Source organism: Argiope bruennichi, chromosome 5 (assembly GCF_947563725.1).
Source record: "Argiope bruennichi chromosome 5, qqArgBrue1.1, whole genome shotgun sequence".
Lineage (NCBI taxonomy): Eukaryota > Metazoa > Arthropoda > Arachnida > Araneae > Araneidae > Argiope > Argiope bruennichi.
In genome coordinates, this window is record NC_079155.1 from 55,692,722 (window position 1) to 55,764,810 (window position 72,089).

The following is a 72,089-nucleotide window of genomic DNA, read 5'->3' on the forward strand; positions in this document are numbered from 1 at the left end:
TTTAAAACTACAAAATGAACTTTTTGAAATCTGAAAATACTTAATTTCATCCTAAGTATTTCCACGCAAAGCATTTTAAGAATCAAAGATGTATAGCAATAAAAGAACAAATGAATGTACCAAAAGATATAAAAGATAGAATCTTCATTTGTGAAATTTTTATAAAAACCTTTAAAAAAGTCATAAGCACACACACAACCTTCAAATAAAAAAAGTGAAAAGCAAAAATAGAGAAGGAAAAATAAATAAACTCTCACTGATGTATCACAAAACAATAAAAAAGAATTTGGCTCATAAAGACATCAGCTTTAGACAACAGCAAAAGTAATTTAACTGGTCAGTACATAAACAAACACAGTAATATCAACACAATCAATTAAATGAAGAAAACACTACATTAAATATGTGGAACGTATGAAAAGGAAAATAAGTTCAAAAGTAACAGAAATTGTCATATGATCTTTTTTAAAGAATAAATAGATTTAAACATCCAGGGGGGGATGATGATTATAAATAGGGTTTATTTCAGATCTAATTCTTAAAATCCTGTTTAGAAAGAAATAATCACAAGTTTTAACTAAGTTTTATGTAGTACTGTTACATTAATGATTTATAAATACTTTAATATTATTCCACAAGAGATTTTAAATTTGAAATGAAACATTTATAAACAAAGTAATTCTAAGCAAAAGAAAACTTAATTGTTCTGCTTTCAAAGCAGGAAATTTTATTTTGAAGTTGATTTAAACCATTAAAAACAGGATTCCGTATTCTTAGAAAATAAATAACTGACAGAAAATAATTAAAAAATAATAATGAGACTTCAGGAAAAATGATTTATTTTTAAATAATTATATTCATGTCAAACATTTAGTCAAGTTTGATATTTTATGCGGATAATTACAAATAAAATTATACTGCTTCTTTAATCAAGACTGAAGTTTTTAAGAAATTAAATTTGCCAAGGAATTAAATTCACCTCATATTTTGAATTAAATAATATTACATTACAGATTTAGTTTATTTGCATTGATTTACAATAAATGATTGCAAATTTTTTTTTAATTAAGCATTTATGCATCATGTGGAAATTTATTATAGTAAAAATGAATTCCCACAAAATACATACAGAATTTTTTAAATAAAACAGTTTTACATTTTTATATAAATTAAATTATGCATTAATCTTGAGTTCTTTTAAAATTTACACAATATAAGAACGCCAGTTCATGATTTTAAATGAATTTATAAGTATATGGAATTAAAAATGAGTAAAATTTTAAAAACAATATAAAAGAATAAGGATAAACCTATAATCATATTAGAAGTATGATTTAAAAAAAGAACACTAAAGTGTAGAAACAAAAAATTTTCCTGTAAATTAATTAATCCGAGATTCATTTCAAAACAACAGATGAAAATATTTATTTAAATATAAGCCCATAACATGTAGAATATCCAATAAAATATTTTAGTCCAATTTTGCCTATTTCACTTTTTAAAAAATGAATATCGCATTTCTAAAATGCATACAATTTTTCTACCATTTTTGAAATCTTTTAAATTTTAATACAGTAAATAACACTGAAATGGTATATATATATTTCACAATAAATCCTTTTCAAATGAAAAACTGAAGAAAATATTAGGATTTCTCATAATAGACAAAAAATTCTATGAAAGTTTAACTTTTTTATCTAATATACTTTTCCTGGAACAGTTCACACATAAATTTTAATATATATATATATATTTATTTATTTAAACTAATAACAAACTACTCAGATATTTATGATGAAAATTTAAACAAGTAGTGAACACAATTTACTGCTTAATAAGCTGGAAGGAAAACTTTGTTCTAATAGGGGTCCGTTTCTTTTAAAAACATCACAGTGTACAGGATAGATGGCTTATTGTTGCAATCTTCCTTTAATAGACAAGTATTCATGACATTCCAGCATTTTGATCTGTCAAATAATAAAAATAACACATATAAAAAGAATATAAAATATTTAATAAAGAGGTTAATTCATCTTTTCAGCAAATAAGGTGGTAACAATATTATTATTTTATTTTCAATACCATAAAATTGATTCTTAACACTAGAATTACCAGACCAGTCACAATGATTGATTTCTGGTAGAATCTCTGTTTATGTTGATCACTGGTAATTTTGGTGTTAATAACTTTACAGATAAAATAAATATGAGGTGAATATAAATACAGACAAAAATAAAATAATTATATAATCCTTTGTAGGATTTTATTCTGAAAAAAAAAGCATAAGAAATAACCAAATTAGCAAAAATATAAATTTAAGTCAGAAATAAGATTTTAAACTCACATGGAAATCTCACTTCAAAGCATTAAAAAAATATATGCCATTATTAGAATGATTTAAAATTTGAACAGAAACAACAAAGGACTTGTTTATATTGCATGCCTATATCTGATAAAACTTAAATCTGTCTTGTATGAGCTTAAGCAATAAAATTCAATATGAATACATTGTAAGTGTCAGAAAATAATATCATTATATAAATCTCCTTGTGTAAATGAAATATGAAAACCAGAAGACTCGCATATCTCTCTTCTTTGTAACCATCTAGGAAACAAACAATTAAAAACTAATAGTAAAATAACAGCCTTGGCTAACAATGATTCAAACAATAAGCCTTGATAAGCTCTCAATGAGACATTTCTGATCCCAATTTTTTCATATATATATATATATATATAATATCTCTTAATTTAATTTAAATTCTAATTAATTTCCTAATTTTTATCTTAATTTAGCCCATATTAACTTCATTTTAAAATGTTCGCTTATCTCCTGATCCAATTCTCCCTTTTTATTTAATAAATTCTACACAAGCTTTATAAAATTGCTCACTTCAGCATTTTCTCATGCTCTAAGTGAAAAAATAAAAATCTTTAATGCTTATAACATTCTTTCAAAGATACCTTAAATTCCCTTGTCTAAATCGATACATGTCAAAGAAATCCCTATCAAAACATCAAAGTAAAATCACTGAAGTGAAAATTTTGGTTTCTTTTGCTCTTGTGTTGCAATGCAAATGGGTGTCAGTTTTATCATTGCTTTTTGTACATAATATGCCTCTCATGATAAAATAAATTGATTTTAAAATTTCAAAAATTTCTTCTATTTGGACATGCAACTGCTAAAATATGTTTACATATATTTTTGAACTCTCTTTTAATAATATTGATTTTTATTTAATACATTAAAACTAGTTTACTCTTCAGCAAAAAAATTTAAGCCCTTAATAGCCTATGGAGTTCAAAAGGAATGCATTAACTAATGGAGGTAAAAACTTACACAGCTTCTGTTATGTTTTGGCATGCTCTGCTTCTTCCTCCCATCCATCACTATCATATTCACTACCAGATGGCGAATCAGAATCAGAGAATTCCATTGCAACTCTTCGGGCTAAAATTGAAGCTACATCATGCAGTGGAGCTGATTTTTCCACTTCTTTCTGTTTATTGTCTTCAACTCGACGTAATTTGATTCCTGAAAATTACAAATTTTACTTTCGTTGGTTAAAAACACATAGGGAGAAAAAAAAAAAAAAAATTCCCTTGTATTTGAACAAAAAAAAATTTACCTTCTCTGATTGCAGCCAAAAGATCACTACGCCCATCATTATGACCAGAAAGTTTTGATTTTCCATCAAAATGTTCACTAAACTTACTGACACTTGAAGTTTCACTTGCAGATTCTGATGTTATAGAAACAACCTCTATATTCTGATGCTCTGAAATGCTGCCATTTTCCGCAATATCCAACACCAGATCTTCGAGTGGAGGCAAAGGAGGTGGTGGTGGAGGAGGAGCATTAGGTACCTGCACCTCAGGTTGATTAGTAGAATTTTGAGTAATTACTGGCGCTTTCACCTCTTCTTCACTTCCATTTATTTGAGGTAATGGAGGAGGAGGTGGAAGATCAACTTCTTCCACAGCAATCACTTCATCAACCGTCTTATCAGGACTTGATTTAGTGCTGCTGTTGCTACTATGCACAGATATACTCTTTGGACTGATACTTTGCTTTTCGATATTTTCACTTGTTTCTGATTTATCTTTTGGACTATGTACTGGAGAAGGTGTAGAAACTTTAGATTCTTGAGATTCTTTAGCAGTTGGTGATACTGGAGATTCAGTTGCAGGAGCCACAGGGGGTGGGGGTGGAGGAGGCAAGTTATCCCTTTGTGCATGATTACGGTAGCGACCTGTACCACTAGATGGTGTACCAACTGACACAGTGGGTGTAGAAGATCCACTAGAGCTACCAGAACTTATAGGAGGTGGAGCAGGTGGTGGCTGTGATGGTCTGAGAGAGTTTATGCGATAAATGTTTCTTGTTGGCGTATCAGAAGGTGAAGTGATTTGCTTTTCAGGAGTAGCTGCAACATATGGTGGAGGTGGATAATGTTTCTGAGGTGATATAGGATGCTCAGTGTAAGCTGGTGGTGGTGGAGGATATTGAGGTTTTGTACCTTCAGAATATGAAACTTGTTGTCTATTGAAATATGATGAATGGATTTCTAAGCTGTTGGGCCGAATGGCTTGAGCATCAGGTTGAATATGATTACCAAGTCTAGAAACAGCCCCTCCATATGGGTAATAATTAATTGCTTCAACTTCCTTAGATGACATATTTTGCCTATATTTTTCTTTTGATGCATGAGGCTGACGACTTTTTCGATGCTTCTTGCATTCAGGTCTAATTCTCTGATTAGGATTCTAAAATTGATACAAAAAGTGTTGGTAAATATGAAAGGAATAATATTCAGCTCAATGGGAAAAAAAACAGCATATGCATTTTAACACAACTAACAACATTAACAAAACTTTTATATCCCAGCATATCATTTTTATACAGCAAGCAACAATTAGAATCATAATATATACATATTTATTATGTTCATCATGATTCATAACTACTCTGGTTCACCCTAACTTGGCAGTATTGTAAAAGGCAGAAAATGTGATGTTTTGCATTGGGAAAGAGTTCCCTGTCAATTTTGATTTTAAAATAACTAAAATTAGCAAAAATTTATCAAATGAATCATAAATTACAGAAATCTTTTTTTTTATCAGCATGTATTTAAAATTATTCTCAAGTCAGAAATGAATACCTGTTAAGTATTTTGTAAATAAAGCGAACGAATAAAACCAAAAGATTGACATAATGAACTCCACTTTGGCTAGAACCGGTCTTCAAGGACAAATATTTGGTGCGCTTTTCTTGTACATATCTGCCAACTTTGCTTTATTTGCAACTGTTATTATCATCACTCGTACTTTTTTATTCTAGCTTTTTTACCATCTGATATCTTTGATACAGTTAATCACATTAGTAGTTATTAGATTCGATTGTTGCATATTTATCCAAGTCATCATTTCTATTCACTTCTAAAAGTGTTATCACCGACTACGCTGCATACACCTTCAAGACGAGAGAAACCAATAAAAAGTGCAGCACACAGAAACATATTAAATTTTTATTCTCGACTCCGAGAGGCAAACCCTCAAGATTCTATCAATTAAATCGTTGATAAAGTTTCGCATCTTACAGGTGTTTCACAAAGTACAGTTTTCCATTTGAAAAAAGGCATCAAGCCCTTTAAGTACTCCTGGAAAGAAGCAATCAGGCTAAGCACGTAAACATTCAAGGTTTGTAAAGAAGGATAATTTTACATTATTCAATGAAAAATCCATGCATTTTTTTTTTTTTTTTTTGTAGAAATGAGATTCCAGCATTAGATAAAGTTTAAAAGATATGAACGATGACAGAGATATCTTTTCTAAAAACATTAGCCGAACAACACTTTACAGAGTATTAAGAGACTTGGGATTTTCTTTTGAAAAATGATGAAACAAAATGAAATAACTTTAATGATTTATTAAAATAATCTATCAATAATATTGAACAAAATAATGAAGATAAGAAAAGAATTAATTCTCTGATTTAAAATGATAATATAATAAAGTCAATAAATATTTACTATTTGGCGAAAAATTTGCGAGATAACGTTTCACCAGTGATCTGCATTTCTAGTAACTTTGTACTTTAAAGTAACCCAGATCCCCTGACAACGCCTCTGATTCAGCATGCGTAGAATATAAAATACTGCCAAGTTAGATTGGAACAGAGTATAATTTAAATTCTGTACAAAATACTAATATTAAAAAAAAAGAAATCAAATGAAAGAAAATTTTAGAAGCCTTATAAAAATTGTTATGAAAAATTAAAAGATTTATTATAGTGCTGCCAAGAATTTATTTAAAATGATTTCCAAAATTTATAAATTCATTCACAGATTTAAGAAAAGTGTGATATTATTCCCACACATTGACAACTCTTAAAAAAATTACAAATACTATTATTTTAAAATGCACATTCTCCAAAATGCATATTATCTACTTTTATATCATTATATAGAAAACATAATGTAAATTTTTTTAACCCAGATTTAACAAATGAAAGAAATCAAACCTTGACAGATAAAAACAAGAAATTTTTAAAGACAGAAACTGAGGGGACATTCAGCAGTTTCTATATTAATTTATATGGACACTTTAACAATTCTACGATTTATTATAATTATTCTACAATTAAATTACAGTCATTAAAAAAACTAGAGATAAAAACTGGATATGAAAATATCTAAAATTTTGCTCAAGACAGAATAAATTTAATTACCTCTGGTATTTCTTTGGAATGGGAAATCTGGAAAATAAAATTAAAATATTAAAAAAAATCCTATTATACTATTTATTCTAATGAAATGCAACTATCGAGACAATCAATTTAGAAAATAAATTAAAAAACATATTGTAAGAAGATATAGACCAAAACTTCATACAGAATCACTTTTCAGAATTCATATAAATTCTAAAAAGTTCCAATTCTGATAATTCCAATTTACAAATGAAATGAAATATTATAAGCAATACAGTATATACAATATTATCGCTGCTTTTAAGTAAAAAAGTAAGAAATAATGTAACATTTTCACAACAGACTGGGTCCAACCAGCCATGCAAATGTTTTACTGGTGGACAAGTTTCTGTTTCAAATGAGGGGTGCAGGATGTAATATGAGCTTTAACCAAGAATGTTTATGCTTTACATCCTGCACATCTTGTATCAAACAGAAACTGGTCTGCCAGTATAACATTTGTATGACCATGTAGGTTGGATTAGTAGATAAAGGGTTAAAATTACTTTTATGTCATTTACTACAAAAAAAAAAAAAAAAAAAAAAACTTAAAATCAATTTTTAAAATATTCTGATATGTGAAAATTTAAGTATTAAAAAGGAAAGTTGGTTTGATATATATATGTAATGGTTTACACAATTGTCTGAAAGAAATTAAAAAATATTATCATTTGTATTAATGAGATAATTATTTACATTGATATATCTTAAATATTTGGCCTTACACAATTCTTATAGTGGACTGATTTTATTAATAACATCATAATTAAATTTATCAGTGAATTTATAGATGTTATTTATAAACAGTTGCACTTGATCTGAAGTAGAAATTATAAATTAATTAAAATGCTAGATAATAGGAATAGAGAAAGAGAACACTCATTAAGTAAAATGTCCTGCACCATATAATATCGTATATTATGATGAATATTAATACGGGAAAAGTTATAATATGAAAAAAATAATTATCAATGCCCATCTTCATAAAAAAAAATGTAAAATGAATCTAAGAAAAAATACTTATACTGTTTTAAAAATGTTTGTGATAGTAAGTTGCATCCCTGAAGTTTGCTATCACAAACTTATTGTGATATAGCAGTTGCAGCTACTAATTATATCACACCATTTTATAAATGACTTCCATCCATATTCTCAGCTTATTCATTAATGCATATCAAATATTCAAAAATATTTAGTTCAACCATATAAATAATTTTAACGTCACTGACCAATCTTAAATTTTTTCCAAAACAATATATATATTTTTTTCTTTTCAGTTGTTACCTTTAACTAATTTTATAGAAAATCTGATAGATTAAAATATAAAAATAAGCTAAAAAATCAATCAGAAAGAGAACAAATTTCAATCTCAATAGTTAGTCTAATAGGACTATTTGAAGTTTTGAGCAGCATTCACTTTATGATTTTTAAAAATCAGATATCCATATAACCGTTATGTTAAACAAAACTCATCCAATAATGATGGATTTAATGTTTCTTTTAAATTTGCAACTTTCAAACTTTTAGAACCAATTTTGATTTAAATGGAATGTTAGATAATGATACTCTATACCATTTGTATCAAAATGAAAATGAAATTCAAAATGAATATTTTTGCGCATCAAGGATTTAAATAATAATAGCATTTACTGAATATCTGTATAATTGGAAATTTTTCATAACAAATTTATATATTGTAAAAAAAGTTATAAATTCAAAAATAGAAATTACAATGAATGTTATTTAAATGCTCCTTTTTTGGGGGGGAGGGAGGGGGGTAAAGAAACTAATTTTATGCAGCTCAAATATTTACCAAATGCTTGATTAATTGCAAGTATTCATTATTCACAATTCTAAGTAATTGTCATTACTTTAATTTCAGTATAAGTTGCCCATCAAAGCAATATTTTTAGAGGGAAAAAAAACACAATAAAATTGATTTAATTTTGCTTTGAGCATCAAGGGCCCAAGAAACATTTAACAATTTTCAACATGTTCAGAAAAGTATGACATAGATGTGCACTATTCCTAATTATAAAAAATATCACCAGAGACCTCCAACATGATATCAAAAATATACCCTTCAGCATATGAAGTTACAATCATAGCTTCCTAACCATCCAAGATGATTAACTTGAAAATGTAATAACAGAAATTTAAATATTATACGAAACAATTTAAAATGCCTCAAAAAATTTTTTATACTTATATGAAACAAATTTTTGAAGTTAAGCATAAACTTTGAAAAAACTTTTACCTTTTTCCCACGATCATGCATCATTTTTTCTGTGTCTTTTAACATCTCTTGTTTCCACAAGTCGAAAAAGTAATTAGGATCAGTATAAAATTTTAAACCATCTTTCCCATCCTCTCTAAAAATGAGACAAATATTAAATTGAATATCCAATTTATTATCATTAAAACAAATAGTTAACTAAACATTTTAAAGTTAATGATATTTCAATGATCCATTAAAATTAAACAATCATAATTAAAATCACATTATTACAATAAAAAATACAGATAATTTTATTTAGGTGTGCAAATAGAAACTTGGCTTTCTTGGTCAAATTTAACTTTATCAAAAAGAAATTTGCTACAAAGATTAAAAATCTAAATATTTACCATTATTATTTATGGTCTTTTGCCATTTATAAGTTAGATGACAAATGCCTTAATGACAAAAACTTGGTGCTTCGAGGCAAAATAGTCACCGAGCCATTTTTGCACATCGCAAACTCGTTATCCACTGATCTTTCAAATATAACAACACTGATCTGAATAAGTGGCAAACAGAAAGAGTCACATTTGGAGAATATGCTACATGCATCAGGAGAAAATGAATTCTTGAGTTAATTTTGCTGTATGTAAAGAAGTGTGACCATGCAGCAATATCACTTTCTACTTTTCTTCATCCATAAATAGTGTTTTTTTCTCTAGAACATCATTTAATTTCATCAATTTGACCTGGTAACCTTTAGCTATAACAGTTGGACCAAATTATTGAAAATTATAAAAAATGAATCCTAACCAATTCCTTAGTTTTTGCAACTGATGCTGATGGTTGACTAGGCTGACCATTCATGCTTTTCTGTATTAGCACATGTCACACAAAATCCATTATCACCTATTATAATTTTATGCAAAAAAAAAAAAAAATTCTTCCTTTTGTACAAAGAAAGCAAATTTATGTGAATGTAAACTTTTAAGCTTTTTTTTCTTTCCATCAGTTTATGAGGAACTTATTTTCTTTCCTTCTGTATTTTTCTCACTGCATGCACTCAAAGCAATATTGCTGACGTGTAACTCTTAATTATTCTACAAATTTTCCTTGAGTTTGATATGGATTTCCATTCGGTAAAATTTGAAGTTCTTCATCTGCAACATTTTTTTTACTGCACCTGAACATGAATGGACCTCAAAACTAAAATTTCCATCACAAAATCTTTCCAACCACTTTTTTAATGTTCAACAAAATTTGCAGAATATTCACCCAAAGTCAATTTAATCAATTCTATTGCTTGAGAATCATTTTTTATCCCATTTGAAAATAGAATAAAATGTAATGGCATAAATGTTGTCTACTGGCATCTATCAAGAGATATCTTATCAATTATATAAGAATATAATTGGTATTATATAAGAATATAATTGGTACATACAAAATGACAATTTCAAATGATTGAAATTTATCTAATAAAAAATAGCAATGACTAAGCTACATATATAAAAAATGGCAGCTAAACTGGATTCATTAACATATATTTTTTAATGCAACAACCTTCAGACTTGAGTTTCTATTTGCACACCTATTACATAAACATGCTATTTATAACAAAATCATAAAATGTTAGAGATAAGTTGTTAAATAAGTATAGTTAAAATTTTCTCATTACAAAAGTGGTAATATAATACAAAAATATACTTTTTGGAATATCCAAAAGTCTTACTTCCTATTTTAATATGAAATTATTGTTATTCTCCTCTGATTAACACATACATATTATCTCGACTCCATAAAATAATTTGCATTAACAAAACAAAATAACAACTTTAACACTAAGTTGAATATACAAAGTTACATTTAAATTTACATATATTTTTATATCAAATTGGCACAATTATAACAATAATTATTAATAATATTAAATCAAGAATCACTTGCACCTACTGTATTCTAAATTTATCGATTAATATGAAGTCCTTCAAATACAATATAAAATAGTGTTATAATTCAACATAAAAATCATAAGCATCTTTTATTCATCACCTAATAAAAAGTCTTTCAATAAATAGTAAATAATACAGAATTGATTTAGAAGTAAAAAAGATTAAATAATTAATGAATTACACTTTTAATGAGATAAAGAATAACTTTCTTACTAATAAGCTTTTTATTTTATATTTGATCATTAACACTTGAAAATATATCTTATTTATATAAAAAAAATAAGATTTATTAAAATGTTAACATTAAAAGAACAACACAATGGCATATCTTTAGATTGATAATAAAATACAAAGGCAATCACATAATAAAATATTGCCAACGAACATACCTATATGGATTTAGTTTGTCTAATGGAGGAGGTTTATCACACATAAAATATGTTTCTCTCATAGCTGCAGGCATTGATTCTCTGGAAACAACTTGTTGTTCATAAACTATGGAACTTTTGAAAGCTTTTCGCATATGAATGTCTTGCAATGATACTATTAATGAAAGAAAGAAAAACAAAACATTAAGTATATTTAAAATAGTTGAATACATAATTTTAAAAACTTCTATTATTAAATGTGATTTTTTTTTTGAAATTTGAAGTAAAACTAATATATTGATTGATTGTATTTTTATGGCACAAAAGCCAGGTCTGACCATTCAGCACCAAACAATAAGAATTACTGTAGTCAAAAACCTATATACAACATCATTAAAGAAACTAAATTATGATTTTGATAAAAAAAAAAAAAAAAAAAAAAAAAACTGTTACAGTAGTTAAGTTTAGTTATAATGAGGTTTTGCTTACAAGCAGCACTCAGGCTTTTTTGGGATCAATCTCATAATTTTGAACCTGGTCAAATGATGAGTCTAATACCTAAGCTGGCACATCCACCTTCACAAATTTCTACATTACACCAAAGAGAGAACATTTGATCTTTGACTACAGATTTAACATGTACTCAGCCTGTATATATAACAAAGTTTTCAATAGAATCAAGTTTAGAATTTAGAGTTCTCTGGACTGAAATCGAGATGTTACTACCAAACCACAACAGACCATGCGAAATCTTAAGATGTATCAAATAAAATATGTAAAAAAGGTAAAGCAAGAAATTAATAGTATTAACTAAAACAACAGAGAACAGTATTAGCAATTAAGATTAATTTCTTAGATAGTAACTTTAGCATTTGTTTTTTTCTAAATTCTTTGATCTAGTTTCAAATAATTTGTACTTTTCATCCTTTTTTCTGTTTTATTTAAATTGTTCAAAATGAAATAAAAGTGGAAGGAGAAAGAAATTTACCTTCTTCTATTGTAGAATCCAATTGTGTAACTTTAACAGCTAATCGATCAATACGTCCTTGAAGAGAATTTGCCCTAGCTACTATGGAGGATGACTCCCGAAATAAACTGCTAAACAAATCTTCAGCATGCTTTGATAGGGAAGATAACTGTCGAATTATATTAGCTAATGTTCCATTTGTAACACATTCTAATTCATTTGGCACCTCTACAGCAAGAACTCCTTGATCATCCAAAGGAAGAGTATTTCTACATACATGCACTGGTTCAATTACTCTTTGTAGGAATGGCATTATTCATAGCAAGATAAAGCCCTAAAAATAATTTTTTTAAACCACTGGAAAAACGTACGAAATAGAATATTTACATAATTAGATTTGAAAACAATTATCTTTATTTGAAAAAATCCTAAAAATAATTAAACAATAACATCTATTCTTCTCAAAATTAATATGTAGCATATTTATAGCAGTGATATTAGTAACAATGTAAACATTCAGTAGCATTCCTGTGAATATAAATTTTAAACTTTTATCAACTATAATAGATAACTAGAATCATGAAATATAACTAGAAAATCAAATTTCTCTATAAAAAAATAAAGATATGATAGACCAGCAGAAGTTAATCATGTGCAATCACTGCTGTTTAAAACTTCAATTTAATATTTCTTCTCTCTCTCTCTCTCTCTATATATATATATATATATATAACCGTCCATTCTATATATGAATTGTTTTAAAATGAACATTTCATTTAAAGTAATTATTTAATTTATTCTAAAATTTAAAAAAAGATAAGTTATATATTTATAAAATGCTTAAAGCACTTAATGTTTTGAAAATTTTTTGATTAATGCAAAAATTTTTATAATTCATGAATGCAATGTGATAAATTTTGCAGATATATATTAGACTTTTTGTTAAATAAGTCTTTTAAAATGAAAGTAGGACTTGCTCATTGCAATCATGATATAACTGGAAAAAAACAGATATCTATTTAAAAAGTATATAAAATTATATAAAAAATTTTTTAAAAAGTTATATAGAAAAAGATAATTTTCCATATAAAATTACTCTTAGTAGTATAAAATAGAAACAAAAAATATTAAAAATTGTATAATAAATTAATGCAAAATTTGTGATTACTTTTAGAAGGAATAAGTACACATAACTAAAATATCAAACGTTTTAAACCTAAATTTCTGATTACTTTTAGCAGAAATAAGTATACATAACTAAAATATCAAATGTTTTAAACACTGTAACTGCATCATATAAAGTATCCACCATATATATAAATGGAATACAATAGTAGCTAGCGTCCAACTTATTTACATTATTCATAAACACAACACTAAATTAATATATATTATATATATTAACTTCAAAACTTGATAGTATTTCTTTTAAAAACACAAAATAGATTGGTGTTTAAACAAATATTTTCTTTAATAAATTATGTGAAATAATTATAATCATGACTCTTTATTATGACTAATACAATAAAATCATTTAATGAATTATTCAGTAATAAATATATTAAAAATACAAGAGTATCAGCATATATCTAAAATAATAAAAGTGAAAATTTTCAAAAAACAAATAGAGAAAGAACTAAAAATAAGAATGGAAAAAGGAATTTGGGGACTGGGTGCAATTAAAAACAGTTTTCCATAAACTATCCTAATTACATTTTAAAAAGGAGATGCTGATTAGCAAATGTTTGCATAACTTCTTATCCAATCTGATCATACCACAATTAAGTGTGTACAGTCCAATAAATTGAACCTTTATTTTAGAAACATGATTTTCTACAAATGCAAAAATAAGAAATTCTAAAGTTATCAACGATGAAAAATTAAATAAACTGAGATATAAAAAGAAATCGCACCAACAGCAGGGATAACTTCTATTTGTTTACAAACTTAACAAGAGCGACTTCTTCCTATTTATTCTCCTTCTTGCCGCATTTCTCTCTGGACTATCCAAAGTTGAGGTAAGTACAGAGCGTTGCAGGAATTTGACCTAATTATTGATTGAAACGAAGTTCCTAACGAAAGAATTTAAAAATTTTCTTTTCAAGCATGATTGAGCCTCGTTATTCTATCATTGGACATGTCCTAATAAACATTTTTCTGTACATTAATTCGTGAGAATTGAATGTTAATAGTTGAACAAGTGTCAAATATGCATTAAAAAAATAATTTTTAGTTTTAAGTATCATATCTTACTATTATTATTATCTTTTGAAACCCGCAAGTTAAAAATAATTTTTTAAATGTGAAAAATAAAGTGAAAATTTAATTTTTTTATTTGCCTTCTTTTATTTAAAATAACTTGGTTTCAATATACTTTCAATGTATTTTAAACTATTAAAAATATTATATGAATGATTATTAGTTACTAACAATATTTCATAGATTTTTATGTGGAATAAATATACATTTATTTGCTCATTCAGAAATTATGAAAAAAAAAAGTATAAGTTATAAATATTGACACTTCAACTTTTGCTACTAACTTCCTGTCAATCAATAATTTCAAATGACCATGTTTCAGTTTGTTTACAGTTTACATAAGTTTAATATACGAAGATGCGATAAAATAAATAGCTGATCCGATTTTGAAATAGTACCAATTGTAGATCATTTGTTAGACTTGTCTTATTCTTATGCTGCATCGTTAAATGGATCATACAAATTTAAACGCAAGTGTTTTTATCGTTTTTACATCTTATTTAACTGAAAAATTATTTTAAGTATGAGAAATTGTTACATAATATTTATTGGCCATATTTCGATATCAAGCACCAACTGGTTTATTTGAGTCATGATAGAATTAAATTGCAAATTATTTTTTCTTTTCATGTAACATGTTTTATGTTTTTTGAAACCATTTTACCCTGAAGAAAAAGCTGTTAAGTAATTTAACAGATTATCTGCGCTGAATGAAACTTTGTTATCGAAACAAGGCTAATTGTCATCATGCTAAAAACATTATAATCATATTTAATTGTATTATGCAAAAAATTGTTGTTTCAGATGAAAACTTTAATATCGAGTTCACAATTTCAGGGACAAGAGATCAATACTGGGTATTTTCCTGACGATGGATTTTATTATTTGCTGAATGGAATATATTTTAATGAATGTATTTTGATGGAAGAGAGCTCACTTTATTAATTACATGTCATGATAATTCATTAATTTTAAAACATTTAAATCCCAGCAAATAACATGCATCTTTTCATTTCTCATTTTTTATAAATATTTACTGCCAAATTTCTTTATAAAATGGATATTTGTGTTTATACCCTTGCCAGTAATAAATTGCCAAAGATCACTGGCTCTTTCTAACTAATGGCATGCACTTAATACACAAGTATCATAAAATTCATAATTAAATTTATTCTATGTTTATTTATTGATATTATAAAATTTTAATTGTGCTTTAATGAAGGATAAGAAAGATATTTAGCTAAGAATAAAAATATTATTTGCTAATATTGCCTATCACAAGATATTTTGGTAAAACTAGAGAACATGATATATATATATATATATATATATATATATATATATATATATATATATATATTTGCCTACCTTTGTTAAAAGTAGAAAACTTTCAAAGTATTAACTAAAAAAATACAGTTAAGTTACAAAATTTTTCAATTTATTGCCTTTAAAAATTATGCAGTTGTACCATATTCTTTAGTTTAGTCATTGTTTTATCTGTATATAGGCAGATTTTAAATTTATAGATACATATGTGCAGTGGAAGAAAAAAAAAAAAAACTACGATATTTAAAAAAAATCACAATGTAGCTATTTTTCATTGATATTACCTTTCCTTAAGTATATTATTAAGCTGACAAGATGTGTTTTGCTCAGTAGCATGGAGTATTATTTCACTGCTTGTAAAGTTTAATGAAAATTTTCAAATTAGAAAAATTCTACAGAGTACTAATGACTCCATGTGAATTATGAAAAATCACCATAAAATTGAGAACAGTAGAATCACTGTTTATTTATAAAATAAATAAAAGAAATTTTATTTCTACAAAAGTGATTGAAGATATTATGCCTGTTTTGGAATGTGTAATTCAGGTGCTTTAGTAAAATGTTACCATTATTTAAATTCTGCAATTTTGCATATTTAAAATTTCTTATCATCAGTATTAGTTGCTAACTAATTTTAACATTCTAATGAGGTTTTTCCTGCTTGTATCAGCCGTATATAATTAATATGTGTGAATGCATTGGAATGGTTTAATTTTAACTAACAAAGCATATTTTCATATGTATAGTTCAACGAATAAACACAATTATGACATTTATTTAGTTCTGCAAGTTCTACTTCACTTTCAGAAGATAAAGATATAATGTAGATTTATTGGATCATTTATGCTCTATTTTTATACTCTTTTTTTTATTTTCTATTAATTATTTATATTCTAATTAATTTATTAATTATGGTTTATTAATTAATTTATTAATAAATTAATTAACATAATCTAATTAATTTATTATTATTTTGATAAGTATTATTTATTATTATTATTTATTTATTATTATTTTGATAACATGTTCAAAAACTAGAAAGTGCTCTACACGAATAACATGCTCATAAGTTTGTAATTTTTTGTTTGTAGCAGGTCCTTTCCAAGTTTAGCATATCTTAAAAACAGTTTCACCTTCACAATATTCAAGAAATTTATTTAATTGATGAATAATATATTTATAATTTCATAGGTTTGCTAAAAATAGTAGCCAAAATAATGAGCATAAAATGCATTCCAAATTTCAGAATAAACCATAAATTGCTCTGAATAGGGGAATTTTAACTGTACATACTTAACTTTTCTGAGTTCACTGTGCATTAAGTAGATTTAAGATGCATTTAAAATTTTAATAGACTTGTAAGATATAGCATCGCATTGTAAATTCTGTTTCCTGAGTAATTTTTAAAACATATTCAAATGTGTTTTGAAAGACAAAATAAACTCTTTTTCAAAAAAAAAAAAAAAAAAAATCTTTATAATGTACTTTAATTTACTAATTCTGATTAAAATTGCATTTTTTTTCAGTAAATCTTTCTTATTCACTTGTAATACAAAAAGAAAAAGTTATCAGCACAGAAATAAGGTTTATTTGTTTTGTTTAGATTTTTCTGGCACAAGAGCTATGGTTTTGACTATGCTGTGCCAAACTAGGGTAAAAATCATATCAATGTACAGTAATCAAAAACGTATAGTGTACAAAAATACCCCAAAACAAGCAAGTTTAAATGGGTGCATGAAATTTTAAGAAATTAATTAAAAAGGAAAAAATTGAGCATATGGTGTCTTACCAAGTAAGAAAGGTAATGGAGTGTTTGGGAATGAGTTTTAATTGCATTATGTGATTGGAATATTTTTACAATGTGATGTATTTCAATAATTTTGCTTCAGGTTTATTAGAAAGAATAATAACTGATGTGTAATTCTATCAATTTCACATTTCTAATATTAATTCTTGCCACTTTGTTTTGGTTTTAATGTATTTCTTTGTAATTTAATAATTATTTAAACTTATAGGTTAAAATCAATTTCATAAAAACAAAGAATTTATACCATAACATTTCAAATAGAATTGACTAAACATATATATATATATGAAAATTGAAAACTTTTTTTATTTCCAGTGCATGATGAAAAATATTTTGTATACCAAATATGAAGAGGAAAGTGGAAATTGGTAGGCATAATATCCATGCTTATTTTTATCATATTTTTGTTTTATCTGAATAAATTTTCATCAAACAAAAGTCAGAAACTAAGACATCATTGCATTTGATAATTCAAATACTTCTATTGTTGCAATGAAATCTAAAAGCAAATCCTGTGGTGTAATATATTTATCCAAGAATTGATTCTATATATGCAACTAGTCTCTATTTTGTATTGCAGGTGTTGTTGTTTTTTTAATTGTCGTCTTAGTTAGTGCATTGAAATATCTTCATTAATGTTTTCTTTTATTTTGGTTAAATTTCTTTCAAAATTAAGAGGTATTTATAATGATATAAGCATTCAATAATGTAGTGCTAATTCATTTTTCAATTCATCATTTTTTTTTTTATCTCAAATGATTTTTTTTCTGTGCAGTAGAGCTAGTTGAAGTTTTTATAATTACAGAAGCTGACACCATGTCTTCACAGACTCGAGATAAGTTTTAAATCGATTATAAATTAACTTCATGGTGATAATGGTGGTTTAATTGGCAATAATTAAATGGTGTAATAATTAAGCAGAAATTTTTAGAGCAAAATTAAAATTTAAGTTTTTTTTAATTGATTTAAAAAGAAAGAAAACTTAGCAGGGCTGTTATTATATTGGTATCACTTCAGTTTCTGCCAGTTGGAATAGATTCCTCTTAAACATTCACAATGCATTCAATCGTAAGAATTGCATATGTTTTACGGTCATTAATTACAATTTATGAAAAAGAAAGAAAAATATATTTCAAGAATGATTATTGTAATAATATATCTCAGTTTTCATTAAATACTGTTTAATTATTTAAAATCTTTTGGAGTTTAATACTGTCCAATATAATAAGTATGATAATATGTACAATAAGTATAATAATATGTTTCTGAAATATCAAAATGTTGACTTATTCCAATATATTAAATATTTTATCATTCTGGTCTTATAGAAAATGTATGGCTTTTTAGAACAAGATGAAAGCAGAAGGATTGTTAATTGCTTTCAGGTGTTACCATTTAAGAAGTAATTTTCTTTGAAGAAGATGGTTTCATAATGATGCATGGCAGATGATAATTAAAAGTTTAAATAGGCAGTTTTTTTTTTGCCAAACTGCTTACCTATTGTCTAAACCAAGCAATATCCAGTAAGATTTGCTAGAACGTAAAATTTATCCTTTTTTTTTTAAAGTAGATATTGTAACCCAGATATAATCTATTATAGTTTTATGGTTTAATTTAGATATTAGTTGGTTGTCAGAAATTTTGTAGCTAAAACATGATTTCAATACATTACATTCTACATGACTATAATAAGTAGTTTATCAGTAGTATGGTATTCTTAGCAGTATTGTGTTTTTACACTGTCCTATGAGTGATATACTAAAGATGTTTTAAAGGAAGAAGATGAGAATTTATTTGATTTGCCATGATGTAGTTGTTCATTTATTTGATGTTTTCGTTTGAGGAAATAGAAAAGGGGGGAAAATAAAATCTTGTTTTAACGTGAAATGAATACTTATGTTGCTTGTAAGACTATAAAACTAGCAGATTAATTTTGTAAAATGTTTTTTATTTCCCTTCAACTTCAATTTGCACATCAAATTTTTTATTATAGTTTTTATTTCTATTTTTTTAATCATTTTTTTTTAATTCTATGATTACTTTGAAGAACTTAAAAAGATTGTTAAAAGACTGTTGAATAAAACAGTATAATTTATTTATCTAAGGGAATTATTAAAGGAATTCAAACTATTTTATTTTTATATATTTTCAAAAATTTTGTTAATTTTTTTATATGCTTTTTTTTTTTTTGAGATTTACATAACTGTTTATGTTAGTTCTTTTTCATAAAATTCATTGTTTGCTTTTGCAGTTTAGTAATAATAATCTTTTCATTATTTTCCAGATAAATGTATAACACATAATTCTAAAAAGACACTTCAAGCAGAGAAGGAAAACATATTTTCAAAGTTCTCTCACATTCCTTCATCTTCAAATTACAAAGGATATTCATCAGAGACACATTTAACAAAGAATGTTTCATCTGGAATGAAAGATTTATGCGAGAACGATAAGTTAAAAAATATGTCCACTCAAGATGAAATTTACAACATGTCTGAAAGGAACATATGCCTTGAAAAGGCAACAGCTGTTAAAAAAGTACTATGTGATGAATTAGATAAAACACTAGATGATTTTCAGGAATCCCAAATAGAAAAGAAACAAAAATTGAAGAAAAGAAATGATTACCCAGTATTTGCATGTGTTGTGTGCCAGTCTGATATAACTCATTTAGATATCAAAGAGCGTACAATTCATATCAATCAGTAAGTTTTTAAAGTTGATCCTTTAAGAACTAGATTAAACTAGCTGATGTATGTGCATCATATCTTAAATGTGATATGGCAAGCATCATGGGTTCAAAAGAATGCGTATTTATGTCACTTAAAAAAAAAAAAAAAAGCACATCTTGAATAGACAAAAAAAAAATAATGAAATGCACCAATACTACTTACTCTTGCTATGCCGCTGAAAATATAACCTAGTTTAATATATATATATATATATATAAAGAGAATCTTGACTTTTAAAACTTTTATTAATTTCTTGAACAAACATATATTTATTAAAGTTGTCTTCTAAGGAATGTAAAATTCTTCATTACATTCTTAGTTACTTGTTTTTTAATGCTATATAGAAAAATATAATTTTTGCAAAGAAAATGAAAATAATGGCCTGTTAATAATATAAAATTTGGACATAATATAATCTGTATTTATAAATAATATAAATCCTGGAAATAATGGAATTAATGGTTTGTTCGCTCTAAAATACCAATGCTATTTTAATGAAAATTAGTTAGCAAATAAATAAAGATCGCAAATAAAAATGTGGAAAAGAATTAAATACGCTTTTAAAAGCAGATTGATTACTAAAAGGGGGAACTATAAAATTGTTTGAAAAAATCCTATTTTGAACAAATCTCTTCCAACTTTCTCTCATTTATTAAATTCATTACTATTAAAGTTATGCTTTATCCTTTTTTTAAATGTTAGTTTCACATTCAAAATTATTATGTATGAATTAGTTTAGTGTAATATTTGTTATTTTGACTAATTGTTTATTATGCTAATTAAAAAGATTTTATAGTTCATTTCACTGTTTAAATGAAGAAAAGAAATTTTCCAATATTTAGTGATTTTCTTTTTGGTTTAGAAATCAATTCTTTGTTTTTATTTTTGTGTTTAGATTTTTATTTTAAAAGGGAAATAAAAAAAAAGAAATTGTTATCATTGATATTCAAATACTACGAATAATTTTCTGGATTAAAAGGAAAAAAAAGCTTTTCACATTCAATCTAATTATGTTTATTATCTAGTCATATTTTATAACATCAAGATTATTTTTAGATGCATTGATGGCCAATCCTCCACTGTCATTCCTTCTCAAGAAACTGCAGAAGAAAGTGCTTTTATATTGGATTGTCCATTATGTTTCAAACATTTTCCCACCTCAGAGGTCAGTCTTTGCCTTATTTCTTAATCATAATGAAATGTTTTATGTTCTACATTTAAGATAATTTTGTAATGATATGTTGGAATAATGAAAAAAAAATAAAATAACTCTATATGCATGTAGTAAAATATATTGTTCAAGTAAATGAGATATATGATATAAAAAAAAGACATTTTATACTTTTTTTGTTATTTTAACAGCTACTGAAATTTGCAATAGCCATATGCAAAGGGGTGGGAAAATTCTCAATTTCTTAATTGTATACATCTATTATATTTTGCACTCTTGTATATATTTTGGTGACTACAATTCAAACAGAAAAGTAACATTTCACAAGAATTGGGAAATCCTTCTTTGTTTTTATTTATTTGATTTTTAAAAATAATTTTTAAATCCATATGGTTTTACCATTAAAATGTTTTTAAAATGTTTTTTTTTTTTTGTGATTGTTAATAATTAAAGTAACATCATAGGAGTTTATACAAGTGATTTCAAAAATATTTTAATAATTTTCTATTAAAAAATATTTTTTTTTTAATTGAAAAGTATGCAGATAGGTTAAATTTTTTAAAAAATATAAAATAATAACCTTGAATATTTCCTTTTTTTTTTTAGACTGAAATATCTTTTTCTTCAGAAAATAGGACAATAAATTGTACATTTTCTATAGAATAAGTCATAAATTTGCAATTGCTTTGTGCTCCCTCCCTTATCATTCTAGTAAATAAAATTTTAATCATATATGTAGTTTTTAAAATAAAACTTTAACAATCAAGTTCGATGTAATAGTTTTGGAATTAAATAAGATGGAAAAATTCTCAATTTTTCAATAATGGCTATAAAAAAAATACAAAAATCTGTTTCATATGTTATATATATTCTATCTGTTCCCTTTCATTTCTGTTTACTAACATGTGCATACTTTGCTATAAAAAAACTAAAAAACAAAAAAAAAGGCAATATGTAATTTCTATCTTTCATTTATTTATATAATTCATAGTAATATCCTTATTTTACCATGTATTTATATTTGATATATCTGGTTAAGATTAAATGTAATACATTGGCAATTTTTTTTTTATACATTCAATTAATTATTTGTCAAAAACAATAACTGTTTTTCTATGTACAGCTCTGTTTGGTGTAAAATCATTAATAGTCTCAAGGTGTCACTTTAATTTTCAATAGAATATAGTCTTGTTTTTTAGTTGTTTAATATGAAAACTTATTAAAATAATTTTGTTACAGGTTCGATGTACTCATATAAAAAAGTGTGGAAAATCTCGAGGACTGAGTACTCAAAGCATAATTCAAGCTCTTCGACTGCAAGAAAAGCATGTATTAGAGAGAAGAGCATTAGGACTTCCTTTAAATAACAAGTAAGAAATTACTTCAATGACTTTCTGAATTTTAAAATAAACTGAAAAAACAAGTTGCAAATATGTGGAATGATATCATTATTAAATAATGAATCCAAATAAACTGAAAGGAAAGTATTTTTCCTATCTACAGAGATAGTTATTTTATCAAGGAGTTAGATTGATGGTTAGTTATTTACATCATTTTCTCTCTACCTTGTTTATGATTTTGTTAATCGAAATTGTTTTGATATTAAATTGCATTATTATATTTCTATTAAAAGTTATGCAATTATTCTTTTCATAATATAATAGTTATTTTTTTTACACATTAACTAATGTGCTAAGTTAATGCATTTTCGTTATAAGATTTCATAGTTTGAATTTTATGCTTCAGTATTGAGCCATGTAATATAAAACTTCAAAAAAAGAGATGTTTCATTAATTCTTTTTTAAAATTAATGAAGAATATCTTTGCCAAATTCTTTCTTGATGTTAAAAAAAAAAAAAAAAAAAAAAAAAATCATAGAATCACGCGAATGTTATCAAAATTAAATTAGGTATATATAGACCTTTTATTTTATATTTTGACTTAAAAATAAATAAAATTGCTTTTTGTATAGCATTTAATCCTTTAATAGGCTTGTAATATAATTATTTTCAATCATGTTGTTTTTATTGACAATTTCTATGGAATTGGGCTTTCATTTATATAAAATTTCAACTTTACTTTCAGTACTGTAACCATAGTTATGATTTTTTTTTTCTTTTCCCACAGGCCAACAAAACAACCTAAGAAGCCTGCTACAAAAAAATTTCTCCTAAAACCGAAAAGGTAGCATGGATATAAATCAATATTTTTTCTAACTTGTAAAATACATTATTTTAAGTGGAAAAATTTTATTTTTTCATAAAAACTGTCTTGCTTGGAAAGAAGTTTTCCATTGTATTTGAAATTGCCATAAAATATGCCATTGATGTTGCTGAAGCATAAAAATGTGTCTGATAATATTGCAAGAATTTTGTTTATAATTTACAGGTTTTAAAATATTTTTTTAACTTAAATGATTTAAATGAATTGGTTTATTTGGAAATACATATCATTTAAATAGCTGACAAATTATAATTTTCTATATAACCAAAACAATCTTTCATTTCTACAGTGCAATGGAATCTGATATACATCTGGCTAAAGCATTATCATTATCTTTGAAAGAAAATGAGAATAGAACACAAGCAAATTTTGATTCAACTGATTCTGAAGATAGTCAACCAACTGCTATTTTACAAGCTCCATCAGAATTTCAGAATCCTGGCAAATTTGTTCCAAAAAAGAAAACATTGTGAGTGCTTTTTTTATTTATTTTACTCAGTCTATAGAGCTGAAAGAATTTTTCTTCGTCAAATACTTCTTCGAAAATAATTTATTAGCAAAGTTAGTATGCAAATTATGTTAGGAAAATCTATCTATTTTAGAATAAATAAATATTTTTTGTACTAAAATAAATTTTTCTGTTCATACCAAAAATTAATTTTTACTCACTTTAAACCTAATGTAAATATCATTTAAAAATTATTGATAATTATTCCTATAATGGTGAATTTTGATTTAATTATAACTCTATTTTAATTTATACCACATCCATTTTTTGTGGCTAAATCATTCTCTAGAAATATTGATTATGTTTCATTTCAATTCAGTTTCATGCACAATTTGATGTTCGTGATGCTCTCATCAAAGTAATTTTAAGTATAAAATTATGATAAAAAATTAAAGCCACAATCTTTTCATAGCATTATGGCAATTCTATTTTTTGTGTAAGGACATTCCACATGGAATCAAGTCCCACTACAACATAGTAGCATTCAAAAGATTACTGTGGATATCTTTTGTTGCATATTGTCTTTTGTAATATTGGAACTTCTCTTTCTTATTTTGGATATATGAATTGTTCAGATAATAGGAATAATTTTTAATTTTCAATTTTCAACAATGGAAGATAATTAGGAGATTGAATATTTAATGTAATGTTAAAAGTGGTTTGAATTCGGTTGCAACAATGAAAAGTTTTGTTCAAAATTATGCAAAAATAATTTTAAAAATTGTCAAAATTTAAGAAACGGTATTGAATGATAATTAAATTGCATGGTTAAATAGATCATTTTTCTTAAATAATGTAAATGTCATTTTTTGTTGTTGTAAATATCACAAAAAGATAAGTCAAGATTTTATTCAGTGTTTAATTAATTCAAATTGTAATTCACATTTCAAAAATATCTATTTCCATTCTTCACAATTTATTGTACCAAATTCGGTAACTCATCGTAAGACATTTTGATCTGTAATGCCAACAGACATGCTCATTTCCTTTAGTATAATCCAGTTTTGGTTTAGATATTAATTATTAGAGATTTTTTTATTAATTTCAAATAGAAATTAAGTATTGTAACAAAAGTTGTTGAAAAGGGATTTTGTAAATGCAGATAAAGAATAAATCCTTTAAATATAAATATAAATTAAATTAAAACAGCATTTACCTTAAAAATTGTTTGTCAGTTAATTGTGTTATCAATCAATAAAACTGAACTGTAAGTACTGTTAATAGTTATTATTAAATACAGCAAATCTTAATATATTTTAAAGTAATCAGTTACAAAGAATTTTAAGTATTACATCCTAACCTTTGTATCCCTTTGTCAAAGAATAGCTGTATTATTATTTTTTTCTAACTTTTTTTACCTGATAAGCCATTATAAAATAATGTTTTTATCTACTAATTTTTGCATGTAAACAATTTTAAAGTTTAACAAAACAAAGCTAGTTTATTTTTATTTTTTTAAACTCTATTCGCAGTATGTTTGAAACTATGGTTATATGCAATTTTTATTAATTAGGTATATAATTTATTTATTTTGGAAAGGAAACCTACTCCATTGTTATTGTTGAGAAGTGAAGAAGAAAGGCAGAAGATTATTCTTGAGAAAGTGAATTCTATAATAGCATCATCAGTATGTAACATCATTTTCAGTATTTATTTTATATCTTTTCTATGATCAAAAGGGCCAGATGTTCCTCTGATAATGAAAATCCACTAATAAATGAAAAATTTTCCTCTTTTAGTTATTCATTTCATTTAAGCAAATTTGTTTTAAAGAATCTTCCTGTTACATTCAAATATTGGTTATACCATAAATTATTAGTTTTTTTTTTTTTTTTTCATATACTGAAAAACTAGTTTTTGAATTTAATATTATTATTATTTTTTTTTACTTTAAAACTAAATATTAATTAGTTTTTTTTTTTAATTTTAGAATAAATTAAAAAATGATGCTATTGTTGAAGATGTGAAACCTGCCACTTCTGAACAGAAGGTATTGAAATTTTACTTTTAAAATTATGTTTATAAAATGGCATTTGCTTCCTTGTTATATACATAATTTGATATTAAATAAGGAATGTTTTTATTGCACAGTAGTTTCTCGTGATATTCTTTTTAATTAATACCAGGCCATGAAACTTTTCATATTCATATTCATATTTTCTTGTACATCTGAAATGTATTTGTATTAAAAAAAAACATATTAAAACAACCAAAGTTCTTATCCTGAGTCTATCTCTTAATAAACAAGCTTATCTATCCAAATGAAAACAATATGTGTGTGTTAGTGATCAAAAGCTGAGCAATAACAATGTACCCAGTAGCAGACTTTAGTAATATGAGGCCTCTTGCACAAAATTATTTTAAGAACCTCTTCATTTGTGAAAAATTTTATTAATGATAAAAATATAACATAAGTTTATTTAGCAATGATCAATTACATATAGTGCTATGATTTGTGGGAGCATAAAATGAGCTTTAATGTTAATAAACATAATTTGGGTGAAAGTTTGTTACTGTTTTAAAAAATGATGACATTTGTGTTGAAATTTGATGCATTATTTTCATTTTTATGGCAAGGGAATAGATAAGTAATTTCATGTTTTTAATGAAATTATTTTATAATGAACATAAGCGTTTTTACTTTTCGACAAAATGAAACTAGTGAATATCTATAAAAATATCTAGAATTACATCCAATTATTTTTAGTCCTTCAATTTTTTAAGATATAAATATGCAAGTAGGTACTTAATTGCTTTTGTGTTAGTATTACTCTATGTGATTTTTGACATAAAATATTTTGACACAAGAATTATGAAATATGTTCATCATTTATTAAATCTGTTATATCTGCATGAAATTTTTTAATGTAAACAGCATGATTGTTAATTTTTATCATGTTAGCTTTTACTTTTCACTTCTAACGTACATAGAGGTCATCTGCTAGTTATGCTTAATATATGTGTATGAGATAAAAATATTTAATAAATTGCATTAAAAAGAAGCATTTCAATTTTTTTATAATGAATTTAGTTACATTTTTTAGGGTGATATTCATATTCTTTAATCTTAAATTCTGTTATGTTTTGTTTGTTTAATAAATTACAGAATATTTTACTTGGGTGAATTAAAATGTGCCATTCTTTTATTCATATATATATATATATATAATTTTTAGGCTATTTGTTATCTTGAAATTTAAATTGGATATTAACACTTTCTTGTAGAGAACTTTTTTGTGGAATTTGTGTGGTAGAAAGGAAGATAAAAGAATTTACTATGTGGAACAATTACTAGACTGGATTTCTCCATCTGATGTTGAAGTTGGCAGCAAGTTATGTAATTTGTCACAAATAGCAGGGCATCGCATTTTCACACAACTGCCTTGTGATTATACATTTAGTTTTGCAGACAAAAAGGATGTAAGAATAAAAATGCATTTATATTTAATATTTAAATTCAGTAATTTTCATTGCCTAGAGTAATGTTTTCATGTATGGTTTGTTTAATGTATTACAAAAATTTTATTAACCATCCATTAAAGAAATAGTTAAAAATATTTTAAAAAAAGAAAAGGAATTAGGAGATTAAGTAAAGCATTTGGATCATTATCAAATGCTTCATTTAAGTTTGTGTGTCTCGAGAAACAAATGGAAATAAAGAAGCCATTTTTATTGTGAAATCTAAATCATTGTTTTACATTTGATGTTACACATTACTGAAGTAAGCACATGGATCATGATTTGTGTTGTTTTGCTTTTGTGTCTGTACAAATCAAATTAATTTTGAAAGTTGGTGATTTTTTAAAATTATTATAAAACCATTATAATTTAATCAATAAAATTCTAATGAAATTCAACTATATCCTAAATATGCAAAATGTATTATAAATATCAAAAATACCATTTTAATAATAGTAATTTTGTACCTCAGAACCAGATAAACATTAGTCATATTTTTCTATTTTTTCAAAACAGCATAAAAATTTAAAAGAATTTAATCATTATCTTAATATTCTTAAAAAGAATAATTATGTTTTTATATCCTTAAAAATGCTAATAAATAGAGAAAATGAGTTTTGGCAGTATCTCAGCAAAATTATATTTATATTACCTTTTATTTAGTAAGCAGAGTCAGCATGTGATAAATAAATTATTCATTGCATGCAAAATTATATGTAATGAGAATTTACAAAATAATCTGTTTTATAAAACAAGCATCATTATTTTATTTACATATAATTTGTTGATATAGGGTGTTAATAGGTAATTAAATTACTGTATAAAACAGTCATCTGTATCTTATACGAAACTGGAGTTCTGTAAACTTTCACTTATGTTATGATATAGTTATGTGGCCAGATACTGTATTTCAAGTTTTGCTTTATTTATGTATTCTTAAATTATATTGGCTTTATAAAACTCTACTACTCATAAAATAAATTTTTAATTAAATTCTTATTTAAACTTACAAATATTAACATCACTACTAGTTTTTATTATGCACTTTTTAGGATGACGGTGACGTTCAGGAAGATAGCGAAGATTCGTCTCTAATCAAATCTCTTCGCTCTCTGATTGGTAATAATTGGATGAGTGATATTGATATACATACTGCAAGTGGAATTGTCATTCCTGCTCACAAATTATTTTTAGCTTTGAGATGTCCTTTATTGAAAAATGTAAGCTAGTTTTTTAGCTCTATTGTTTTATCGTATTTTATACTTAAAAAAAAAGTACTAAGTTATTAATTATTTCCATAGGCATTTGATGAACCTGTAACTGGTGGAAGGCATGTTCTGCATTGGGAAAATACATCTTTTGATGCTGCTCTGCACTTTTTAAATTTCATTTATACTGGCTCGGCTGAGTGGAAAGAAGATATAATCGATGAACTACATCAGCTGGCAGTAAAGTAAGTTTGTGTGTGTGTATAAATTTTTGTTTTAAAGAGTCAAAATTATTATTGTTCATCATGTTTTGGATTTCAACTCTGTTGTGATATTCCAAATAATGTGGTTTTTTTTCAGTGAATCACTGTTCCCTAACAACATGATAAATATTCTGTTTTTGTATGCATTTGTTTTATAAAAAGGGGTGTTGATGAAAAATATATGCATGTGTAACTTGAATAATCTAAAATAACAATTGTTATTATAAGGTAAATTTTCTTTCTGTATTTATAAGATCTTGCATAAAAAATCAATCAACAATTCATTGTATAGAAATCTAGTTAAAAAAAGTCAGTTAAATAAATGTATTGCTATTTAGAGTTTTGGAAAAGGAAAAAAAACTCGTTGCAGTTATTTGTTACTGTTTGAATTATTTAAAACTAATTTCCTGTTATTTTACTTTTTTTTTTTTTTTTTTTTTTGCATGCTGAAATATTTCTGCACAGATCCACACAAATATCCAATCTTTTCAATAGATCTATTATTTCTGCATAATTATATTGTTTTTAATTATTTTGAATTATTTTTATAGCTTAAACCATATAAATATATAAACTGCTAATTTTTTAAGATTAGAATTATTATAGTGGAAAAATGAATTTAATTTTTGAAACCAAGAAATTTGCACATATTATTATTTGATACATTATACAATGTATTATATTAAAATAAACTAGCTGTATGATCCCTATTAAATAATAAAAATTTATATAGTAGAACACACATTATACAACTGTCTCTTTTATTTTAAAATTTTATTAGAAAATTTATTTAATTAAAATTTGCTGCTTTCCTACTGTGTTGTGAAATACTTATACTGACTTCTTTCTAGGTATGAAGTCCATGATTTGCTCAATATATTAGATAGTAATAAAGAAACTTTGGAAATGTTAATTTGTGAAGATACTAAAGAAAATATTGAAGACTCTGTGATGGATGCAACAATTCCATCAAAAGGTACAAAAGAGTTATTCAAAAAAAAAAAAAAGCTAGTAAAAATTTTTAAAAATATTTTGTAATTATTCTTAGTCTACTAATTTAAGCTGTTTGTCTTAATAATAATAATTAAAAAAAAAACTAAAGCTGCCAAATTATGTTTTCTTTTATGGTTATCCCTTATCTTTATTATTATTTTTTTAATATCAAAGCATTTGTTTTGTTATCATAAAGTTGTTGAAATTGTTCCATGAAAAATATAGACCTTGAATGTGATTATAAAAGATTATTTAATAAATTTTGAAATCCTTTTTAAATTTTATAAAAGAATGAGGCAAATAAAAAATTATGATAGATTAAAGTAAGATTAATATGGATTCAGAGGAGAAATTTTGATTTCTTTTATTACTGTATTATCCATAAATGCAAGATTTTTGAAGAATTTTTCTGCCATGAATTTGATGAAATATTTAATTAAAGATGTATTTATGGCATATCTGATAAATCATCTTCATTTAATTTATGTATAATATACATATCAACTACATTTCATCTGTTTAAATCCCCAAAACATTATAAGTACTTAAAGAAACTGCAACAAAAAAATATTATAAAGCAGATCTCTTCTTTAAAGCAATACATTTTTTTTAAATTTTGAATCCAGCTTGCATACTAAAATGATTTTTTCCTTACAGAAAAAAAATAAAAAAAAATTGAAATATCTTATTTATTAAATATAATGTTTATGCAATGCATTCTAATTCTGTTGAAGAAATTTATATTTCAGAGATATATGTAGGTTTTTTTAAAAAAATATTTCTTTTGGAAATAATTGGAAAGGTTATTTTAAAATTGAAAATTTTTCATATAACTAAGCATTTTTGTAAATGTTTATTTTAGGAGATATTGTTCCATCAGCTGAACATAAACATGACTTGAATGAAAATTATAGAATTGCTAATGAAAGTGCTAAAATAGAATGTCAAAATGCAAATAATGGATATTTTAATGATAAGGATGCATCAAATGGAACTGTATGTACAAATTCTAAAAACCTGAAAAATGTAGTTCTAGATCAAGATGAAGTAGTTTGTATACAGCATACTGAAATTGCAAAGGATATGATGGATTTAGAAAGTATTTCAGCAGAAAGAAACCATAATGGTGAAGATATTTTTATCTTAAATAAACATAGTGCTTCTTGTGTTGATAAAAATGATTCAATATATAATTTAAATTTGGAAAATTGTGATGCAGATAGTAATTCCTCTGATGATTCTTGTAAAATTCTGAAAGCTAACATATCTTCAGAATCTAAAACATCATTTGATGCATATCAGGAAGAAGTTATTAATATTGTGCGTTCAAAAGTGCCTCATGCATCAGAAGAATCAGCATATAGCACATCTTTATATACCACTTCTTCAAAAACCTCTGTAGAAAATGTTAATCCATCCTTTGAAAAGTCTATCAATTCCAGTAATATGCTTTCTCCTAAAATATCACCATATACATTTCATAAAAACATCTTAAATGAATGTATTTTTTCTGAAATATACCCTTTCAGTGTAGTAAGAAATGCAATTTCACCAAGTTCAGTTTCTCCATTTTCTAAAACTGAATTCAAGGTAGGATCTACAGAAAAAAAATCTGATTCCTTGTCATATTTCAAAATTGAAAAAGTTAATGAAGCTGTTATTACATTAGAAGATGAATGCAATGAACCTGGAAAAGAAACAAATCATAGCTCTTTCTTGAGTAAAAGTTTATCTACGAACAATTCTGAAAATAGGATATTTTCTCCACGAAAAATTTCACCATGGAAATCTTCAAATTTGAAATCCCCTTCATTTAATGATTTGGATGTTATGCGAAGTCAAAATATTTCTGTTGAAAACAGAAGTAGTTGTGAACAAAGAGAGTTGCATGTTCAACATTCTCTTTTAAAGAGTTGTACTTTCTCTCCTGATTTTTCTATATTTTCCAATAATAAAGAAAGCCCTTTGAAATATTCTCCATCATCTCCTATAGCTAGACCAGAAATAAGTAATTATAATAAAGATAAGAGTTTCAAAAGGAACCTTGAACAGAGTTTATACGATGATGTATACCCAATGAATTCTCTTTCATCACCAGAAATACTTATATGTGATTCTGACAATGAATTTGAGCCAATAATTGAAAAGAGTTCTTTAAATAAAACTGAATATGTTCTTGAAAAAAGTCACACTTCTAATAATGAAATGGAAGCAGTATTATATAATGAGAATTATGAAACATCAGATTCAGTTTTTGCTTCAAATGGTAAGAAAAACAGTTTTTCATCCATCAATGAAAAATTATTAATGCCAGAAATCATTTGTTGTAATTCTGACTCTGATAATGATGTAGATGTCACTTTAAAACTTCATTCAACTCATGAGAGGAATAATATCAATTTTGACAAAAATAGAGATTTAAATGAATCTAAATTCAATGAATGCAATAGATTTTCAGATAAAGATGAAAATACTTCTGATGGTACTAATACAAATAATCCTGTATTAGATGTAATTGATTGCTGTTCTAATTCTAATGAAAATATAGATGTAATAGAACAACTACAATTTTCAAGACAAACAGTATGTAAAACAAAAGAAACTACTTCTGATGATGATGATGAATGCTTTAAATTCATTCCATTATCTGAACGTATTGAAGCAGCAAAGTCGAAAATCAACTCATGTGTAAGTTTCTTTTTCATACATTTTGATATATAATGCATGTTTACTTGTAAATATAGAATGAATACTAAATACATATTATGTTTTTTTATTCATTTTATATACAACAAATATTTTCTGAAAATACATTTTGGAAATCTAATATCAGAAAAATATAAATTTCTTTAAAAAAACCTAATATTCAAACAGATTACTATTTAAATCTTAAATACACCTTTCAATAGGAAATAAAGAAGAAAGTTTATGTTGGAGTAATTAAACAGCATTTAAAAAAAAAAATCTTACAATTTAATTAAGCTTCTGAATTTTCACATTCGATCATATCTAATACTCTTTAATCGTGAACTTTTTCCTTTGTGATATTTTTAAATTATTCATTTAAATTAAACATTTTTATGTAAATGAATTTGTCATTTAAAAGGAATTATATCAGCTTGTGAAATCAATAAATATGTTTTGATATTTTTTATAAATATGTTTTTTTTTCTTCTAATTCAAATATTATTATTGGAATTGTAACAATGTGAGACTTCTTTAGTAATAAGCAAATCCCCATTTGCATCACAAAATACTGTAAATTAATTTATAAGAATTATGGTTTATATATATTTTATTTAAATTGTTTTAACTGCAGTTCGCTAATAATGGTAAAATTTGCAATTAGTTTTGATTAAATTTTTATCGAAATAAATTTGCTTAGTTTAAAAAATTAGATATCAGACATTTTAATTATTAAGTTTCTCAAAATTAGTAATACTTTAGAAGCATTATCAAATGGTAGATTATAATAGAAATTTTTAGATAGATAAGATATCTAAAATTTTAAATTTCTTTTTTTTTCGCCCTTCCAATTTAGAAAACTGTGGAAGACCTAGCACCATCATCACCTGAAAGTCCATGGATTTTCCAAACAGATAAACTTTGTGGTGTCAGACCTCTAGAAAAGGATCCAAATGTAGTAAAAAGCTCTGCACATGCTTCACAGCAGATATGTGATACAACACCAAACCGTCTGCCAAAAAGAAGCAAAAGCAAAAGTTTAACAGCTGGAAATCAAACTGAAAAAAGTAAACTACTTTTTTTTTTTCTATTGCAATAAATTAAGTTTACTAATTTTTCTTAAATCATTAAGATTATTGACTTTTTCTTTCCATTTTTGAAAAGGTTAAAAATATGATTTCAAAAATAAATTAGCTTATTTAAATTAAATTTAATAATTTTTATAATTAAAAATATTTTTTTTTTTCTGTAGGAGTTAAAAAATGTAGATTCAATTTTTTCAGGAAAGTAAAATAAGTAACATTTATTAGTTGCTTTCAGCCTTTCATGTTATAAATTTAGTATTTTCTGTGTTGAGATCAGTAATTTTGAATCAAAATTCTTTATTATTCTTATGTGTGTTTTCAAATAACTGTCTATTATTATTTGTGTAACAGAATTTTTTGTTCACATAAAGCTCAAAATATGTGAAAGAAAATTGTTGATTCTAGTAATGTTTAAGAAGAGTGGAATAAGCATTTATTTAATTATAATATTGCACCTAGATATATGATTTCCAATTAGAAAGTTTCATTAAATTAGGGATGCAACTGTATAAAAATATTTTTTTTTCTCTGAAGTTCAGTAATTACAAAATAAAAATAAAAAATCTTACATGGTCATCATAACATAAAAGTTCCACTAGTAAAATATTTGTCTTGCACTCATCTATAAACACTCATATTTCCCATCTGCAATATTCATAAATATGTAATTTTAATTAAAAGTTTATCTCATTATTTTCTGATTGCATTCTTTTAATAACTTGTTGTAATATTTTTATTATCTTTGAGTCGCACAATGAAAAATCCTATTAAGCACTATAATAGGTATGTATAAGTATAAGTCTACCTTTTCATGTCTCAATAAAAATTGCAGAAAGGGGATATGGTAAAAGAACAGCATACAAATAATATTTTATACACGATGGAGACCTTTAAAAATTTATTTTTATCTTTGTATTGTGGCTGCTAATATTCATACTAATTGTTACTACCTAAAACTTTATACAATTTAACAAGATTATATTTGGATAGAAATTTGATTTATTCTTCTATTTCCAACTTGTAAAATCTCCTAAATTTAACCTAATCACCCACATTTTCTCCTAAATTATGTTATATCATTTTGTTGAAAATGATAAAGCAATAATATGCATACCAGTTAACAGGTAATTCCAACAATGAATCAATGCTTTTTGTTTCAAAAATGATTTTTCTGGCAAATTAGCAATGTTTAGTTGATATTTGTTCGAATGCTTAAATAGTTTGAAAATACACTAACATTGCTTTGCCATTTTCATTATATTTTCTCTTATGATACTGAAAAAAATTTGGTTTAAAAGTTATAAAGAAAAATGATTGAAATAAACTGCAGATGAACATTTAAAAGCATGTAACAATTAATTCACCCATTTCAACTTTTCAGGTAATTCTGCAGTGGTAATAAATGGTTTGCAACCGAAATTCAAAATCTCTGATTCCCCAGTTACACCATTACCAGATTATAAAAGTATGATGACACCAGATTTGAAGCAAGCCTTGAAAAGAGTTGGTGTGAAACCTTTACCAAGACAAAAAGCTGTTGCAGTTCTTTCTCATATATACAATGAAACTCATCCATGTAAGAGCTTTTAATTTTCCATTTAGTTGCATCTTGAAATTTTAACCAAATTTTAATAATAAATAATTTTGAATGTTATATTTATTTGGTTTGTTTTTTATTTAAGTAATTATTAAATAATAATTATGTTTGATTTCTAAGAACTGTATTGCTTTAATTTTAAATAAATAATTTTAAAATAAATTAATAAAAACAGGTATATTTTCACAAAGTTACTAAAGTAAAAAATTTTCTTGAATAAATCATTAATATATCGATTAAATTTAAAATGTGTGGAAATATGAAACCAAGTTGATACATTATTAAAATAGAAAGCTCATAATGTGCCAAGAATGCTTAAATCCACCAATGTATATGCTTTTTCATTAATTAATTCAATTAACTTATTTAAAATTATTTTATTTTAGAATAAAGGTAAATTCATCATGCATTTTTTTAGTATTCATTATTCTTTTAGTGTACCATTTAGTATATTTTTTAAGTGACACTTAATACAGGTTTCATATAATTTCTATATTGATTTATCTTCTTATTTTTATATTGAACTATTTTTATGTCATTTACTGCATTGATTTCAATTTATTATTGATTAGCATTTGAGACAATTTCAAAAAAAAAAAAAAAAAATTTAAGTGCAACTGATGTTTAATTTTTGCTGTTTCTTGTATAGACCCCATTTTACAAAAGCAATGCTGGATTTAGAATTAAATACCTTAAAATTTCAAATTATCCTAAAATCACTGAAATATCAGTGAAAGTAAAACCAATGTTAAGCAGTATTATTATTAATGACAATTATTTTTTTAAACAAATAATAATACTTATAACCTGAATTTTCAAAGGATTGAATTTGATTTCAATACATTTTATGAGTTCTTTTTATCTGATCAAAAGTAGATATATTTGAAAAGTAATAATTTGAATAGAATTAGCATTATTCTCTTCTATCATCATCGAAGTGTTGATAATTTCATTAATTATCACACAAAATTATTTTATTGATGCTAAATGTAAATAATATAACTCTATATTGCACAAAGTTTAAACTGAATCATTATATTCCTAAATGTCTTTAACCTATTAAATTAAATTATTGATATATGCTTATTAAATGTATTTGTTTATCTCTCATGCAGATCTATATTAGCATTCTAAAATTAAAGTTTCAGTTCTTAAATTTTTTATGTATATGCATTTCATACTGTAATTTTTTTTCTGAAAATTTATAATTCTCTATTAACTGCTTTCATAGTTTTAAATTCCAGGAAATATTAATTTAATAATAAAGTACTGTTTGTTTTTATAAGACAAGCAGGTATAAATGAGATTTGAAACACTAGCACTATAGATAAAGCTACAGGAAGAATTTAAGTATTTAAAAAAATATATTACCTACATTGATTATTAAATTTTAAAGCTGTCTCTTCATTTGATATTTCAAAATATAATTAAATCATTAAAACTTTACATATACAAAAAAAAATTTAACTATACCAAAATTATTCACATTTCCCAACCATCTGGTTTAGTATTAAAATGTCAACTGCATGATATCCTCCATTTTTTCCTCTGTTCTTATCATGCTTTAGTCATTTTTGGGCTTATAAACATTAATTAAAGCTATGTATTAACAACAAATTTATTAATTAGTTGTGATATTATAAACATTTGATTAAAAAAAGAAACATAATACCCTAATCAAATTATTTATTTATTAATTTATTTATTTAGGGAATGATGATCAATCTGGTGAAAGTTTAGATTCTCAAACTCAGACCTCACAAAAAAGTACAAGCCATAAAAAAAATTTATCTCTGCCTAAAAAACGGAAACAAACGAATGAAAAATCTGATCAACCATCTAAGAAAACTGTGAAGTCACAATCAAAGAAAATTACTCAAGTGAATGAAGCAACAGCAAAAACAAGCTCTGAATCGAACAAACCTTCCAATACCAAACAATCTTCAAGTCCAGCACAAACTTATTCATCAGAAACCAAAACATCATCACCAGATATTACCAGCAGCCCAGATGGATCAAATAATTCTAGGTAAAGTGATAATTAAATCGTTATTACTTTTTGAATTCTTGAGATTTTGCTTATGCTGTAGATAAAAGATTTCTATATGAAAGAACTGTATAAAATATTAAACATATCTTCCATAAGTTAAACAAAAAAGACATGTTAAAAATTTATATTACATTTCACAGCTGTGCAATTGCTTTCTATTAACAAATCAACTCACTGTGGCTCTAAGTTGACATGTTGATGATCAGCTACCCCAAACTGTAATACAATTATGTAGCTCAGTTACAAAATTGCCATTACTAGTTCAGGCACTAATCCTTCCTATAGAATCCTATTCTTATTGGTCTATCATTAGGATAAGACCAATATAATCATACCACCATTGCTATATCTTTTTGGAAAATGAGAACTGCTTATTCACTCAATGCCTTCTCATCCATCATATTCATAGTGATCCCTTCTACTCCAACCCAGTGGCATATTTCTTAACATATTATGTGCAACTGTCATATGAGTAATATTTCCCATTGTTCCCGTGTTTTTTTTTAAATTTATATTTATTTGATATCAAATCTATTATGTGGTTTTGATTTGGTTCTTTTAGCAATTTTTTGATTATTTTGATGCTGCTCACATGAGTAATTGGCACTTACATGTTTTATTATTTTACTTCTGCAAAAACTTCACTTAAAAGATGATTCCCTATAAGTTACACTATCAGACATTCATATACAATACATTATAGTGTTAATCAGTACTATACGACATGACAATTTAAATTCTCATCACACATTTGTATGATATGGACCTCCAGGAAATGTCATTGTCACACACGTCTGTGATATGATATGCAATATGTTGATATACAGGGAGACCAAGAATTAATGTTTATGACAAAGAAAAAATTAAAATAGTAAGCAATAGTGCTGTAGAGTGTAAGAATCATAATCCATTCATAGTAGTAGAGAAGGAAACATGACTTGCTCACAGTTGGATATAAAATGAAAAAAAAAATTAGGACATATGTATTGTATATAAGTAAAATAAAACTATTCAAATAAGAAAAAATTATATTGCTATGAACAATATATTTGAGTTTTATTATATAGCACGTTAAAAGGAAGGACTGCCACGATTTTTTAAAATACTTCTGTGTGATTACCATAGCAAAGTAAATTAGTTTGATAACATCAACCTGATCTGCAGGTATCTGCATTGGATTTTTTTTTTTTCCCCTTCTTATTTTGGATGCATGAAAGATCTCCAAGAGAAAAAAAATATCTAATGTTTGAAGGCTGGGGAATGTGAAAGCAAAATCATAGATTCCATATATCTTAAACAGTGTTAATATGTTGTATTTAGAATGTGTTTGATAATGATCATGCATTATTATTGAGCTGAGAATCCTGCATCAGAGAGGATACCACAAGCTTTTAATGAGGTAAATTTTGTATTAGTGAATCACTAAGGGTACTATTTGTTATTATATGGTCTCTTTCTTTCTCTTTAATGAAATATTGATTTTACAAAAGTTGTTTTCTTTTTCTGACTGTTATGTGTTTCTTCTGTATCGTTTTTAGTGCATGGATTTTTGTTACTGCAAGAGATTGCAAGCTATCAATAGAAATATTATAATATCTGATTAATTTCACTAAATTTTTTCTTAGAGATGTAGTATTATAAATCTGTTCATAATAAATGATTTTATTATGCATTTTTTTTTAAATCCAAACTCTTCTTACAAGTTTCATTTTATTTTCGAGTTGAAATAGAAATTTCAATCATTTGAAGGATCTTATTGTTATACATCCAATTTTGCTTTCAATTTATTGATTCAATTCCGTTTTCAAAATCGTATTGAAGCTAAAATTTTATTCTACAGTTTTATATTGATGATATTTGTCTTGTATGGAAACAAATCAATACACTATATCTGAAATTTGTGTTTATGAAATTATATATATATTTAAAATCTCCTACATCTAAGTTGAAAAAAAGATTATATTCATAAGTTTAAATAGTTCTATGGTTATGTTCCAAACACCCTAAACACCATCTTGATATATTAAAATTTTAGAATATGTATCTTGTTCAACTGCCATAAAAAGTTATTATGTTTAAAGCATAATGAGGTATGATTAGACAGAAAAAGCTATCTTTTGAAATATTAAACAAATTATTCAACAGTGATCTTGGGCTGTACTTTTCATTTCATTGTTTATATATTTGCATAAGAAATCGCCAATGTGAAAAATTATTTCTTGAACTGACAAACAGAATTAAGTTACTGTGAATAATCAACTTTTACTTATTTATTATTTGGGAGGAAAAGAACATTTTGTGTACTTCCTTATTATCTGTAATTTTCAATAAAAGTTGCTATATTTAAGCATGTCATTCATGAGATATAATAACAATTAGTTTTAATTGCATTTAAAATATGTCTTTAATAAATTAAGATAAATACTATAAGGTAATAATTTAAGAAATATCAAAATGTATTAATAATTATTTGAGAAAATTGATTATAATGTTTTTGTATATATAATGTTTACTATGGTTTTTTCCCCCCTTCTTAATTTCTCCATAATTGGAAAACAGGAATATTTATTTATATTAATCAAAAAATTAATTGAACAATTAAAAGGATAGCTTACTTTTCAGGAAAGTAAATTTCAATATACTATTTTCAATCCAAGAAATTCAACAATTGTATTTTAATAGCATTGTTTCATTATAAAACATGAATTATTTCAACTTGCTGTACTGAAATACTAAAATAAAACACATCAGTGGATATTTAATTGTATTCTAATTTTAAATTTCATTACATTGATAGGGAAAACTACTACAATTTATCATCAGATTTCAGTGACAGCAGTCAACCAGATTCAAAAGAAAATGTAAGAAATGTTACACAATATATCATGTCTAATGATGACCTTTATAAGAAAATTTTAACCTATTCAGTAAGTTATATTTTCGTTCATTTAAAAAATATTTACTTTTATTTGTTATTCCATGTATGTAAAATTTAAAGATTTGAATATTTTTTTTCTTCTAAATAGCCCTTAAATTTAATGGAATTTCAGCATGAGTTGAAGGAGAATGGAATATCTGTAAGTGTTCAAAAACTGATGGACTACTTTGATGAGCAGGTAGGTAAATTTTTAATTACATTTAAAAAGTATACTTCATTTTATTTTCCATTTATTTGGAAAATTTTAACTATATGTAATTTTTGATAAAATATATCCATATTATTTATTCATCATAAAATATTGCTTAAACTTTCCCAAAGTGTATTTTTTATATATTATTTACATGAAATATAAATTTAAAATTATAAAAAAATAACATAAAAAAATTTTGATAGGAGTTCGAAAAAAATTGAATAAAAAAATCAGATTGTGAATTTTTTCAATAGAGTTCTGCAATAGCAATTGTATTTAAGTGGACTAACCAATGGTGGTAATACGTGCTACAGTAGTATAATAAGCAGTGGAGAGGGAAGAGTTCATAGTTGTACAGTACACCCAGAAAACTAAACATTAATATCTTCAGTTCATTTTTTAAAGTCAAATATGACCAGGGGATAAACAATTATATTTTGCACTGTATATTGCCTAGCTTATATTGATCTATATTAATGGCTTTTTTGCAGTGATGAATAAATTTAAAAAATTACCTATTCTGTAAAGGTACTTTTAAATATATTTTTTGGTCATGTTTTCAGTCAGTTTCAAAATTATATTATTTTCCATGAAGCAATTTTCTAATAGCCAGTATTTGAAAAAAAAAAAAAAATGAAATCTTCTATTACAAATTTCATGTTATCATGTGAGAACATTATTATTTTTTAAATCATAGTTTGTCTTGGTTTATTTAAATCATTAACTGGTTTGAAACAATCATATAATTATCAGATTATGCATGCACCAATATTCAGAAAAAAAAATTTTTTTTTCATCACAAAAACCGGCCAAGCTCCAAAAATTTTTCCTTCCTTTTTTTTTTTTTTTTTTGCAAAATTCGGTTTAAGCTAGTTTGGAATTATCACGTGTAACAATTTTTTTTTTTTTTTTTTTTTTTTTTTTTTGTCCATCTTAAAAACTTTTGAGCTACAAAACTTTTTTTGCCAGCTAAAAAAATTGAAAATTAAAATTAAAAAAAATTATTATTATTATATACCTATTGTTATGGATACTTCCGAGGTTCTTTTCCGATTTGTTGGTCGATGAAGAAACACAATCAGCAGGCCTCAGAAGAAAACGACGTTTATTGAAAATACGAAGATGGCAAATATATAGCTGAAACGAACACAGGCAGCACGCTACAACAAACAGTAGCCCACAACTAGTAATTGGTAATAATAAGAACCACAGCACACAAAGCGGCCAGGCAGAATTCAGCAGGAGGAGGGAATCTTCGTAGCTTCACTCTACGGTCTCTCCAAATGCCTGTAATTCTCCATTGTTGTTTCTCTTTAGCTGTATCCAACTGCTGACAATTAATTCAACTAATTCATTACTACACGACTGGCTACTCCTACAATAAACACAGAACTCGGTACACAGCTAAATTCACAAACGCATGATCTTCGCAGGACTGATCCAACTATTCCGCCATCTTTTAACACGACTGACATCGGCTTGAAACTGCCAGCCTTCAGAGGCGGGCAGAGAAGGTTCTGGAACAATCAGGCAGATCTCGCTTCCCTTTGGCTCAATCGCTAAAATTCTGGAAGATTCCAGTATTATCTATTTTGTCGCCAAGCTCTGTGATCACTGACGCGGCATTTGATCAGCATCCAATAGAGCTCACGTAAAACGGTATTTCTTACGATGAAATTATTCGTGCTGGGAAGCAACATTACAGATTCGTAACAATATATACATCTTTCGGTACCTCCCCTCGCTATTCTTCTTTGTGCTTCTACAGGCAATAACTTCTTACTCTCTTTATTTGTCAGAAAGGAGAATCGCGTACATGATGTACATCCGCACCAAGTTGTAACTATTTGTTTCGATAAATCACTAAATGCCACATTATCATTTTCTAATAAAATGTAAATTTTTTGCCCGTACATTTTATGCCTTCAAAAACTTCAAACCAAAACATCTTCTCACATGATATAAAAAAAAAAAAATCCTTAATTCATTGCTTAATACAATTTTCTTTTTTTATATGATAAATTCTTTTTTTTTTCTCCCTCCATTAGTGCATTACATTTACATGTCCAAGAAGTGAAGTATATAAAAGAAAACAACAAGCTCGCACACAACGATTTAGAAAACGCATGATTGCAAAAATGTCTCAACAGAAAAGTTAAAAATGCATTCAAGTATCTTTTGTATATCTACTTATATGTACATATGATCAGAAATTTTACCCGATTTATATTTATTAAAATATATTTTTATACATCTTGCTTTAATAAATTTTTCATTGTTAAACAGAAATACAAATAAAAAATTATGTTACATCAAGTATAGTGTGTATAAGGCAATTTAAATTAAAAGTGCTTTGCATCTTGTTTTAAATTTCCCACATTCTTAAAAGGCAAAATCTGGCAACCATTTCAGAGTTTAAAAAAATTTAGATATGGTAATGTTACTGTACTGCAAGTTGATAGGTTCACAATAATTGCAATATTGCTATTGGATGTAAGCTGAACATATTTGTATTACATCATATAGAACCATCTCGCAAAAGTTTGAGGCATCACTGCAAGTACCACAAAAATTTAAGAGATGATGCTATCTGACTGTCAGCATGAGAGCAGATAGGAAAAGGCTTTAACTTGCTGGTTATAAAAAAATGTTTGCGAGTGTGTGTAAAATCGCATTTCTCTAGGAAAGACACTTTTATATACATAAACTTAAAAAGCAAAACCTTATCTAAATATAAAATTTGATCCAAATCGTTAGGGCCATTTCCGAGATACACAAAATAAATTTATATTTATACAAGAATTGCTTGTTTAAAGATAAGCAAAGCATGACTTTGTCCAGGCACTTTTAATTAGATAGTGTATATTACAATTTTTGAAGTAAATCTTGTTCTGAAGCCCCGCCCCCTCTTGTTTCACATTTACGAAACAATATAACAAAATAATCATACACAGATCACTTCAGAAAATATTAATTTTTTCCCCCTCTCATTCAACATAAGTTTGTATCATCTCATTTATTCACTATGCTTTAGATTAAAAGCATATCTATTTCCTTTTAGCAGGAGGGAAAAAAAGAAAGAATTACAGTATTGCTTAAAATAAAATGCAATTAATTAAAAAAAAAAATCTTTATTTTAAGTGCAAAAAGTCAATACTGAAATTTCTGTATCTAAATAAATAAAAGTAAATGATACCATTTTTTATGAAATATATTATAAAGAATTTATTTTCAATCTTACATATATTTTTGCATATATATATTATTAGCATTTGGCATTTTTTTTTCCATAGTTTATCCAAATAATGCAATATTGTTGGGATTTCTAACTGTTAAATTTAATTCATTAAAACTGCAGTTCCAATTTCTGATACACAGCTTTGAAAAAATGTACAAACTTAAAAGAGAGAAAAAAAATTTAGCTTTAATGATTAAATGTCATTTGCTATATACAATAAATACACAAAATTTTTCACAATTTTTTTTTTTTTTTATGAATATCACCCACAGTATTAAATTTAAATGAAAAAACAAAATAAATGTTTAACTGATAATAATTACAACCAAGATCAATTACACTTGAAAACTTTATACATTTACATATTTACAATCACACCACATACCGTCCACGAGATTTTTCCTGATTACCACAATACTCATTATATATCAGTTTTGCTAAAAATAAATGAAAAACAGCTATAAGAAATGCTATTGAAACCCAGAAAAAAGCTGGCAAACCTCCTAACTGATGTCCGTGCCTATGTAAGGCAATGATATGATGTTCATGAGCAGGAGCTGTGAAAACAAAAGAGTAGCTGTATTAGTTGAGAATGTCATTTTAATATAAATACATGCATTTTTGTTTATTTTGAAATAGTTAATATCCTATTCAATCTGATTTAAGGGCAATAAAAGATTCAACAGCAGTATGTAATTTCTCAGCTTATATCTTTAAATGAACATGAAATAATACTACTTTACATTTAAGAAAAGAAAAAAAATATTATAAATGTAAAAAAAGATATAACACAAAAACAATCTGCAAAAATCGATGTGGTATCAGAAGGTATCACTATTTTAAATATTAAATGACTGAAAAAAATGCCCCCCCCCCTGCTTTTTTTTCATGCAATTCAAATTTATCATCATAAAAATATTTTATATTGTATCTTTCATGTTGTTGTATACAAGATTTTTAAAAAAATAATCCAATTTATGTAGTAATGAATTCACCATACAGTAAACTCTTGATAAATGAAGAAACCTTTTATCACTTGCATCATATATAAGAATCATTCTGATAAAAAAAAAAAAATTGAATTTCATAAAATGATTGTACCAAACATAAACACTGAGAAATAAAATTAGTGTGATTAATTGAACAAAATAAATTTATACTAAAAATGATATTGAAAATATAGATCAAATCAACCTCAAGAAGGACAAAATTCAATGTTGAAACGTGAGAAACAAAATTGCTGATTGAATTGTTTTATTGTCTAAAAATTTCTTTCTTACCTGCCATTGAGTTTAACAGCTATTCATTATAAAATATTTTCATGTTTTCCTTAATTTTAATTTATAAAATATCCAAAAGACTACAATAATAATTTTCATTCAATAAAAATGTTGGAATATCTCATTAATATTAAAGGCAAAAGATGAAATTCAAGTTAGATTAATTTTTTATTTCAGAAAATAAATGTTTAATTTGCACCAGCCCAAAACCAATTATTTCCAACACCGAAAAAATACAACTTACTTTCCTTCACTGAAAATAGAAATGTATTTCTCAGTTAATTTTTTTCAGTGTTATTGTAAGATGTTTGAAAAACAGATTTAACTGCACTAAAAAAATGAGGGAAAAAATACCTTCAACAACTTCTGCTACATGAATGGTATGTTTTAGTTCTTCCATATGTTGCTTATCTGCAGTTATATACAATATAGCAGTAATTGGACTAGTTAATTTGACAGGCAGTTGCACTGGTTCAGACCTAAAATTATTTAATATAAAAGTTATTTTATAATTTTTTAATTAATCATAATTTATTAATGATTGATTTATACAATCACAAAAAGTTTTAAGATTTAAAAAAAATGATTGTTATACAAACAAATTGTTTTTCCCCAAAAAAAGCTAAAAATTTAAGAAACATTATATTCGAAAGTTTATATGCATCTGAAATATATGCACATTGAAATTTATACATAAAACAAATTAAAATTATAGATGTTTTCAAGTAATTAAGTCCCCGTTTTTTTCATTATCACAAATAAAATATTAGTATTTTTTGGAAAAATATATGGCCCTTATTTTGTTTTTTACATTTTGAAAACTTTTCTTATATTAAGCAAAAGGACATGCAAGATTTTGTCATTTTTATCAGAATATTTTATTAATGTTTTTATCCGTTTGGCATCTATTGCATAATTTGAAAAACAGAAAATTTTAACAAATTATTTCTGTAATTTAACAAAAAATATATTACTTTGAAAATTTTATTTTATTACAACATTTTAATATTCAGGATTTTATAATTTATAACAAATAATAGTACTGTTAATAGCAAAAATTAGCATTAACATTATGTTGAAATCTTTCAAAAGAATAATTGCACTTATTTTAAACCTTTTCAATAAAAAATGGATAGAAACCTACCCCAATTTCACAGGAGGATCTAAGCAACCACCATCACAAGCATAATAGTCTTTATCACTGCGATCCAAAGCTGCATAAATCAAAGCTTTGTTATCCTCTTGTACAATCACACTTACGTTGACATGGGTAGAATTACCATAAATTATACGACGGAAATGATAGTCTCTGTGCAAGTCTTTAGGCTCAGTGTCAAATTCTAAATGATGATCACTGAATTTAAAACCCCCAAAGCTAAGAATCATGGCTTGCATCACACCTTCAGCTCCTATATATATATATAAAAAAAAAAAAAAAAAGTGAAACGAAAATTGTTCCCCTAGAGCAAAACAGTATGAGAATGTTTTAAGTGTGATTTATCAATCTTCATGTTAATTTTAAAATTCCACCTAATTAATTGGCAACAATAAGATTAATTAAAAAATATGTTTAATATCATTGCAAAATACATTGTTATACATCCAGTAACTAAAACAATGAAAAATATTGCTATAAAACCTGCTTAAAATGTATTAAAACTAGAGAAAAAATTACATTGAAATAAAACTGACTGCACTAAAAAGCTATTTTCTTTTCTTTTGAATTTTGTAAGCGATATAAAATTTACTTCTGTTCATTTATATCCTTTAAGAATATTGAAGAAAAATGTCAATATTTTGACTAAATTTTAATAAAGAATCTAATTAAAATTTTGTATTTTTTTCTCTTAGTGAACATTTAATATGAAGGAAGTAAGTATATATCTGAAATTGGTATCACTTGGTTCATGCACTTGCCCTATAGAATGTTTTAAATGATTTTTTCGTCATGTATATTGTTTCCAAAGTCACAAATTACAGACACTATACAAACTTTTAACATTATCATTTTAAAATTACTAATGCATTAAAAATATTTTTACATCATAATTAAAATTATTTAATATAATGATTTCTTGTTATATTTGCCAAAAAATTATTATTAACTGTAATTGTATGTATTCTTACCAGCTTGTAATAAACGGTGGCACCCTTGTTTATTCAAAGTAAGAAACCACAAATGAACAACTTTATTAACATCTGATATAGATTTCAAATCAGACCACAATGTTGAAGCTTGCCTATAAAAAATTAAATTGTAATGTATAAAGAAATAAAAAATATGATATAATTTCAAATTGCTTAAAATATTCAGATATAATATTTGCAATGTATCTATGAGTTTGTAATAGGTACATTATATTATAATAGATACTTTGTAAAAGTAAATACATTTGGAAAAATTTCCAAAGAAAGTACTTTATGATTAAGGTTTGTTTATTAGTGAAGTGCATTATTTAAAAATATTTTTTCATCTGTAACTTCACAGATAAAAAAAAATTAATATAATTCCAAATATAGTTCACAGCAATGAAACAACATCAAAATTATCAAATATATTCTTTTACTGCGTCTTATGGATTATTATCGAATCTTTATGTATTGTATCAACAATTTTATCAACTAATCAAATAAATGAAAAAATAAATTTGACCCCCCCCCAGGCTGAACTATTATATAACAAAACTCAAATTAACCCTCTCTATCTAGATCATAACTGTGACAGATAATCAAATAGACATATAATAAAAATCTTTTCATATGAATGTTAAAAAAAACGTGAATTTATTACTACTTGAGAGGAAAGTGAAAATAATATTTTCTAAGCTGTATAGTACATACAAATTTTATTTAATTTTAAAGAACAATCAATATATTCCTCATTAGTATTAATGTACAGAAATATACTGTATTACTTACTGTAAGTCTACTTCACTTTAAAATAATATGTAATTCGTTTGTTTTGTTTATTAATTTTTTTAGATAAGACTTATAACAGATACTGATAATTAATCGAAGTGTTATTGTAGCATGATAATGTTTTAAGGTTCACATCAGATATAAAATAATTATCATAATTTATAACAATGACATGTACTCAAAAATGTGTTTAAAATCAATACAGTGAACATGACAATTTCAGTAACTGAAACAATGAAGAGTGAAACCTAGTGAGCTCCTACTATCCAGAAAAACTATATGCCAAATTTTGTAAATCTAGGCACAATAAAGCATTTTTGAATGATTTTTGAATCAAGAATGCTATATGCAATTGACAGATAACTTCCTGTCTATACATACTTATACAGATTATAGTATTTTTAATCAAGAACAAGAAAAAGTGATAAATATTTAAAATAGCAAAACTCTTAGACAAAACATAAGTACAAGGTGAATTTTTCCAACAAGGAGATATTTTCTTGATTTTCAAAAAATAGTTAAAAAATTTTACATGAATGTCATACATTACACCAAAGTATCATTTGGGGGTTCAGAAAATTTTAATAAAAGATTTTAAGTACTTTTCAAATTAAAATGAAAGAAAGGAAGTATTCTAATTTTTTAAAACTTTAAAATATTAACTATTACAAAATTATATCTAATTTAGAAATTTAATGATTGATTATTATAAATAGTATTTTCTACAATTATAGGAATAGAAAAGAAATAACTTACAAAGTATGATGTCCACTGTAACATTTGTCTGGAACATACAAATACTTCTGGTATGAGAGACGCTGATGAGGTGTTATGTCTGTTTCGGACATAAAATCTCTAGAATTGGACATCATGTAATATAATGTTGCGTTTATCTTATCACCATTTAAGGCCCCTTGAGCTCTAGATATACTTATGGTGAATCCACTGTGCCACAACTAAAAAAAACAATAATATATATTTTTTTAAAAATCATTGCCATATAAAATGCAAACATAGATAATAAAAGTATTCTTACTTTTTTCCATGCTTCAACATGTTTCATGCGTAAATACAGGGGATCTGTATCTAATGCATTTCTAAGATCCTATAAAATTTTAAGTTTATAATGAGTAATTATTCAGAAACTATAAAAATATGGATTACAATAAAAGTATTGAAAAAATAATATTCACCATTTGAGACTGTGATTCAAGTTTTTGCTTTACAGTTTCTGGTATAGGAACAGAGAATGGCTCTGAGTAATGCACAGCAGTTCTGATGACTAATTTTTTTGAGCTTTAAAAGTTAAAATTGTAATAATGTTATTTTGTAGTTCAAAACTTGTATAGATAAAAATAAATGTTATGTAACACATATAACCCATAATCTTTTAATTTTTATACATATGAGTGCATTTGATAATCTTTAATCATTTATTGACAGAAATTTTCCTTACAATAATATGCAGCTCAATTTTCCACAAAAGAAATGAGGAGTTACAATGTTTAAGCTTATTTTGCCTTTTTAAGCCTTATTCATTCAAAAACTGAAATAAGAATGAAAATAATATATGCCCTTATATTAAAGCTAAGGTATCAAAAATAGCATATAAATTAACAAACCACTTTTCACATGCTTAATTTCTTGAAAAATTTTATATACAGGAGTCCTGAAAAAGTGAGGCAAAACTTTATTTCCTTAACTACTGTATCTTTCCAACTGCGAATTTTCATCAAAAAAGGTACCCATAAGTATGAAAATACTTTGGCTTTGGTAGAGGAAAATAAGTGAAAATTGCAAAAAAATTTTTTAATTTTTATACAATCCGAATAGCAAAAAGCATAAACGGGTTAGATGATGTTCTTACACTCATCTATAAGAATACAAACAAACTATAAAATTAATTACTTAAGATTATTTAAAGGATATAATCAGGAAAAAAAAATATATTTATTAACTGTCATAATGAATGAAAAAATGATACATTAATTGAAGTATAAGGAACTTGTTCAAAATGAACATCCTCAATATCTATACAAAGTTGCATTCATTTAACAATACTGGGGCATTTCAGGTTTTTTTTAATTCATTGCCAAACATCAAAAGCCTTACTGCCGAAACCAATTCAAACCTTCATTCAAACATAATGACAATCAAAATCCAAACAATGGAATATATCAGTCACTACTCAGCATACTGTTCTAAAAAACAAAGAATTTCTAAAAATTCCAAACACAAATTTGTAGAAATTTAAAAGTAATGATAAACTTCTTGTAGAATGGATTTGTACAACTTCAAGAATATTAATGTTGAAAATTAATGTTCAATTTCGATTAATCAATATTTGTCGGTCCAAATTGCATTTCTCAAAACAGGATTTGATTTTACTTATAATATGGCCCAATTATAAAATTCTGTACTTGTCTATGTGACTGTTGTATTAATCTGTAGACCCAAATACTGTACAGATACCAGTTATTATGATAAAATATTCTTTATACTTCAAGGCTTTACAATGTCAAGTTTTAGACTCACTATTAGCAAATCAACATGTTTAACTTAAGCTAAAATTTTAATTCCTCCTCCTAGAAGTGCAAGGATCCTTTAGTTTACCACCACTAAAATTTTCCTTAAATATACTTCCTAGAAGGATGCTGAGAATTCGGAAAATGACATTCCTATTCTGCAATTAGGAGACATTATTATTTACATACATCATATATTGTCAACAGCATGTTCAAACATTTTTAATATTCAAATATGTCATTCGTTTAAAAAGCACATAAGTGTATGTAAATAATTTTATCTTGCTCAACATTCCAATATTTGTCTGAGATATCTTAAATATTCAGTTTCTCATATTTCTCTTCCTTTCTTTAGAAAGTCAAAGTTGTAACTGTCAGCCAACCAAAATGAGCAATGTTATGCACGATTAACAAATTTCTTTAAAATCAAGATGGTTGGATGATGCACATTAATGTATCATATCAGTCCCTTTAAATGGAAAAAAAAATGCTTGTCTCTGCAAAATTTGTAGGTAGAATGTGTGCTTAGATTGATATAAAAAAAATTCATATCACCTTTTTGCTATAAAGGCTTATAAAAATGTAATTTTGTAAAATAAAAATTTAATTTTTTTATTTTCCTCTCTCAAAAAAAAACTAAGGGTCATCATGCAATTGTACACCTTATTTAATGAAAGTTTATAATCAGAAGTATATGCCTAGATGCAATATTTAAGGAAATAAATTTAATTCAAGGGAGGGGGGATTCCTTGTATATAAATACACTGATAATATAATTTTATTATCAAGAGTATACAATAATAATGTTATATAGTAACATACTATAGTCCATGTATTTTCTGTAGGTGGTTCAAGGTCACATTTTCTACCTAGTTACTGGTTGTCTGCCTCGCAACGCTGAGGCAGATAATAGTGTCACTCATTTTTTTTACGCAGCTGTTAAGGTATTCCGAAGATAAGGTATTCCCGAAATGTACTTGCATAGAAAAAAAAACAAGCTTTGTCGGAACCATGGCAATGAAGAAAGAGTGAAGAACAGGGATAACAAGTGTTCTTGAAACGCCTACAGAAATTACACAGACTATAGTATAGGATTTTGAACAAACTGACTTCCTTAAAAAAATATTGTTATTAATCAAGCAAAGATGCAATTTTATTATAAAGTATTAAAATATGTAAATCTTACAAAAAAAATATTAGTTTGAAAAGGTCAGGGTTTTTTTTTTAACTCTCACTTAACAATAGAGTTAAAAACTGTATGAGAACTAAATTTATGCACCTTTTATGCACACAATTAAATTTAAAATTCATAAAATAGTTATCGCAAAAGTAAATATTAAATGAGTCTATTAACCTTTTAGGTGGGATAATGATTGTACTTGGCACTTTTGTAGCAGCAATAGATAGCATAATACTTTTGGAAGAATCAGGCACCTTTACTTCTTCAGAAAATACTTTATATTCAAATTTGTTTCCATTGGGTAAAGTTCTACAAAATTAAAACAAATATAAATTTAATTAACATAGCTGTAAACAATAAATGCTCTAAATTAGATATAAATTTTTGAACATGAAATCTTACTTAAAATAAAGTCTTCATTTTAAAAAGAAAGATAAGGTAATTACTAATACAGTTTATTTCAGAATGCAATTAAATGCTAATTATCATCAAGGAAAATCTACTACTTAAGTAATATTTCTAAAATAAGGTGTTACATTTAATATCTCCTTCTAATTTTAAAATTCTTTGTATAAAAACATCATAAACAAATTATATTAATTTTTTTTTCAAAAAGAAGTAAAAATTCTAAAACTACAGTTAGCATTTTGCTTAAACTTAAAAAGAAGCTAAAGTTCAACCATTTCATTTTTGAAAGAAATATTAGTAGGGGAAGGGGGCTACGGAGTAGGTACATGAATTGTATAAGTTCTGACAAGATAAGATTGGTTTATAGGCCTCAGCACATGCAATTTATTAAATAAACAAATAAATAATTCAATAAATGAATTCAAACAAATTTCATACATTAAGCTATATCAATATTTATTGCACATTCAATTATTTTGATTTATCATTTTAAATTCCTTTATCAAATTACAACTCAGCAAGCCAAGAAATAAAATAAAATGTTTCCATCAAAAGAAAATTTTAAAATTATGAAAATCAATTTTAATAAGAAGCAATGCACATAATAAATAATTTTGTAAATTGATGCTATGTAAAAAAAAAAATGAAATAAAAATTTTGTATAAAGAATTATTTTGCAAACTAAATCACTAATAAAATCACTATATAAAAATATATTAACACACAATGAACAGCAAATTTTAATATATATATATATATATATATATTAAACATATTTTTTAGCAGTTGTCTGGTCGAAGAGAAGATTTCTGAGCTATTTATTTCATCCCGGGAGACATAATTTATGTACAAGAAAGAAGTGACGAGATGTGTCAGTCTACACCACAGCAGAAGAGCGAAAGAGTCTCTCAGTGATTTTATACTGAAGAAAGGGATTTCTTTGACATATGTAGATTTAGGTAAGGGAATTTTATGTATCTTTAAAAGAATGAACTAAGCATTAAGGTTTTTTTTATCCCTTTGCTTAGAGCATGTGTAGGAATAATTAAATAAAAAAGCAGGAATTGGATCAAGAATGAAGAGAACATTTTAGAATAAAATTAATATGGGCTAAATTAGGATAAAAATTTGGAAACCAATTAATACAACTTAATACCACTTAAATCAAATTTTAAAATATGCAAGTACAAAGGTTTGCATTAAAACAACATACACTTACATGACTAGAGGAGAATTTTCACTACTTGTAGATGATTCTTGTCTTAATATAAGAGTCAAATCCTCATTCTAGAAAAATATTGGAATATAAATAGATAATTTACAATAAGTTATTAATGTAAAACACACACACATACATTCAATATACATTATATTTATACACATTCTATATACTTAAATATTACATGTATAGAATGCACATATTTATTCAAATTCATTAGCAAAATATGTAGTAAAAATAAAACTTTAATTAAATTGTTTCCAATACAAAAATAAATAATAAAAAAACAAAAAGATAAAAACTAAAAAAAATTAACATCAATTTTGTTTTTACGGTTATTCACAATTCAAGTTTACAGAATTAAGAAAATTATTGGTAACAGCATAACATCACACCCAAACAAATATTTTGGTATAAAATAAATATCCTAGTATATTTTAAAGTGACTGATATATTTGAATAAAAGTCAGTTTCAAATATGATGGACTTATTTAAAACAAAAATCATTTGAGGTTGTAAAATCTTTTTTTAATATTAAAATTTTACAGAAATGTATGCATTTGACATTAACTATTAATATACATCTAATTTTTATTTTTACGTGCAAAAAAAATTATTGCTATTCCAACATAATTTTAGCATTAAAAATATATTAAAATAATGAAATCAAAATAAGACAAAAAAAGAATAGCAAAAGTCATATCTTTAAGATTAGAAAAAAATATTTTTACAGTATAAATATATTCTACTACTAGGACCTAAAAAAAAAGTATGTATCAACATACTAATGGGTTCATAATTTCAATCTGTTGAATTAACAGGGAAGGAGCTATACGATAAGCATACACTTGATGAATCACACTAACTGGGTGTCTCCTCTAAAACCAAAAAACAAAGAATATCTAAGAATAAATTGATTCAAATAAATATTTCATTGCAATAATTACAATAAAATAAATTTTATTAAATAATTATTTCCTAAATAAAATATCACAAAAAATAAAGTTTCAAAGATGTAAACCTTTTTTATTGTCTTCTGATGAATTTTTTAAGTATAATAAAATACTTAAGTATTATTAATTTTATCATTCTGGTATTATTTATAGCTATCCTGATAAAATAATCAGTATATAAAGCAATCTTAACAATTAAAATAAAATTCCTTTAGATTTAATAATTTATGCTTTTATTCTGTGATTTGTAACTATTATAATTTCATTTTGAAAAAGATGAAAATAGTTAAATTTGCTAAGGTATTTTATTATTATTATTTTTTTTTATATATATATAGGAAAACATTACAAAAGGAAATGCAAAATATGTTCATTTCCAAAGCAAACAGCATTGTATAAGAAGTAAAAAGATCCCTTTATTATCATGAATGATTGTTTATTTCAATGCTTTTTTTAAACTGAATGTGGTCCATTAACACTACAACAAAGATAAACTTTTAATACACCTTCTAAAAGTCCTCATGGGAAGGGGGGAATGGAAAGGAAGGAAAAGATTTTGAAAAGAAAAAAAAACAAAAACATTACAGTTAAAATTGTAAATACCCTATCCTGATATCTCTACACATGCAAAAACATACTTGATTTCATTTTTTTGCAATTTCTATGAATAATAAATTGGAACTCTATAATTTCCTTTTTGTTTTTGTTTTTAATCAAACAAAATTTTTAAAATAGCAGTATTTACAATTAATTTTGAACAGTTTTTTAATTATTTTTTCTTTCTTAAAAAATATTTATCATTATTTCACACTGATTGAATGTTTCTAAAATTTGAAATTAAATAAGCGAAAACTCTTTTAATTACAAATGACTTGCAGCCTTTTACTCTTCTTGATCTTTAATTTATTAAAAAAAATAGAACAAAGCATTTAGAATAGATAAATGAAAAAGATTTTAGCAAATAATGAACATCTAATATAAAATAATATTTTTAGTTAAGTAAATTATATTCAGTAAAACAAATGTACAACTAACCATATTAAAACACTGGAATTTATAAGCAATACCACTTGTATAATGCACAGCTGTTCCTTCTGTAAAAAAAAAAAAAATAATAATAATAGTAATGTTATTAGATTTCCAAGCATATTTTAGCAGTTTAGACAAAACCATTCACAAAAACATTTGCATGATACTTAATACACAGAAAATAATTTAAGCAGCTTTAATACTTTAGCAGCTTCAACACAAATACAAAAAAAAGAAAGAAAATAAGATTAGATTAAAGTAAAATCAATAATTTTATCTGACTAAGCTATTAGTGACACACAGTGATTTAAAATCAATTATGTTATATAATTTATGACAAAAGATTTTTTTTTTTAAAATCTTGGTACTATTCTTAAGAAATTTATGAACATATCTAAAAACTACAAATCAATATAAACTGCATGGCTACAATTCTAGCAATGAAGTATGGTTGATAGCTGTTGAGTTCTAATATGATTAAATATAAGAATGACAGAGGAGTAATGAAAGAAAATCAATGAATTTAACATAACATAGTTTATGAGATAAATCAGAAGTTGCTAACAAATGTATTTACCAATATCATTTAACACTGTAAATGTGAATGATGTATGTGTATAATGTATATATTGATGCATGCATGATTTTAAATCATAATAGCTGTAACTACAAAATTCCCATTAATAAGAATCTAATCAGAAATTCATTAGACTATTGCAGCAGATAAAGCTCTTTATATGACTTCAGAGGAAAAAAATCTTGAAGACTGAAAACATTACTAAGAAACACATAGTTGGTAAAAAAAAAAAAAAAAAAAAAAAAAAAAAAAAAAAAAAAAAATTAAAAAAATAGAGGAGCAAAGAAAAGAATTGTAAGTTTTCAGGAAAAATTAAAATGAGACAAGAGCAACCAGAATAATCACTTCTAAAGACAAAAACTCATAAAAAACAATATGTGAAAATGAAAATTTTTTAAGATGATTCTATCAGTAGTCAAGATAGTTATTGAATTATCTCAATTATTCCAAGAAGATGAATATTTTGCAAAGTGTGTGAGCAGTGTGAAATGTTGCCAGTATCAAAGAATTTGAATATGATTTTTTCTCCAAAAATTTAAAATGCTTTTTATAAATTGTTAAGAAGTTTCAAATCTTTCAGATAAACAGAGTACCACACTTATTTAAATTTTAATACAGTATTTTATTGTGAATGCATTATTATTATTATGCTTTATTGAATGTAGTATATTGTATATTTCTTCTCAGAAGTATCAAATATTATCTTTATAACTTTTTCATCTTCATATTTAAATTAAAACAATTTTGAAATAGAATTAATAAAATTTTCAAACCAATTTGGCAAAAAATAGAATTTTGTTTATGCATAAATACTTTTATGTTCAATTATAATTTCAGAGTCTATTTGATACAAATTTAAATTTGGTATGATGCAATTTTCCTAAAAATGTTCTAGAACTATTTCTTTTGCAATCTCTTTTATTTATAATCTAAATTCACCTCCCCTCCAGTAATTTAGAATGCAATTCATAAATTTTTAAGATGAAATATATTCTGGAGCACTACAATTTTGTTCATAGACATTCAAAATATTTTGAAATTTTCTTTCCAAATATTTCTATTTGCATCTATGAAGTTATATAATTTTGCTATTTTTTTTTCTTTTTTTAATGAGGGAAAACATTTTAAAAACTGATATTTATTCAATATCAATTTTAACTCGTGACTACATTATATTATTTTTATAATTTTCAAAAAATACATAAGGTTATCTTTTAATCAATTTTAAAGAAAACTATTATAATTTTATTTTTATGAGTGCTGATGTTAATAGGTATTACCAATATTATAAATTTAAAAAATATGAGACTAAATAAATATACTTGATAGGTGATTTTTTTTTCTTTGAATTATTCTCTAATCCTTTTTGGCACAATGTTTACAAAAAAAAAAAAAAAAAAAAAAAAAAAGTCAACAATTTACAAAACTTTTTTTAAAAAAATAAGATTTTTCCCATTTAGAGCCTTCAAAATTATTGAATAGTAGTATCTTGTTTCTTTTGAAAACTATCGTTGGAGCACAAAGAAATTTTGTTTTATGGGAGTAATTTTATATTTAAAATGCTCTAATTTAAAAAATAAAAGAGAAGTTTTTTAATTCTTAAAGACTGCAATTCTAACAAAACCAACTGATCACATTCTTCTAATATATTAATTTGTAATTGTATATAAGATCTGAATTTATTTCTGAAGACGTCAAAATGAGCATTCTGATAATGCTGTGATTAGAGACATGGCTTGATAAGCAACACTTCTCATTTCATGCATGAAAATTGTAGCTTTTCACAGAAACCACCTTCAATGTTCAAAATACATAAATCCCTTTTTTTGTGAAGCACATATTGTCAACTTCTTCAAGGTATTTTATTCCAAATACTTAAGTATTTTCAATTTTTAAATTTATTTTCTCTTTTTAGTTAATATTTGAATTAATTTAGAATGATTTTTATATTTCTTAATTTACATATATTAGATTTAGTTTAAAATAATTTATGTAAAAATTTATAAAATTATGTACTTTTTAAAATATTTTAAATGATTTAAATTTCTTAGAATATAAATAAAAATGTTTACAAGCTGTTTATTCATGATTATTGTTACTGTCATAAAAAAATTTATGAAATAATCTCTGAAAAATTTCTCACAAACTGATTGTTGTAAATAAATAATATCGCCATATGAGGACTCCTAGCCATTGCCTTTTTCCATAATATTAAAAAATTCTAATAACCTGCTAAAGAAGAATTCAATCTTTTTCTTACTGCAGTATGAAACAGTATAAGTATAACCTAATATGATTATTATGTCATAAAATCTATAGCAAACAAACAATTTATATATTCAAGAGAAAATATTTAGTTTCTATAAAAATTATTATTTTTATTTATATGTGCTATCTTATCAAACTTATAGTGCACAAAATATTTAAATAACTCAACAAATTTTGTTAATTCTGATTTCATTTGACAATGATATGCATTTAATTTATTAATATGATTACTCTAAAATAATATGCAATATGAGTACAGAATATGAGTATTAACAGGAGCTTTTAATTTAGATTTTCAATCTGGATCAATATTTTTAATATTTCATGCTCATGTAAGAATGACATTTTAGAAAAAAAAAATGTATAATTAGAGGACAAATTTATGCTAATTCTCAAAAATTTAAATTTTGTGTCGTGATGAATGAAAACAATATAATGCCAACCTGGCTAGAAGGATACAATATTTAGACAATTCAAGTCATTAAACTTGATATTTGTTTCAAAATTAAGAGTAATAAGCATATTTGTTACTGGAAGATGGCACATTATTTTATATATAATTTTTAAGAAAACCAAATAGAAGATGTCATGGTTATTCAGATAAGATTGGTAGTCTCCATGCATGATCAAGAGTGGTTCTTCTAGCAGAGAAAAATGAATCCCTCCCTCCCAAATTAAGCATATATAAAGAAGAAAAAGAAAGAAAAGAAAAGAACGTTAAGAAAATTAAGCATTTTTTTTTCTTTCAAATTGAATAGAAGGAAGGTTCTTTTATGGCAGATTTGTAAATTTGCAATATAGCATGGTTAAACCCACAATAAAATATATCAAATATATTTAAAAACTGAACTGCAGAATAAAAAAAAAATTAAAATAAGATATATATTTTACTCAGTTTCTATACATACAGATTACAATTACATATACATAGAATTATATACATACTAACAGTAAAATAAACAGAAAATCACTTATACAAGAAATTAATAAATGCACCAAATATGATTACCTTGCGTACTAGCACCTGGAATATCAACTTGAACAATTGGATGATAATTAATAGGGATTGAAAGATATCGTTTATAATGGACATATAACTCTTCTTTTTTGTCAAGAGGAACACCAATTTTTCCATTCCCTAAAATCAAAATTCAACTCATATTTTAAATTTAAGTTAAAACAATATATTGGCAGTTAATTAGTATTAAACAATATTTATATAAAAATTCATTGTAATTGGTATTGGCAAAATTTAAAGAAATTTAGAATAGAATTTTCTTTCTTCTTTATTTTAAAAATCAAGAAACCAACTTTTAAAAAAAATCTCACTTAAAATCAAGTATCTTCCTTTTTAATATCATAATCACTGGCTTAAAAAATTAAGAAAAATATCCTTCAATTATATTGCTAAATTATTTTGATAAAACTAAAGAAAAATAATTTGGTAAACAATATTAAAATTTGGTAAATCTAAAATCCAATTTTTAAATGTCAGATATAGTTATATTTGTAAATATGTATATTCAATTTCATGTAATTATAAGGACATTTCTAAATATATTACCAACAAAAGGAAGAAAGTATGGTTCATCTGGCTCATAAGAACGATAGATACTTGCATCAAATGTTTGGGATTCTCGTATCAGTGCATTCATGTTTGAAGCAATGCACCCAATATTAGGATCTGTTTAAAATATGAAATACATCAATATTAGCATAAATATATATTAAACAACAAAAATGACTTTTTTAAAAACTTCAATTTTTTTCTTTGTTTGAAAGAGTATTTAAATACATCTGATCTTTAAGTAAGTAGAGATTTGTCCATATTTTTATTTACATTATTTCATAACACATCTACAATTAATGATGGAAGCTGACAGTGCAACGATCATATCAATATTGAGTGATGCAAAGTGTGTTTCAATGCATCATAGACATATACAAATATCTCTAACTAAAAAATAAAAAAAAAAAAAAGAATAACATTTAATGACAGGCTTTTATTACTTTATTAAATAGAGCTTTATTCAAATAGACTGATGATTTGCAAAAGCATGAGAATCGTATTCAAGAATATTTAAAAGGCATAGTGATCATATATAAAAAAAAACTTTCCCTAAGCTATTAAATTGCAAGAATTATGGTACATATAATATCCTTCACAGGGATTGAAAATGCTATTTAGAATTTTCCTATTAATATTAAAGAGCAATTATTGACGAAGAGTTCATACAGCAAAAATTACCAACGAAGCTTTTTTTTTAATTACTGAAACAGGAATTATTTTTATAGTTGCAGTTTATTAGTATTCTTACACACACATATTATATATATATATATATTACACACACACAAAACTTATTATATATACATATATATAAGTTTTGACATATAACATCAATTTTTTTTATGAGCAAGAAAATATTATATGTAAATATGCCAAATATAGCAATCAACCAACCTAAATTGACAACATATCACAAATTCTCTGAAGTAAGATCAATGTTTATGGAATGTATTCTGGTTTGTGGAGAATCAATAAAAAAGCATAAAAAATATAGATTTTATGTAATATTTAATGTTTTAACTTTTTAATAAGGTTTCTAGTAAACCTTTTTTGGCATTGAATATATGATTTTATAACTATTTTTTTAATAAAATTTTTACAATTCTCGTATTTTTTCATTTAAATGCCAATTTCTAATAATACGTGAAAATGCTTTTTTTTTCTTCAAGTTTCAGCATAATCTTAATATGATTTGTGTCTAGTGATTATAAAGACATTTTTAATAAAATAATAGAAAATTCAAACACAGAATTATTCAGTGTAAATGTTAGCTTGCATCAAAATAATTGTAGCAATGTGCTATGAGATATGGGGCTTCATTTGTTTGATCAAATAATTACATCATTTGCATGTGTTTTCAATTTCTCGCTCTGAATGAACTTGAAATTTTTAATTAGAGAATTCTATCTGTAACAGTTTCTAGCTAAAATCTTTTTTTAGTATTTAAAATAATACACATCAATTAAAACATATTTCTTTAACCCTTATGTTCATTTTGTATAGTATACCATACATACAACTTTATAAAAATACCATACATACAACTTTATAAAAATATACTACCACTATAAAATAATTTTTATAAAGTTGTATGTATGGTATACTATACAAAATGAGATGCTATACAAAATGTATAGCTATTTATATACATTTTTTTTTTTTTTTTTTTTTTTTTGCTTTTCTTCAATAAAGCAGTCTTGCCACAATAAGGGTTAATTTTCTGGCTTTTCAATGGTTTCTATTTTAATTCTCCAATACCTTGAACATTAAATTTCGTTTTTCAATATTTATTTAAAATTACAAAATATTACATAAATATTTTAATGCTATGATTTTGCATAAAATTTGGTGCATAAATGTAATATCATGCATGATGATTTTAAATATGTGTATTATTTTTGAAAATGATTTTTTTAAATAAAAAATGATTTTCCTTTTTTAAATCAATGCCTTTTTTACACAATTTTTAATTTCATAAATTTATCTATAATTATTTTCTTAAATAAATCTAATTTTAATATTATATTTTAAATTGCATTTTTCAAAAATTCTAACTTTAAGTATTAGGTCATTCCAAATGTTTATGTTTGATTTTCATAAATGGTGTTACAGTGTAATTTATAGGGAAATGTAGATGGTGTGTTTCTTGCACTTGAAACATAAAAGTGTCTTTTGTCCCTACAGTATTGAATATTGATAAAATGCAATAATTTTTAAATATGGCAACTTTTTAAAAATAAACAATGTAAGTTCATTTTCCTTATATAATGCTTTATGAATTTCAGGAAGGCAAAAATGTTGGAACTGAATAAAAAATAAAATAAATATTTTGGATATTTATTTCAACTATGTGCCTGCTCTGTAAACTGTGAAAATATGGTTTCATAAATTTGGGAATGGTGATTTTACACTGAAAGATCAATTAAACCCAGAACAGCCTTCTGACATTGATGAAAATATAGTGAGGGCTTTAGAGAAAGAAACCCACCCCACAGAACTAAAGAAATCGTAGAGAAGCTGAACGCAGACAGCATTTCATTTTTTTTTTTTTTTAAGCTTGGGTGTATTCCCAAGTTGCAAGGTTCAAATTAAATCTTTTTTTTCCCACACCATCCATTTCTCTCCTTGCATGTTACAATAAAGAACTTTTTTTAGATTGTGTGATAACAACTGATGAGAAGTGGATTTTTATATAATAATGTTCAGCACAAAAGAACATGGGAAAAAGCAGGTGAAAATACAGAACTTGTCACAATGGCTGTGCTGCACCTTCTAAAATTACAGTTGTGTGTTTGGAGAATTATTCAGACAAATGAATAATTTCATCAGAATTATTAATTTTAAGGTACTTTAATGTGGTGAAACAATCATGGCAGAGAAGTATTGTAAGCATTTCACTAGACTGGATGGAACATTGAGAAAAATGCCCAGTTCTGGTAAGGAGAAAAGATGTAATCTTTCTTCAATTCAAACCACATATTACATAACAAAGCCTAAAAAAACTACTAGAGTTCAAGAGTTGAGCCCCTTATATGATAGTATGCCATCTAATTATTAACTGTTTTGATCTTTGTAGAATATTTTAAAAGATAAAATTTTTAAATCTGGACACTAAGATGTGTGAAAGTACTTCATAATCTTTTTTCAAGGAAAAAAAACAAGATAATTCTAATAAAATAGAATTGGCAAACTTGTAGATCAATGGAAAACTATCATTTAGAATAATAAATATTATATTCTCAATTAATAAAGTTATATTCTTCAAATTTCATTTGTTTGTAAGTTATCAATAGATTGATTACAAAATTATTAAATCATCTGAATAAGTTCATGTGAAGCATTGAATCTTATCCATTTGAATTACCTTTATTCCACTATAAATATATGGGCACAAAATAATTCAGCTTTTTTAATTCAAAATTTATACACTTTATGTCACTAATTTTATAGTGACATAAAATCACTCATATATAAAAATATTGGCTGTGAAATGAAACAAAATAAGAATACAATTTTTATGAACATATATATATGCTAAGTAAATAAATCATATTTACTATATCCATTTTCAAATTAACAAACAAAAGTTTCATTTTTGTGCATTTTAAACTATTTTTGAAAACATTACCAATCATTATTGGAGTCTTCTTCCTCACCCATCGGAAAACTGAAGGTCCAACATAAAGCAACAAGCCAAATACAAGAAGTGCTAGCAAAAAAGCCTTTCTTAACCTAAAAAGATTTGGAAGAACATTAAATGTGATGGGAAAAGAAAAAAGCCCCAACACTTAAATATCAAAGATATTCCGTTTTCTGAATTAAATATCTTTGTTAAAAACTGACTTTTTAATAGTAAATGTTATAATAATCTCTATAGCGTTTTCTTTTTTTTTTCTGTGTTTATTTATTTATTTGAGTTTTTAACTTTAGCTTACATACATCGTCATAAATGCTTAAAAATCTGCAAAAACTAAAATAAATGTTTCGATAAAAAATTTGTTTGAAATGTTTTTAAGTCATATTTTATTGATATTTAAAAAAAAAAAAAAAAATTTAACTAAAGTTCTATTCTATGGCATGATAATGCTGAGTAATAGCCAAGGCTTAGTATTATTGCTAAGTATGCTTGTCAATACACATTGTTATCAATGAATCCTTATCTGGTTATAAAAAGGCTAATAAAACTGGCCAACATCCACACTCTTTTACCCATATCACTCCACAACTGTCAATCAAACCTCATTAATATTTTAATTTTCCTCATTGTTGCAAATGCTAATTTATATCAACTTATGAAAGGGAAGGAAAGAATATGTATTAGAAAATCAGATTTTATTTTATACATACTTTCACCAATAATTAACTGGATAAATATTTATTATTTAACAGAAAAACAAATTTTACTGCATACTGTAATTAGGATACTTAATTTATTTTTAGGTTCTGAAACGACAACTTTAGCTTAATTTTGGAATTATCTGAAATACTATCCTTAATCGATAACTTTAAACTGCATTTGCACTCATTTAACAGAATACACATGCTTCTAAATATAATTTAGATTAAATTTGAAACTTATCTCAATAATATGAAGCACATGCTCTATATTAATAAATTTAGCAAAGATGAGGTTAATAAATTTGCCATGATTACCTTTACAAATAAACAAAATAATATTAATGTTACAAGCAAATGCAAAATTTTTCACTCATATTTCGTTATTCAAAATAGACAATAAATAGTAGCATTCTCAAAAAAAAAAAAAAAAAAAAAAATTAATTTTATATTTTTGCAAGATTGTACAGTCGAATTAATGAAGTAAAATATTTTAATAGGAGATTTATATAATTAAAAATGTATTACTTATCATTATCACATATATACCATAAAATTGTAATATTCTGATTAAGACTGAATGATACATTATAAAAATACTTCGGTAAACCACTATTTTCACTTGATCTCACACTACATGGGAAGATTAATAAATTTGTCCTATCGTCCGTTTTGAAAAATTATTGCAGCCGAAATGTTTAGAAGCAGCTCTGAAATATAAAACTTACGACATATAGCTGTCAAGACCTCTCTTGCATCTTCGAAAGAGATCGCACAATTCATAGAACATATTCCTCAAACGCATAAATATGAATGCACCTATCATATTAGTTGGATATATACCCAATCACCTACAAGAAATTAATTATTAAAATTTTTGCTAATGTTTCATTATTAAAATATTTATTCTATTATAAAATGTTAAAAAAATATTAAATAATGCTTAAGTACTTAATATAAATTTTCATCCTTTCCGATGCTTGAAAATGAGGATGCGATTTATTTTCAGATTTAAAGAAAATGTTCCATACAAATGTTACTGGAAATATAGTAAAATAGCATGATATAAGCTGAATGGAATGTTACAGAAAAACATTTGCTTAAAGTCATTTTCTTCTGCCGTTCAATTATTACCGATGACCGTCAACTTAAATGTAAACAAGAAAACATAAAACAAGAACAAGATTACTCGCAACGGTTACAAACAAAATTACGCAAATAAAATGAAACAAATATTTAATTTCGGAGTTTCGGTGGTTTCGATATTCGATAGTTACTTGTGTTACTGATTGAAGGCTCCCGGTACTTTTAGGGATCAAGCTATTTCAAAAATGTTAAGAAGGATGCAATTTGATAGCAATGTCAGTTTAATACGATATTAACAACTTAGTATTCTTATTCTCTCGAAGACCTACGATCCTTTTAGAAACAGGGAAACTTTGGAAGTGTTTAAACTTTTTTGATTCTCACTGAAGAAGTCAGATCAAATGCTGCTCTCGCTATTTAAAAAGAATTCGAAATTTGGACTTTTGAACTTAACTGACATGTTGGTCCTGCTCAAATATTGAGTTTTCACTGTTCCCGGAGTTCCCAGTGATGCAGAAAGGTATGAGAGCAGGCCAGTTTGCGTTCTTAGGGGAAAATGTAGTGATTAATGGGTATGCTTTGTTGATTATCAACAGTTCCTCTTCCTTTCCATCTGCATTTTATTTTTGTAAAATTAATGAACCAGTTTCGTGAAAAGCTAACTCGTGAGTCCATCTTCAAAAGTAAAAGAAAACAAAAGATTTATCTTTAGACTTTTGAGGATGTTATAAAAAAGTTATGTAATTTAATGAGGAAGCTCATACTTTTTATTATATTGATTAGACTCAGATTTTTTATTTGAACACCCAATCAGTGCAACACATCCTATGATTTCTCCATGAATTCCTTCTATATTCTGAATACCACCCCGGCACTGAAGGCACTTCTAGAAATACAGCGTTTTGTGCTAATAGGACACCTTATGTCAATAATATTATTTCGATATCTTCACAATGTTTAAAAAAAATCGAACAGTAGCGTGGAGATGTCGTACAACGATCTGCGCAAATGGGACATGGTTACTTTTGCAGAAAAGGTTAGAGCAGAGATTTGATTAAATAGAACTATGTCTATTCAATTACTTCATGGAAATAGGAGATATTTTATTACTTAAGACTGACTACAATTTATTAGGCGGATCTTTGCATTTTCTTATGGGACAAATAATTAGAGAAAAATGCAGACTATTATTTCGATATTTTTACATTGTTTCTATTGCCTTACTAACTAACCGCCCTTGGTCAGCTTCTTCTCTTCTTACGTACAGCCGACCACCCCGCCACCACTGAACGTAGCAGTATCGACAGAATTTATTGTGGCCAACTGCTATCTTTAGCATTGTCCATCCTTGCATTGACCGATTTGTCAAACTGACATTCTCTTCGAGATAATTGGTCACAAAGTGGTCAATTGCTGTCCTTCTTCCTTATCTACAAACTCTCAAATGGTAAAAAACTGACAATTTTTGACATCATATCCTTCAGAGTTTTAAGATTACCTGGTACCATCAGTACTGTACTTAAGTCATTATTATTTATAATTTTCAGATTTTTTCTTAGCTCCGAGATTTCAATACATTCCTTTAAATAGTGGTAAACAGTACCGATTCCTCCACAAATGCATTTATTTTCCTGCATTCTTCCAAATTTTTGGAAATATGCAGGAAATCTCCCATGTCCTGATATAATTTGAATTATCAGTGGATGGTATCTTCTTATTTTTATTTCTGGATTAGGAATAAAATTGAAAGTTGCTCTTCCGTTTTTGGACATATACCATCTGTCAAACCATTTCAACTTTATTTCTTCTCTTAATTCCCATTTTAAGATTTTATTTTAATTCCTTAATAATTTAATTTTTTAATAATTTAATTTTAATTTAATTCCCATTTTAAGATTTTATTTATTAAGATTTTTTTAATTCCCTTGGCCAGCTGTTGGCTCTTTGGAAATATTAATAAAATTTCATTTCATTTAAATCATTCTGACGTAATTTCATGTTCATGATCCAACAAAGTGTCAAAAATTGAAGCCGTGTTATATTAATTTTCTTATAAACGTTCTGTTCAATATGTCCATGATTTTTTTTCTAATGTAAGCCAGTCCCATAATAACATCATATCTCTACGAAAATGCTGGTTTATCTCTTGTATAAATTTCGCGGTATTGAAAAATTTCACTTTTTTATTTATCTTGTATTAAAGTACACAAATATTAAACAGAATTTTTCCTCCCTAACTTTCAACAATGAAAGAAAATCAAGCGAACAAATATTTGATGAACAATTGAATTTGAAGGCAACGATGTAATCTATAATTGAAAATAAATAAAAAAATATTTATTTATTTATTTTTAAAAAATTTCCAAAATTGAGGAAATTTTTTACTACTAAAAATTGATATCATTAAAAAGACAATTTTTTAAATTTTGAAATGGTGTAAAATTAATTTTTATGTAAGAATATTTTCAGAAATTATCGCGTCGAAGCGTCAAAGTTCAGCTTAACTTTCAATTATTTAAATTTCTAATAAATTTTTTTTTTAATTCTCTGAGGTGCACATTCATGATCTCTAAACTATTAAGAACCAAATTTGGTAGTTGTAGTTGAAATGATGGATTGGTGGAGCTCCAACAACACATACAAACACTTCCATCTTTATTATTAGTAAAGGCAATGAAGGACTATGTACATGTGTGAGTAAGTTTGGAAAATGAGAATATCAACCTCCTTCATTAGCACAAAATGCCCAACAATATTGCTACGACTTCTAGAGGATGTTGGTCCGCATTCAAAATGTTGAACAACATCGTGCGATATCTTGTGCTAATAGGGTCAGAACCAAATCATAGAAATTTTATTTAATTAAAAATTAAGCAATATTTTAAAATTTTTCGTTGGTAATTTCCATAAATATAATCAAACAAAAAAAAATCTTGCACTCTTCTAAAATAAAAATTTTTTCTTCCGTTTTGAAATCAAAAAAAAAAAAAAAATTCAAATTTATATAAATAATTTCTAGTACAGCAATGCCACTTAAACCCTTTGAATTGCTTTTACAAATATTTAATTGTTTATTTTTCTTACATTGTTGAAAGGCAAGGTATGAAAATTCCATTCATATTTTTAGATTCTTTAGCAATACCTTGCTGAATTTTTGCTTTTTGATTTTATTTCATTCACCTTTTTTATGGAATTTATAAACATAACTCAGTAAAGTATTGAGTATATTAAAGAATAAATCCTTAATAAATCCTATAAGTTAATTATAATTAATATGTTAATTATATATAATTAATATGTTAATTGTACTTACTGTTCTTTCATTTTTTTATCAGCATATTCCAATCCAGCTAGCATGCTGTTGTATAAATTATCATATATATCAACTGTATGGCATTAATTTATAAGAATCAATAGCACACGAAGAATAATTAAGGAAAACTGCAGCAAAGCGTAAGGCGACGTATATCTTAGATATTACATAATATCGACAGTCACAAGTTTCGTGAGATTTGGTTCCATTAAAAAGTTTCATGAGCGCAAGAAAACCGATCAAGTGCAAGTCAACTAAAAAATCATTACTTGTATTTTTAACTATATATGAAATTTTAAAATGTTGAATATTCTATAAATATTAAGTTAAGCATCAAACACAAACGATATTCCAGATGAAAGCTACTGGCATTAAATATTCACTAAAAGTCTAGACTGGAAGCAAAACATAAAAATAATACTGGAAGAGAGTATAAAATAATTTTCCTTTTGGAAGCATGACTGCAAAATTTAATTAACGGAATGAAACTAAATAAATGCAGTCTGTGAATGGCAATAATAATAATAATAATTAAATTCAATAGAAAAATCGTTGATTTTACAATTACGTGTAAATTTACAATTGTCGATGTAACAATTTAAATTTACAGAATTCGACACCATGATAATTTTAAATACAATATCACAAAATTCTTGCATATTAAAATTTCCCGCATAGGAATCGGTTTAGGAATTACAAACGGAAGAAAAATGAAAAATTTCTCCAAAAATAATAAAATCGTGATATTATTTAGCCGTTAATTGCTTGTTATCAATCCTGCTAGTATTTTTGAAAGGATATTTGCTCAAATACAAGTTACTGTATAGTTATTAAGTAATATGGCAATTATACATATACAATATATATATATATGAAAAAATCTAAATCTCATATTATAGTATATCTTATTACACTGTATCTTTCATTTGCAATTCTTTTTAAAAACATAATCTGCATCAAAACTATTAAAATATGATTCTTTCAAATTCGGTCAAACTATTAATTAAAACGACGATAAGATCAATATGTGTTCTGGAAGTAAATATGAATTGTAATATCCATCATATAATAAGCAATAATCATAAGTTGAAAACTGTTATAATACTAAATGTAAAGTATATGAAAAAAATCTATGTAATCCTTGCCCAACTCATCTTCTGAATAAGAAATTAAATTATTTAATATTAAAAATTTAAAGTTTAAATTATTAAAAAATTTATAATTTAAATTATTATTTAATTTTATTAATTAAAATTTTAAAGAAATTAAATTTATATCTATGGAAACAACTTTAAAAAATTGATGCAAAACTGGCAGAACATTTCTCATCTGAACTTCAGTCGACTAATATAATATTCATAACAATTTATGAATATTATATTAGCAAAATATATTTATACTAATTATATATAATAGTATTTATAATATAATTTATGCTTTGAGGCGTTAAATAATGGGAGGTAACCATATATTTTTTAGAATTTTAGAATCTTGTTTCAAACAGATCTTTCAAATTCTTGTTTATTTGAAATTCAGTAAAAGAATTATTATAAATGATTGTGTAGGCTGTAAACCAAGGTGGAAATTTAAAAAGAAATAAACAAATCACTTTTGAGAAATTTTAACATTTATTTGCTAAAAAATGCAAATAAATTATTGCGTTTAAGTAATTACTACTTATTTAATAATCCAAAAAGACAAAGTCGGATTCATCCGAGCTGTTTTCTGATTCGAAACTTTCATCAATATACCTTATTTGAGAATTTACATCAACAGTCAATGGTACGATATTTACTGATGGAATACCGACAGAACAACTTTTTTTTACAGATGTATTTATGATTTCAGTCTTCGTAGGTGCTTCGCAGGAGTTGTCATTAGGTCGGTTTTCTTCTGCTTTTTTCACTAAAATTTTGCATGAATTAGAGTTATTTTGTTTCTTTTCCATTTCGTTAGAGGATGAGGATTCTATTCTTGCTGACGGAATACTGACAGAACTTTTTCTTGCATATGTTTTGATGATTTCAGTCTTCTTTGTAAGTGCTCCGCATGAGTTATGATTGGGCTGGTCTTCTGCTTTTTTTCGTAAAATTCCGCTGGAATTGGCGTCATTTGGTTTCTGTTCAGTTGATGTACTTTTTTTTGTGAGCGTCGATGATGACTTAAGGCTTTCTTGCTTTTTGTATGCAGGCAAAGATTCTTTGTTTCTTTTTCCTCTTTCCATTTCGATACGGGATTCTATATTCGCTGATGAAATACTGACAGAAGTTTTTCTTGCAGATGTTTTGATAATTTCAGTCGTCTTCGCTGGTGCTTCACTGAAGTTGTGACTGGGCTGCTCTTCTGCCTTTTTTCGTAAAATTCCGCAGGGATTGGGGTTATTTGGTTTCTGTTCAGTTGATGTACCATTTTTTGTGAGTATCGATAATGACTTAAAGCGTATTTGCTTTTTGTATACAGGCCGAGATACTTTCTGTCTTTTCCTTCGCTCCTTTTCGATAGCGGATTCCATTCTCGCTAAAAAAAGGGGAGAGGGGACAATAATAAATATTTTTGTAAATGAACAAATATAAAGAGGAATAATAAGAATGCAACTTTTTTCTTATTTAAAAGAACTCTATAAAACTCACTTTTTAAAATTTCAATGTTCACAAATAGCCTTATTATTTTTAATGAAATGACAAAACATAAAAGCTTCTAATGTAGTAATAATCCTTAATTCACCATTGATTAATGAAATAAAAAATTTCAAACTTTTTTTGCTAAATAAATATATAATTGAAATCATATAATTTAGTTACTTTTTTTGCAAAATATATATTAATGTAATATAATAAGTAAGTTATCGAAAAAATTATGTAAAACAAGTTTTACAGCTTAATAATAATGAATTTCTTGAAAAAATCTGATAAACGAAATTCGTGCATACCAGACTGAGGTAACCTCAAATTTTTGAATTAAATCATTTGTAGACATTTATCAGTCTTAAAGATTCTCAAATGAATCAATCAGAGCGGAAACATATTCTCAGAAGAATATATGTAAACTAATAATTAATAGAAAAAATGAAATGTCGAGGGATTGGCCAATTAGCTTTTAAAATGTATCAATTTCTTGAAACAATTCAAAAATTTAATTGTAATAATTTGGAATGTTTTCAATTTTTGTTTTACATAGCCAGTGCATTGTCACAATTATTTCCTAAAATATTCAGACACTTCAGAAATTTTGCGATATCTACATTCGTAAAATAAATAAATAAGTATTTTATATTATTTAAAAAAACAACATTGTATTTGTCCCTCTTCTAAAGCTATTTTAAATCCGAAGTGAAATGTGATACATTTAATTTATAAAGACTGATTTCTTCAAGAAATAGTTTGAAACAATCCAAAAAAAGTTTTTGAGCACTTGAGGTAGTTACATAGGAAACGCATTT

At 25.4% G+C, this 72,089-nt stretch overlaps 4 protein-coding genes across 5 annotated transcripts in view; 1 reads left to right on the top strand and 3 right to left on the bottom strand.

Moving 5' to 3' along the window:
- Window positions 1-1,715: 1,715 nt before the first annotated feature.
- LOC129968886 (actin-binding protein WASF2-like) lies at window positions 1,716-14,357 on the bottom strand. Of its 2 annotated transcripts, none has more exons than XM_056083216.1 (8): window positions 14,167-14,357; window positions 12,275-12,587; window positions 11,308-11,461; window positions 9,006-9,120; window positions 6,731-6,757; window positions 3,630-4,767; window positions 3,341-3,535; window positions 1,716-1,967 (listed from the first exon to the last, which is right to left on the bottom strand). In XM_056083216.1, exons 2-7 carry the CDS (start codon window positions 12,564-12,566, stop codon window positions 3,351-3,353), a joined length of 1,911 nt encoding a protein of 636 aa, XP_055939191.1. In that variant the 5' UTR covers window positions 12,567-12,587; window positions 14,167-14,357; the 3' UTR covers window positions 1,716-1,967; window positions 3,341-3,350. The 2 variants fall into 2 exon arrangements, with proteins under 2 accessions (XP_055939191.1, XP_055939192.1); XM_056083217.1 differs by lacking the exon at window positions 14,167-14,357 and adding an exon at window positions 13,967-14,153.
- Window positions 14,358-14,815: 458 nt separating this feature from the next.
- On the top strand, window positions 14,816-43,184 carry LOC129968636 (uncharacterized). Its single transcript, XM_056082732.1, has 20 exons — window positions 14,816-14,982; window positions 17,961-18,013; window positions 19,930-20,350; window positions 21,434-21,542; window positions 22,788-22,918; window positions 23,676-23,732; window positions 24,061-24,240; window positions 25,819-25,906; window positions 26,210-26,269; window positions 27,505-27,699; window positions 28,791-28,958; window positions 29,040-29,191; window positions 30,061-30,185; window positions 31,065-32,890; window positions 33,744-33,954; window positions 35,354-35,548; window positions 37,280-37,598; window positions 40,417-40,546; window positions 40,646-40,735; window positions 42,799-43,184. The coding sequence occupies exons 2-20, from the start codon at window positions 17,992-17,994 to the stop codon at window positions 42,907-42,909; spliced, it is 4,590 nt and encodes a 1,529-aa protein (XP_055938707.1). The 5' UTR covers window positions 14,816-14,982; window positions 17,961-17,991; the 3' UTR covers window positions 42,910-43,184.
- Window positions 43,185-44,321: 1,137 nt separating this feature from the next.
- On the bottom strand, window positions 44,322-65,441 carry LOC129968637 (uncharacterized protein KIAA2013 homolog). The gene is made up of 16 exons (XM_056082733.1): window positions 65,203-65,441; window positions 64,980-65,102; window positions 63,545-63,648; window positions 59,911-60,030; window positions 59,356-59,484; window positions 55,508-55,566; window positions 54,305-54,397; window positions 53,520-53,587; window positions 52,067-52,201; window positions 49,381-49,483; window positions 49,224-49,292; window positions 48,944-49,143; window positions 47,396-47,508; window positions 46,413-46,677; window positions 45,623-45,747; window positions 44,322-44,545 (listed from the first exon to the last, which is right to left on the bottom strand). The coding sequence occupies exons 2-16, from the start codon at window positions 65,075-65,077 to the stop codon at window positions 44,361-44,363; spliced, it is 1,866 nt and encodes a 621-aa protein (XP_055938708.1). The 5' UTR covers window positions 65,078-65,102; window positions 65,203-65,441; the 3' UTR covers window positions 44,322-44,360.
- A 4,890-nt stretch (window positions 65,442-70,331) lies between these two features.
- Window positions 70,332-72,089, bottom strand: part of LOC129968266 (micronuclear linker histone polyprotein-like) — a 7,647-nt gene continuing 5,889 nt past the window's right edge. The window contains exon 3 of the mRNA XM_056082121.1: window positions 70,332-71,167. Within this exon, the coding sequence (XP_055938096.1) occupies window positions 70,332-71,167 (836 nt within the window). The remainder of the gene's footprint in view (window positions 71,168-72,089) is intronic.

Coding starts and splice junctions, on each gene's coding strand:
- LOC129968886 (XM_056083216.1), bottom strand. CDS start 12,566: ATGCCATTCCTACAAAGAGTAATTGAACCAGTGCATGTATGTAGAAAT. Junction 6,758..9,005: donor TGCATGATCGTGGGAAAAAG/GTAAAAGTTTTT, acceptor TTTATTTTCCAG/ATTTCCCATTCCAAAGAAAT. Junction 4,768..6,730: donor ATTCCAAAGAAATACCAGAG/GTAATTAAATTT, acceptor TATCAATTTTAG/AATCCTAATCAGAGAATTAG.
- LOC129968636 (XM_056082732.1), top strand. CDS start 17,992: ATGAAGAGGAAAGTGGAAATTG. Junction 28,959..29,039: donor GATGTCCTTTATTGAAAAAT/GTAAGCTAGTTT, acceptor TTATTTCCATAG/GCATTTGATGAACCTGTAAC. Junction 32,891..33,743: donor AGTCGAAAATCAACTCATGT/GTAAGTTTCTTT, acceptor CTTCCAATTTAG/AAAACTGTGGAAGACCTAGC.
- LOC129968637 (XM_056082733.1), bottom strand. CDS start 65,077: ATGATAGGTGCATTCATATTTATGCGTTTGAGGAATATGTTCTATGAA. Junction 55,567..59,355: donor TCCAGGTGCTAGTACGCAAG/GTAATCATATTT, acceptor TTTTTTTTACAG/AAGGAACAGCTGTGCATTAT. Junction 45,748..46,412: donor GATCCTCCTGTGAAATTGGG/GTAGGTTTCTAT, acceptor AAATAATTTTAG/GTCTGAACCAGTGCAACTGC.